The sequence below is a fragment of the Coenobita brevimanus genome, chromosome 6 (genome assembly GCF_032717465.1).
Source record: "Coenobita brevimanus isolate Jiangsu-jjx chromosome 6, ASM3271746v2, whole genome shotgun sequence".
Lineage (NCBI taxonomy): Eukaryota > Metazoa > Arthropoda > Malacostraca > Decapoda > Coenobitidae > Coenobita > Coenobita brevimanus.
Genome location: NC_136959.1, coordinates 62,900,665 through 62,969,036, shown reverse-complemented (window position 1 = coordinate 62,969,036; position 68,372 = coordinate 62,900,665). Strand labels below are relative to the sequence as shown.

Here is a 68,372-nt window from a genome sequence, read left to right as displayed (position 1 = left end):
CAGGTGGACCATGACGTGGACAGAGGCAAGGCACAGCACAGATTGAATTCCACCGCCACTCCACCAAAAATACATGTATGGATAACCGAGTCCTGTTCCACTTTCGACGAGGTAAATGGAGGCGGGATGTGGGGTACGTACTATTTCGGACGCTAATATTGATCCGCTTCAGTACGATAACTTACGAGACAGTAAACAAGAACTTTTGAAACACAGTGAGGTGATATACGGGACGCAGGAGATTTTTCAGAATGATGTGTAAGGATTTCGTAATTTTTCGACTTAAAAGTGGAGCGAGATTCCTAACCACAGCTGTACGTCAAATACTAGATTCCGTTTGTCTTTCCTCTCTCGGCGTCATATTTCAAGTGACGTAAGGGGCTTCGTAACGCCTCTTCCTTAGCGATATATTTTGTATATCACATCTTAACACCCTCCTTTGTGTGCTGTTCATATGGTTTTAACATCGACATAATTAGCAAAAAAATCATATAAGAGGATAAAGAGGTACAGTGTGCTGAATAAATCGCCAAGGAATAGTTGTTATGAAGTGTCCAGATCCACCCAGAATATGACTTCTTTTTCACCTCTGGATCCCTAGGCTCTTGACTGCGAGAAAGTGGACTGAGGTGTATAGCCTATTATCATTCGTATATGGACGATAACATGAACCTTTGCCCACTACGCTTCAGTCGTGTCAGTAAATCCAGCAGTGAGAAAGAGGCAAGGCAGGTGAACGCATTTTAGATATCTGACTTTATTATCCTCAGCAAATGTCGGCAATCCCTTTCCAGCATTGTGTCTTGCCCGCCATAGTGCTCATTCCTGGCCAAGCGTTGTAGTGTGTGCTGCTGTTCTGATACAGCGCTACTTGTGAATTGATACCCATGTTGTTATTCCGAGGTCTTGTGCCCTAATGTTTTCTTAAATGAACTGGCTCTTTCCAGAAACTAAAGATGAACAGCAACGACAAAGGCAACAATAATATTACTACTACTACCACTGCTAAGGACGTGCTAGTAGTACTAGTTGTAGTGTTATGACCTCTTGTTGTTTCTTTCATATTGCTAGGACACCAGAATATTTCATACGAATATAACACCTTCCATAACCACAAGGGGCAGAGAAGTAACAGCGAACTTTTGCTCGTGAATGCACAGTTAGGGACAAAAGTATGACTAAAATTTCACTGCGTCTCCTTCACACAGAATGTCCGTCACTCTCCACCCTGATGCATTGTATGCAAGAGAATCATCCATGGGTGGTGAAATGTGTGTGTGTGTGTGTGTGTGTGTGTGTGTGTGTGTGTGTGTGTGTGTGTGTGTGTGTATTAGTATTCAAGTGGCAGTAGAGTGGGCGACAGGTGGAGTGTGGAGTTAAGTGGTGTTGTGTTGAGGCGGTCGGCGCTAATGCAAACCCTCACACCAACACCATCACCACCACTACACCATTATTGATTCCACATATTCTCACATCAGCACCACCATCACACTGGTATACCATTAAACATACTATTAACACCACCACAATACCACTACACTCCTATCAGATACCGCCTGAGCTCACATCATCACCACCACCATATTGCTACACCACTACACCTTGTACCATCTACACTGTACATAATACCATTTTACATCACCACACCGTTGCACCACTACACACCACTATGCCACTGTTAGGTACCGTGCCTCCTACATCCTCCTACACCACATTATCCTCATCAGCTTGGTAACTTCTTTTTTAGAAATTTAATTCTTGGTATCTCATGGCGATTTTCTTCTGTTTAGGAATGACTTTCACTTATCCCTTCACTTCGATTTTTTTTGAGTTGTTAGTGAATCCTAGGAGCCTGGGAGCTAATACTATCATCATTAACCCTGTTGTGACCATGAAAACTTGAAACTTTTTGCAAGTAACGCCAGACGATTTCACTCAACTGGGAATGAGTTATAGGAGTCTATGAGATTTATTAAAGATGATGACAATGTTCATGATGATGATGGTGAAAAGAGTACTATTACTACTACTGGTAGCAGTAGTGGTGGTAGTAGTAGTAGTAGTAGTAGTAGTAGTAGTAGTAGTATTAGTATTAGTATTAGTAGTAGTAGTAGTAGTAGTAGCAGTACGGTAATAATGATAATAATAATAATAATAATAATAATAATAATAATAATAATAATAATAGCAATAATAGCACGCAAGTAAATAAATAAATTAGTGAATAAACTACTGTACATAAATAACCATCCAGCCAGACTGCCTAATGCCCTGGAGCACTCGTGAAGCCGGTTATAGCTTACCATTAATTGTAATCGCCCTCATAATTGATGAACATTTTAATGAGGGATCCCTCCATGATTTAGCTAATTAGATTTGATGGACAACAATCAGGGCACACCTGTTCGCGATTCCAGACAGAGCCTTACACAGCCCAGCGCTGTGTATATTGTGTGTGCGTGTGTGTGTGTGTGTGTGTGTGTGTGTGTGTGTGTGTGTGTGTGTGTGTGTGTGTGTGTGTGTGTGTGTGTGTGTGTGTGTGTGTGTGTGTGTGTGTGTGTGTGTGTGTGTGTGTGTGTGTGTGTGTGTGTGTGTGTGTGTGTGTGTGTGTGTGTGTGTGTGTGTGTGTGTGTGTGTGTGTGTGTGTGTGTGTGTGTGTGTGTGTGTGTGTGTGTGTGTGTGTGTGTGTGTGTGTGTGTGTGTGTGTGTGTGTGTGTGTGTGTGTGTGTGTGTGTGTGTGTGTGTGTGTGTGTGTGTGTGTGTGTGTGTGTGTGTGTGTGTGTGTGTGTGTGTGTGTGTGTGTGTGTGTGTGTGTGTGTGTGTGTGTGTGTGTGTGTGTGTGTGTGTGTGTGTGTGTGTGTGTGTGTGTGTGTGTGTGTGTGTGTGTGTGTGTGTGTGTGTGTGTGTGTGTGTGTGTGTGTGTGTGTGTGTGTGTGTGTGTGTGTGTGTGTGTGTGTGTGTGTGTGTGTGTGTGTGTGTGTGTGTGTGTGTGTGTGTGTGTGTGTGTGTGTGTGTGTGTGTGTGTGTGTGTGTGTGTGTGTGTGTGTGTGTGTGTGTGTGTGTGTGTGTGTGTGTGTGTGTGTGTGTGTGTGTGTGTGTGTGTGTGTGTGTGTGTGTGTGTGAAAGCCTTACACTGCCTAATGCTGTGTGAAAAATATGTGCATTAGATGATGTACTGTATGTTTTAGCAGAGCCATGCACTGCCCACCGCTGTTTATAATGTGGTTTAAATGGCGTATTTCATTCCTTTTTTAAATCAGAGCCTGACATCAGCGCGCACTGTGTATTGTTTGCACCGTCACTTAACCACCTCAGCCTGACGTATTTTTTCTCTTTATTCCTGCTACTTTAAGACAACTTTATTCAGCATATGACATTTTTAAAAACTGAACGGTGTTTAATAGTAACCTTCAGTAACCCCTTCACTACCAGAGATTCTTCCTAACTTGTATTAGCAACCCAAACCCAAACAAAACCAGCCTCTCTAACTAACTTAACCAATTCTAACCTACCCAGCCAAGCTTAACCCAAACCTACCCAACCCAACCCAATCCATCCTCCGTAACCAGTCCAACCAAACCAAATCTGTAACCCAACCCAACTCATTTCAACCCACCCTAACGTAACTCAACCCAACCCAACCCAACCAAACTAGCCTCCGTAACCAATCCAACCAAACCAAGTCTATCTAACCTAACCCACCATAACCCAACCCAACCCAACTCAGCTCAACCTAACCCACCCTAACTCAGCCCAACCCAATTCAGCCAGCCTGACCTAACCTAGCCTAAAATACAGCCTGCTGGAAAAGAGAAAATAACCTCCTGGACTACAGTTTACTGCCAGTCGAGGGAGTACTGAGTGAGTCCTCCTGCTCACGTGTGTACCCAAATGCAGGAAGAAGTTTTAATATTCTTACCTCTGTCTCAAGAACCTACAGAGGAAAGTTTCGATAGTTTTAACATTATTTCAGAAGGACACAGAAGAAAGTATTAATATTTTTTTAGGAAGCGAAAGAGGGAAGTTTTGTTATTTTTGCTTTTATTTTAGGAAGTCACGGAGGAATATTTTGATATTCTTGCCTTTACCTCAAGAAATCACAGAGGAGAGTTTCGACAGTTTTAACTTTATCTTAAGAAGTCAGAGTGTGGATTTATATTATTTTACCTATTTCCTTTTTTAAGGGGAATAATTTTAATGTTTTCACCTATATATCAAGAAGCCACAGTACAGAGCTTTACTAAAAAGTGAAGGTTTTAGTATTTCCACCTCTACATCACGAAGCCACGGCGAGGGGTGAATATATTTTTACCTTTATCTCAGGCAACCAGGTGAGCAAGAACGAATTTTCCTTATTTTCTAGTTCCTGGAGGTAGCATGGATTTACACCTTCAAGCAGCAATACACGAGGAAGTACAATTCGCAAGACAGAATTGAATTTCCAGACAGTAGTGAATTTTTTATATATATAGTTTTAGTTTAGTGTCATACATGTTTAGTAATATTGTCTTGATATCATACGTGACTGGACAGCATTTTCTTTCATAGTGTCTTACGTGTTTTAGCGATTTTGCATACAAGTCTACCAGATTTCATTTTTTTTCTCTCTCTTTTTTTTTTAGAAGATAAAAATAGTGAACGGGGACAGGAAAGGGCAGGGTTCAGAGTCTGGGTCACTAGGTAAAGATAGAAGGAAAAAAAATGTAGCCACACCAAAACAGCAGAGAGAGAGAGAGAGAGAGAGAGAGAGAGAGAGAGAGAGAGAGAGCGAGAGAGTTAAAAACCTTAGTGAGTGACGATAATTATGAGAGCACAACAGAGACAGACAAAAGAATATCATAACAAAGGCAGTGGAGAAACCGGCAGAAAGACAAAGATCCACTACCGTAACAAAAACATCAAAAAACACATACATAAAAACGCAATCACACACACCAAGGCCACACGGCTCTTCTTCTCCTCCTCCTCCTCATTCTTCTCTTCTCCTCTCCTCCTCCTCCTCCAGTTAGACAAGCTACAAACACCAACGCACATCGCTCCGGGGTCCTGTCTGGGTGGGGTGCGGTGGGGGGACAGACAACTCCGGTGTAATACGGATGTCCCGCCAAGGTTCGCCCGCCCTTTATTAAATTTTTTCCGAAGATATGTGGGCTGGGTGGGTGGGGGAAGTATAGGATGGGGGGGTATAAAATATGTGGCGTAGGGAGGCAGGTGGAGGGCGAGAGGGATTTAGGAGAAGGGGAGAGACGCTGAGGGATTGATGGTTAGATGGATGGGTGGCTGACAGAGAGAGAGAGAGAGAGAGAGAGAGAGAGAGAGAGTGTGTGTGTGTGTGTGTGTGTGTGTGTGTGTGTGTGTGTGTGTGTGTGTGTGTGTGTGGAGGTGATGAGAGAGCAGCGGTCGTTCGTCCATATGAGAGGGGAAACCAGAGCTAATAACAGAAGGTAAAAAAAAGAGGGGAGAAGGGGGGATGGGAGGTGACGAAAAAGGGGATGGCGAGAAAGAAGGAAATTTACAAGGAATATTGGAGGGAAAAATAGGTAGTAAAGGGATAACAATAAAGAAAAATAAGGAGATATGCTTTATTTATTTTTTGAGGGGGAGGAGAAGGTAGGCAGTGGAAAAAATATTAGCTGAGGAAAAAGGTACATAGTAGAAAAGAGATTAGTTGAGGAGGGAGGTAGATGGTAGAAAATAGATTAGCTGGTCAAGGAGGGTAGATGGCCAGTATTAACTGAGGAATGGAGGTAGAAAGTAGAAGAGAGATTTGGGAAGGGTAGAGTAATAGGGCTGGAGGAATGGGTGTGTGTGTGTGTGTGTGTGTGTGTGTGTGTGTGTGTGTGTGTGTAGGTGTGTAGGTGTAAGGGGAGAGGGGAAAGAGTAAAAGGTAGGGCGAGGGGTGATGGAGGAGGGTGTTTGTGTTGGGGGAGGTGGTGATAAAGTGAGGCTGATTGTCCACCTAGGAATAAAAAAAAATAAAAAAAAAGATAAACGAAAAATGTGATCGTCCAGCTGGAAAAAAAAAAAAACGTATAAATGACAAAAATAATATCTAAAGGGGAGGAAGATCTCTTTTTTTTTTTTTTTTTTTTTTTCCTAGGGGAGAGGAAGGTGATTTTTCTTAAGTGTCAGGGTCTGAGCATGGACCTGATAGTCTGTTCCTTGACGTCCAGCAGTCCTGGTATACGTCACAATCCTTCCCATGTCACCACCTCGGCACTAATATCCACTGTTTGTACATGTGTTGTGAAAGTATTGACGATTTTTCTTTTCTTTTTTTTTTTTTTTTTTTTTTTGGTCAGAGGGCCTTGTGGAAGATCAATTAGTCTACTTTAATGAAATTCAAGTAACCTAATTGTTCCTTGACACAGCCGGGAATCGAACTCACTTCTTTCGAACAACGATAATTTCTGTAGCCACATGTGGAAAAAATAGTATACCAGGATTTTTTTTTTTTTTTTTTTTTTCTTAGGAAGGAAGGAAATGAGCGTAAATAACAAGAAAGACGACAAAGAAATGGTGGAGTGAGAATAAGGAGGAGAATGTCTGCAATTTATTTTTGAGGAACGAAGGCAGATGAGAAAGGATGAACGGCATGAAAAAAATGGGTACACGATGAGGGGAGGGGAGGGGAGGACGCGAAGGAGTGATGGTTAGATTAATGGGGGATGGAAGCGTGAGATAGATGGATGGATAGATGAGAGAGAGAGAGAGAGAGAGAGAGAGAGAGAGAGAGAGAGAGAGAGAGAGAGAGAGAGAGAGAGAAGTAAATGCCCGGCAAGGTAATTGTTTTGGGAAGGTGGGTGATATATTGGATAGGTAGGCTAATGACAGGAAAAAGTATAAATGAGAGGAAAAAGGTTAGAGTGCAGGACAAAGAGAGGAAGGGAGAGGGCGATGAGAAGAGTAATGGATCGCGCGCGCGCGCATGTGTGTGTGTGTGTGTGTGCGTGTGTGTGTGTGTGTGTGTGTGCTTGCTGTACGTTGCCCAAGCATTAACCAGATAATGTTTTTTTTTTTTTTTTTTCACTACGGCATATTTATTGTCGAACCAGAGAACTTCATTTATCCTTCAAAATAAGATTATGTATAAAAATCTTATTCTTCAAGCGAATTACGCCTCTGTTTATTGTGATAGTTCTTGTAAGGTACTTTATATTGCCAGTTTATTTTCGACCTTAAAAAGTTTGGTTGCTTATTTATTACTGTTTTCGCACTTCCCTGGAGATACTGGAAGAAAGAATAACACCTGGTATTTCGTACGTGTTATAAAAGAAGCATAAATTTCTCTAACACAAGGAGTCGCAAGAAGGTGGGGGGGGGAGGGGAGGAGGGAGGAGCAGCGACAATTCGTTTTTCATTTAATTGCCATGGGTTTAGTAGGGGGATAAGAGATTAGAAAAGGAATATATATGGACCTACTCCCCTTCAGTGCAGTGATGTCATGCTATTTTCCATTCTTATCTCTCCGTCATACGATTTTATCCATTTTGGAGGAGATCCTTGTAGTGACTGCATTAATGGAAGTTATAATATTATCTAAGCCATCCAGTTCGAGAAATCTCTCCCAAAGAAACTAACTACTTCACTGGAAACCCTTTCATTATAACTTGTCACGAGTAACTATTTATCAGTTCGAGTACAAGATCACTTTTCGACATTCACCATAATAACCCACCTCTGCATTAAGAAAATAATGTTGTTCCCAAAAGAAACAAGACTGAGAATAATACTACAAAGGCGAAGTGAATAAACTGGAGTCCTTATATCGTTCTCGTCAATTCCATCTGCTTGCCAGTTCATCTTAAGGCTTCATGTGAGATCTCCCGTACCCTTCCCCAGTGGAGAGTCCGGTGCTGCAGTAGACCAGTTGTGATGAACCTTCCGTACGTGGCACATTAACTGTCTCCTCATTCTTGGTACAGTCGCCCCCTCTCCCCTCCTCCGCACACGCAGTATCTCCTCCCAGCGTATATGTCCTCCCTGACACTTTTATTTTCTTCCAGGGAACCGACGCGGAAAGATGGTGTTGTTCTCGCTTCTTCGCCACTCTTTATTTCTCACGAGGAAACTGTTGGGTCACAAACATTTCCAGCAACACATAACAGCAATATTACCTGACTATCTACATCGGTACTTGTAAATTTTTCCGCCACAGTACTAACAAAGATATCTTTTAAGTTTTTCAGGATGTTTTTTATACAGAATGTCACAGTTCCATGTTTTTCCCTTTTGTATTTATTTTCTTTCTTTCTTTTTCACTCGTTCAGTAAATATTGTATAAATTATTCTTGTCCATAGTTCCCATTTAATATTTCGTGGTGCCTTTAATATTCCCAGAGGATGTAATAGCATCTGTACTAGTAATACTGCTGCTGTCATCCCCATCTCCTTCCATGGTGTTGAAAGTTAAGTTAGGTACAGTTAGGCATGGATTAGTGTTCTTTCCTCACTATGACATTTCCCTGTATAATTCCTGGAGTATCTTCAAATAAACGCAAAACATTTTCCGCCTCTCATCCGTCATCATCATAGTTGACAGCGCAAGGTTTTTCTCATTTGTCTATTCCTCGTTTTCCCCTGTTCTCACGTCTGATGTAAGAAAACCAGAGAGATTTATAGGGTGGAAAGAGGAGAAGATGATATGAAGTGAGAGGAAGTACTGTAATAATCATTCTCTAGAAGTGGATGACCGCGTTAGCTTCATTTCTTAATTACTTTATCCGTTCCTTATTTTACGCTGATTCTTATGTCAGATAAAAGTCAAGAGATTTACAGGGTGGACAGAGAGAAACAGGAGGTGACGAATTATTTTTTATTTTGTGGAATGGAAGTCAGTGACCTCCCTAGATTCAGGGTTATCTACTCTGATTGTCCCTTATCTCACCCTGATCCTCATGTCTGATGTAGGAAAAGATATTAGAGACTGGAGAGCGTCAGGCTGGAACTCTGCTCAGTGTAACATAAACTGATCATCTCATAATATAGGGTGTGTTGTGAATGTCTGGATGGGTGTAGGTGACAGTGATGATGCTACGTGGAGACGGAGGACAAGTAAGAGGGTCAGTGATGAGATAACTCGGTGTAAGGCTGTGTGGTTCTCATGTATCTAACGGAGGACTTTACCCACACTTGAGAATTGTGCGTTAGGTCAGCATGAGTTTAAGAATTCTTATTTCGTAGAAGGGAAAATGAATGGCTGCTTTAACTTCGATTTTCATTGCTATATCTCTCCCTCATTTTACGATGGACAAAGATTCACAGCCAAATTTACGATCAATTCTCTGTCGTTACCTTGATGTGTATTTTATTTATTTACTATTATATTTTAAGCAAGGACAAGGAAAGGAAAGTTCAGACTCCTCCCGCCTCCTTTGTTCTTTCCATAAAAACAAATGCCAATAACGATATGAAATTGAGCGTATGTTTGTGAATCTCAGCTCTGGTAGTACATTCATAAACTTTTCTTTTAATTGAATTCTGTATAAGATTGTTTGTTTATACTTTCATTTTTCTCATGCAACTATCAAACACTTCCTAACCAATTAGAGAACTTCCCTGGAGAATTATTTATCGTAAAACTCAATTAATTCTTTCGTAGTCAGGAGACCCCGTGTACTCTATTCCAGCTAACGCCGAACTGTTATATATTCATTTATTCCATTGCGACCGAATCATACGAGCCTGAAGCCTAAGGGCGTGTCCACACCAAGTGCTTGCTAGCTCGGGAGTTCTGCATCAATGTAATCCATAGAAGTTTTCGTCCGCTCCCGCCTGCGTCCAGTAGAAAAACTTGTATGGGCTTTAGTGATGTAAAACTCCCGCCCTCACCAGCAGACAGTTGGTGCGGACGCGGACTATGAGTGCTTGCTTCTATGGGAATTTGTTTGCCATAAAAAAAAAAAAAAAAAAAAAGAATTGAGATCCCTTACATATATTTCCCCAGGATCCCAAAGAAATCCGATCCCATATATACCGTCAGAAACTTTGGTGAGTGCTATTAATACGAACATTATCATATTCTGAATGGTGTTTTGCTCTCCATATTGCCTGACTTGGTGCTCTCGCTTTACGGATGGAGATTTGTGTGTGTGTGTGTGTGTGTGTGTGTGTGTGTGTGTGTGTGTGTGTGTGTGTGTGTGTGTGTGTGTGTGTGTGTGTGTTTCTCTAGTACTGATCTCCTTATGATGGAGTATGCTGTCGGTTCAGTAAGGCTACTAGTCAGTTAGGATTGGTCGGGGTCGTCGTCCATTATCGTTTTTGTTCTTGTCCGAGCGAGATGTTGATGGCACGTCTTGGCTTATCGTCGTTTTCTTTTTTCTTTGTTTTTTTGCGTTTTTTTATTAATCCTTTTAGTGCGATGACCTCTTTTATTTTTATTATTATTTTTTTTTTATTCTTTCCACCTTCATAGTATTTGTGTTCTGCTTATCATCATCATTTTACTGTTTGAATAATGACGATGGAAAGCTATAAAATATGTGTTTGGAGAAAATTTGACTCTTTGAATTAGGTGACCTACTTTATACTGTAGATCATTCTTTTTACCCCCGGACGATTTCATTCAGTTTAGGAGGGATTTTTCAACGAGAGGGGTTAGATATAGCCTTCATTACCCCCCCCATAGACATTCTAAGCTGAATAAAATCGTCTGGTGATAAGAAGAATGAACAACGTATCCTCGGATTAAAGGGATTAATAATGACCACCCTAGATTAAGTGAATTAAGCGTCCGGTAAGAGAGGTGATTTAAGGGTAAAGATGATATGTGATAAAGGAGTTTGGAGCAATTTTTGTCACGACCTTTATACATCACCTCGAGCTGTAAGACATCTGTCAATACATTAAATGTCGCTTTTTCCTTCCCTTTACTCCCTTCCCTCTTCCTCTGATCCCTACGCCGTCGTTCCCTTCTACATTCGCTTCCTGGTTCCTCTGTGACTTCCCTTTGACTTCTTAGCTTCCGTCCACCACTCCCTCCTGGCTTATCCCCCAACTTTCCAGTCTCTTACTTCCTAACCATCTCTTTCCCCTCTTTCTTTACTGTAATTTGTTTTCCCGTTTCTTCCCTTCTCTTCCCTTCCTTCCTTCCCTACCTCCTCCTTACCTCCACGCCCCTCTTCTCCCTTCCCTACCTCCTCCTCCTCTATCTCCTCTCTTCCTTCTCTCCAATTTCCATACCTTCCCAGGCCTTTCCTACCTATTCCTTCCCTCCTCATCCGTCTGTTTTCTCACCTCTCAACTCCCTTGTCTTCCCTGCCTCCTACTTTCCTGTCTCATCCTTCTTCCCCCCCCCTATTCTACTTCCTGCATCCTTATCTTCTTCCTTCCCTGCCTCTTCTTCCCATCTTCCTCCCCTTCTCCTTTCTACCTCCTTTCTTCCCTTTCCTTCTTTCTACTCCATTCCTTTCTACCCAGCCTCCTCCATCCCTACCTTGTTTCTTCCCTCCCTACTGCCTTCGTTTTCCTTTCCTTCTCCTTCTTGCTGGTCCATTCGTCTCTGTAGCCTCCTTCCCCACCCCACTCTCTCCTTCCTTTCCTTCCTTCCCTACCCCTTCTTTTCCTTTCCCTCTTTTTCCACGTCCTCCATAACTCCTCCCTCCTCTTCATCTCTATCACGCCTTCCTTCCCTTCTCCTCTGCTTGCTCTCTCCATCTTCCCTGCCTCCTCCCTTCTCTATATACGCCTTCCCTACCTCTTCCTTCTTCCTTTCCTCCCTCCTTCCTGCCCGTCCTTCCATCTGTGCAGCTTCCGTCGGTGTCCCCAAGGAGTGTCCTAATGGCCTCGTCTCCTTGTGTGGCCGTCGACAGAATACCCAGACGTCGAGAGGGGCCGGTTAGGGGGGGGGGACACTTCCGGATAATGCTGCACTGTTGATTACTCTTATCTTCGACTAGTTAGCTGAGTTAGATAGATTATGCTAACTATGAACAGAACTACAGTAATTAGCATGTTTCGTTAGATTTTGTTAGCTGTGAATGCGGCTACTTAGCTGCTTTGAATAGAGCATAGTTACTTTGATTAGAACGTAGCTGCTTCGATTAGAACGCGTTGGAAATGAGGAAGACTGATATACTAAGAGCTTTTTTATTTTTTAGGCTAATCAGTTGCTTTGGTTAGAATATGTAAGAAATAAACAGGAATAGTGTGCTCAGATCTTATTTTATCTTGGGGCGTTTAGCGTTTGAGAGTGAAATAAAAATAGGAACGGTGTACTTGAGCCTACTGTTTAGTTGAGCTAATTAATTTACTTGGGTAGAATTATAATCTGGCTGATAATAATGATGTGGATTAGTGCTAAGGTGGCACTCAACGCTACTGAACTGTTTGCAGAAAGCTATAATATCTTGTATACTTAGGAGAGAGAGAGAGAGAGAGAGAGAGAGAGAGAGATGCTCCATCCTCTGATTATCCATATATTATTAATGTGGACTAATGCTGAGGTGACACTTAACACAACACAGCTGTGTATAAAAGACTGTATTATCCTGTACCTGCAGCAGACAGGCAGCCAGGGAGAAATAAAAATCAGAGTTTGACAGCGAGAGAGTGGGTGTATTTTCTCCAGGTTGCGATATGCCTCATTTTACTGATAAAGGGGTAATGGTTTAAAATTGTTTCTTAAAGAGTAAAAATTCTTGATCCCCTGACAGAGAGGGAGCCAGAAGGGAGTGATGGGTGGTGGGTGTCGCCCCCTAAGCCCTACTTCGCCCACACCCCCGCCAACCTCACCATCATCTCCGGACAGACCGCCTACCTACCCTGCAGAGTCCACATGCTGGGAGACAGATCCGTGAGTACCTTGAGATAGATAGATAGATAGATGGATGGATGGATGGATGGATGGATCGATCAATGGGTTGATGAATGGATAGATGGGTGGATGAATGGATAGATGGGTGGATGAATGGATAGATGGATGGATGGATCAACGGATGGACGGATGGATGAATGGATAGACGGATGGATAGAAGGATGGATGGATGGATAGATAGATAGAAAAATAAACAGACAGATAGATAATAGACTGATGTACGATAAATAGGTACGAACACTCGGTATCTAAAATTCTCTTGCCTCTTTTGCTGGTCTTCCCATGGACTCAGCAATAGTCATATTCTGTCTGTAACAGTCGACACTGATGACTTTATTGAGCTATAGATCAGTGTCATTAGTGGAGGCCACTATGGTTGTACGAGGCTGATTTTTGAAGCCCCTGGAGAAAGAAACAGGAAAGGTGACAGGATTTTTGGCTGCAACTGTACATCGGGGAAGTTCAGTGGGAGCTCGTTCACTACAAGACTTGTATTTATCCTGACCTATTCAAAGTGGATGCTGGCAGGATGTTCTTTCATAATAATGCATGCTCGAACAGTGATAATTTATACACCTACTCAAACGCAGATAAATACAGCCACTGCTTTTATTCGACATTCACTGCTCTCTTTACTGCCTAGGCCTATCCTTTCCCAATTCTTACTTCGTCAGTGTGGGGAAATATCAATTCTGGCTAACAATAAGCTGCCTAAAATAAAGTCAGCCTGTACCTATCAATTTGAAGTCTGTCTGTTCAGCCAAAATCAAATTTTTCTCAACATATATTGTGAATGGATAGGATGGCTTGATATTGTCCACTAGATTATTTTTTGCCTTAATGAAAAAAAAAAAATCTGTGCTTATGTCTTAAATGAAGGTCTCATAGCATTGTTGCAAATGCAAATGCATTTACACTTGCATATGAATATGTTGAGTTTCCATTTGTGATGAAAGGCAAAATTTTAATTTCTTTTGCTTTACATTCACATACTGTCCTTATATAAAAACAATTGCAATTACATTAGACTCTTTCATATTCAGGCATCATATATATGCATTTGTTTCTACTACAAGTGCAGTATATTCGGTATTATTTACTGTTGCTCTTGAGTCATTCCAAAGCAGAATATTTGGGCTATAGCAGCCAAATGACCTCCAGTTTTTAAAACGTAATGTGTCCAGGCACCTCGAAATGAACAAGTCTTGATTTTTGGTTTTCTCTATTTCTGCTTTGTTTGGAAGGGACAAGCTTTGCAAGCTATCAATCTTTCATCTTTCTGTTTTTCATAAAAAATATGTATCAGTATGGCCGCCTACACTGAAGTTATTTGAAATACAGAATGAGGCTAATTAATTTTCATTAAAACTTCATTTCTAAGGAAACACAAAATTTTCTCTCTAAATTACAAAGATTTCCGCAAGGAAAGAAAAAAAAAATCTCCAGAACCTCCAATTAAACCCAAAAGGCTGGTACCTTTTCCTCCTCAGGTGACGTGGATGCGGGGGCGTGATTTACACATCCTGACAATGGGGCTGGTCACCTACTCCGCCGATGAAAGGTTCCAGGTGAGTCAATACCCAGCCATCTAGTTGCTCTCAGGTGGTTCTTGCAGAGTTTGAGGTCATGCAGTGACATCATTTCAAAAACTACAAAAGAAGAATCCAGTCATGACTGACAAAAGTATTTGGTATTCCCCGGATCAACGTAAAATAAAATCCCTCGAGGGACCACATATTTTTTACAAACACTGCATTTTACATACGCTGCATTTCTAACGTTGATTTCTCAGCATTTTGATAAGTATATATTTTGAAGAACAGTCCTCTATGTATCTGTTCTTCCTTTCATTTCAAAACTAACTTTGCGTTCGTAACTAGTAACTGAAATGTTTCGGTCAGTATCAGTCATACCACCAGGGCAATTAGCTGAAGCCTGGACGATGGCGGGAATGAGAATGGGGCCAATATTGTTCAGACTACGGGCGCGAAGATGTAGGTAAGCCCCTGATTTAAGACAATTGCAAAACACCTGCGAAAATGGGTGATAGTTAATTTGCATTCCATTTTACAAGACATTAGCAAAGGATGGAGAGGCCATGCTTCTTATTTGCCTGATCATGTATTTAAGTATTGTAAAAAACTGAGTGCTTGCTGAGGCTTTGGCAGTCCCTGTTTGATAATATTTGATAATACTGTCTTAAATTTCCTGGTTACTTGTTTTCACATATGCTGGAAGGATTACTGGGACTGTAGCAGCAACGCGTGAAGGACAACATGCACTTCAAAATGTAACAAAAATAAAATTAAATGTGCCTCAGCGTATTCACGAAATTGTTTTTAGCTACAGTTTGGTTGTGTAGTGCATGGTAGCTGTAGGAATGAAAGAAATTATCGTGCAATCTTCTTCATCCCCTGATATTCGCCACAGCGTGGTTTTAATAGCTGTATCGGTGAGAAAATAATTATAACTAACTAATCTTACACACAACCATAGTTTATGAAAGCCTACCAATCCGTCTCCAGGTGTTGCACAGTGAGGAGACAGACGACTGGACCCTGCAGGTGCAATTCAGTCAACCCAGGGACTCAGGCAACTATAAGTGTCAGGTGAACTCCGACCCCAAGATCGTGAGAGACGTATACCTCACTGTTACAGGTTAGTCTACTTGTATCTTTTTTTCTTCTTTCATTTATTCTTATAGGTTCCGGACATATGAAGCCCTGCGACATATTCAGCCCAGTATGTCCGCATTATTTTTTTCAAGAGTGTCTATTAAACAATAAAACTGACTGGTGGTGACAAGAACATAATGTGAGACGTAACTGCTCAAAAGGAACTTGCTGCTAATGTCGAGTGTATGTGGCTCATTTACTCGTACTTTGAGGTGTATTTTTGCTACAACTTGGCGATTTTATTGAGCCATGGAGAGAATTTTTAACCCTTTCTGCTACCACTAGGCGATTCTGTTCAGCTATGGAGAGAATTTTCAACCTCTTCGGCGGAATGACTTCTTTCAAATCTACTACTGCTAGACAGTTGCAATGGACTTGGGGGAGACCCTTTGAGCTAGAGGAGTTAGATTCAGCCTTATTGACCCTGTTCACGACTAGACACCCTTTGTAAGTTAAAGAAAATCATCTGAAGGGAGCCTGAATAAAATCGAAAAAAAGACCATCGTAATGAATGGGTTAAAACTGGAGGAGATAGACATTGCCTTCAATTAAGCCCCATCTTCACTGTGAGTCGTCACTCCTAAATTGAATTAAACCCGTGATGCAGTAGGCAGAATAAACTACAGAAAGTCTATCTCATTCTTTACTATAACATGTCACTCTCAAGCTGAATTAAACCCGTCATGCAGCAGGCAGACTAAATTACAATAACCGTCAGTAACCCCTTCTTCACTGCTATGTGGTACGTCTCTCATAAGTTGAAATAAACTCATGAGGCGGTAGGGAGAATAAACTACAAAAGCGGTGACCATGGGGAAGGGGTTAAGGACGAGGCCCCTTGTCAGCAAATTGAATGTGGTCCTTCATTGCGGGGCGTCCCAGAGCAGCCATTTCCTGGGACGGGCAGGAGGGTTCAATTTCCTGAAGGCGGGGCGGGGTAATCAGTAGGTGGCATGGCTCTCTCTCACCTCGCAGGGAGGGTGGCAGGTAATTCTTTTCTAAGTTTCTACCAAGGTCACGGGACAATTTTACTTGGAATTTTAGTTTTCAGACGACTGCAAACGGAAGTATGGGAGAGTTAAGTCGCATGGCTTTTGATGTACGAGTAATATTGTGGAAAAAACTCTATTTCCCCTCACAGGCCAACCCAAGTTCTGGTTCCTGCATACTAGGTCACACAGCTGTTTCCTAGGACTTTTTTTTTTTTTTTACATTGAAGGAGAACGAAATAGAGTAAATATGTAACATTTGTGTGGTATATTGCAAAAAAATAAACTCTTAGGTGGGATTTTAGTTTTTCGGTATACAAAGAGGAAGAGGAAAGCAGAGTAAATGAGACTTCTGATGGGAAATAGTGAAAAAAAAAAAAAAATCCATCTCTTTGGTGAGGTAATTAGCTGTCTGTCTCTCACCTTACAAAGAGAGTGCTTGCCAAACGATTCAAGAAACTGTTGAAAAAAAGTCACGGATCTATTTTGCCATTTTTAATTTTTAGTTCTTCGGTCGACTTTTAAGGGATGTAATGGAGAGTATGGCAGAGTAAATGTGTGACTTTTGATTGAATCGTATAGAAAAAAGCTCCATCTCTCAACCAATCAGTTAAGGATAATAAGAAAAGTACAGAAGAGTTTGTACATGGAGTATTTGCGGTATGTAAACGTGTCACTATTTTTTGAGCGAGGATACTTTTTTTTTTTTTTAATATGAAAATTACGCTATCAGGAAGCTTAGTTCTTCGGTTTTAAATGTTGGAGAGTGTGTGAATAATGACTGAATTAAAAAAAAAAAAATCTTTGGTGGAGTAATGGGCTCAGTGTTACAACTATTGTAAATATTTTTCTCGACAAGGCAAAGGGACTCTGACCCACAAACAAACTTATGATTTGATTTACGTTTCCAGGAAGGACAAAGAAAGGAGGGTTTGTTGGCCTTATTTTTGCAGGAAAGACAAAAATAAATAAAATCATACTTACGGCCGTGAATCGATTTTAAGTTTGTTTGTGAATATCTGTAACTCTTATTAACTTCAAGGAGACAACTTCTTTTCCACAATTAGATTTCCTTCAAGACGCTCGTTCACTTTTGCCTGTTTCTCTCTCTCTCTCTCTCTCTCTCTCTCTCTCTCTCTCTCTCTCTCTCTCAGTCAGGCCACTTCCAGACGGCCTTATTCAGCTCTGGCAGGATCTCTAGTTGTGGAAGAGATATTTAAGGCTGTATGTTACCCCCTAAGATGCAGAAAATCGTCTGGAGGTAGTAAGACTAAGCTAAGAGAGAGAGAGAGAGAGAGAGAGAGAGAGAGAGAGGAGGGGGGGAGGGGTAATCTGACTGAAGAAGTTAAATTTCCCCTCTTCCCTGACTTCCCTGGAGGCCTCCGATCAGATTGTCAAGCAGTTATCGAAGACTGAGGAAGCCCACTTAATCTAAAGCAATATTTGTTGGGATGAATTTGGTTTGAGTAAAGCTGTGTGTGTGTGTGTGTGTGTGTTTGTCTGTGTGTGTGTGTGTGTGTGTTTATGCCAGATGTAACTGGTGAGAAAACGGGGAGAAGGCGGCCAAAGACATCACATTCTCAGCGAAACTGTTCTCGTCTCCACACACAGACAAGCGACTCCTGGATGGTCACCTGTACAAGCTGCCACCCACCTCTGATGAAGAAGGTGAGTCAGGCTTGTCCACTAATGTACAATCGTCGTCAACAGTTCTTTCCTATATATAGGGTGTCCAGGAATTTGACCCATTAAATTTAGGTGATAATAGGGCTGAGTTTGAGAAAGGAAAAAAGCTCTAATTACCTAAATAGCCAAATGAATAAATACAGTAAATAGATAAAGTGCTACGTCAACAAGTGTTCAAGTCTCAACTGTTTGGGAGCAACAGTTAGATAGTAAAGACCTTATGGGTAAATTAAGAGACACATTTTCGCCATATGGTCATCAGTAACTGTGGCTCCGTAACTGCTGAGAAATTGATCCATTTTGATATATATGTATATATTTTTCCTCAGAATCAGCCGTAGAAGCACCTGAAGCTAATGCGTATATTCCCTGGATGCCTCGTATTTAACTCAAGCTTATGCTCCCTGACTTTTTATTCCTGTACTTATATATCTAGATACACCTGGACTTTCTCTTGTATAATTTGCCACCTACCGTCGGGAAACAGGGTGAACGCCAAAGTAATGGTGCTGGACAAGGACGCCTTCACGAGGTGACACCGATATGATCGGCCGGTGAAGATGCCAAGTTATGCAACATGTCCTCAGTTCCATCCCTGTCCCCCCAGGGAAGGATGGTGAGAGAGGCAACTTCAACCTACAGTCCACTCGGTTCACATGTCAGATGAGCCTGGGGCGTAGCTACAGGTCCTGCCCTGTATTTATGTTCATACTTTTGCCCCAATACTTTCTATGTGTCCACAAATTCATATCCCAGTGCGTATAATGTTAAAACGTTGTGATACACAAAAATTAAAAATATCCAATCTCATTGTAGGCTACAGTGCTGCGTAGTAACACTCACTCTCTCTCTCTCTCTCTCATTTTGCACTTCTAATTTATCATGCAATCTGAACACAATTTCTGGCACTGAAAATATGCCAAACCTACTCATATTCTGGTTTTCTTTCATACACCGTTTTCTGTATTCTCAAGTTAAGAGATTAGGATATTATTTCAGCCATAATAGAAAATTTCATTAATCGGGAACAAATTGCACGCAGCTGACGAGGGATTACTCATAAGCTGAAGAAACTGTGTAGGGGAAACATTAATATCATGACGAAATTTTGTATCATCAACACAGGGTTTTTGGAATAAGAATTACTTTTGGAAGGTGCTAATCCCCTCGTCGACAGATTATATTAAGATGAGAGATGTGGAGCTGCAGTTCATATCAATTACTGAGAATCAGCATCTTGGACTTTCTCTTAATTGCATCAATGTAACACAATGATATACAGCTTCAAGTTCAGCAATTTCACTTGTATGATAAATGTTCCTGCTCGTGTTCTACATGTTTGATATCAATAATGGTATGGTATTACACCTACAAATATTTTTAAATCCACGGATAGATTAAAAGAGACCGTCAACATGCAAGTAAGAAATTTTGTAGCCGTAATTCATGTAAACTTCAGTTCATGAACTTCCCTTTAGATTTTACCCTCCCAAACTCCCGACTACGTTATTCAGCTTAGAAGAGGTTCTTGAACTGAAGAGATTAATAGTGCCGCAGTTCTGCATCAGTAACATACACATTTTCAGGATTAGCACATTCATATTTTGAGGAAAACAGAGAAGGTTCGCTTTTAATTATATATGGAATTAACGAAGGTAGTTGGAAAATTGGTCTGTCTTTCTAACTATAACCATTTCCTCCCGTCCCCTCACCCATTCGTCGGTGTCCTTTGAGTCGCCTGCAGGGGAGTACGGGACTCACATCGTCGGTGGCGGATCCAGGTTCCTCCAGGCTGGGTCGTCACTGGTGCTGGAGTGCATAGTGACCCATACCCACGGTCCCCCGACAGCCGTCCTCTGGTACCACGATAACCGCGTTGTGGACTACGATGCTCCCAGGGGCGGCATCTCACTGCAGGTAACAATAAACCCTCAACCCCTTCAAACTTAATTCTGTATTTTTATTTTCATTTTAACTATTTCCTAACAATGTTATTCAACTTACTAATAATATCTATTACCAAAGGGGTAACTGAAGGCTATGTCTCAAATCCCTTCAGACAGAATTTTATTCCAAGGTAAATGAAAATCACCTGGAGATTGCGTGAATGATGTATTTTGTGTAACTGGATTTTGGGTGTTCACTGCTATACCATAAGTTTTTTTAATACTTGTTATTACTTTTGCTGTTTTTTGTGCCATGGCCACTGCATTGTTGCCTACTAGCTCTTAGGGGGTGGCATTTTCAGCAGGTAAATCGAACACACCCTTACCTTGGTGTTTTGTGTTTAATATTCATCGGTAGTTGGGTGTTCAGTGAAGGACCCAGCTTTCTGTCTGTCTGTCTGTCTGTCACACACACACACACACACACACACACACACACACACACACACACACACACACACACACAACACATACAGTCACTTTGCCCTGTTCTGGACTCCACTTCCGATAAACTTTGCCAAGAGGGAAGTTTTCACGTGGTGTATCTTCAGGGAGATCGTCAACAACAACAACAACAACAACGACAACAGCACACACACACACACACACACACACACACACACACACACACACACACACACACACACACACACACACACAATGTACATCTCTGTTTCTTGAACCTCACAAACTTTTCCCTTCACGGCTTCTTCATGTAACTTTTCTTCCAAACATTTCGTTTCATGATTCCACCGTTTCTCCTTCCCACAAAACTGTCTGCATTCTCTGTCTTCTGAGTTGATAGGTGCTCTTTCATGTTCTTGTTTCGTACTTGTTTCATTGTTTTTATAGTGGTTATTGTCGTCATGTTTTCTTCTCTCTAAACACTTCGTCTCAAGATTGTACCGTTTCGTATTCTCACTGAGGTGTCTGCTTCATGTGTCTTCTTAGCTGGTTAGTTTTTGTCGTGTTCATCTCTTATTTCATTGTCTTTTCCTGGTAATATTTAACCCCTTGGATCTGCTGACATTCTTTATTGTGTTTGCTTCCAGATGATTAAATTTAGTTTATATTTAGATTATATTTAGAGGTACCGTAAGGCAATTTATGGAGGCGCAGTTGTTGTTGTTGTTATTCGACCCCAGTTTGTCTGACCGAGAAGACGGAGGAGACCCATCAACCGCAGGCAAGCAATTGCCCTTGCTTAGCCATCTCGTGCAGTGAGCCGATGGAGCGACAATAAAACAGTAAAAACATCAACGTGATTGCAGGCTATGAAAATGTATAACTACACTGCGGTAATATCCTTTGGGTCTCCGCGCCTTTTAGTACACCATAGACATACACTTCATGGCATTTTGTGTACTCCGGCTGATAGTGTGATGCCTCAAGATTACAGGAGGAGATAATAATGTGCATGCACGCAGTTAAAGTAATAACGATTATTACATTATCAGTGCGTGCTTACATGCTGAGGGATAAATTCCTTAAGGTTTAAAGAACGTTAGAAGTGTGTGCGTAGAAAAAAAATGCTAAAGGTCGTTTTCTTATCGCAATCCTTTACACATGTAAAATTATAATGGAGAATAACTTTTTTTTTTTTTTTTTAGAGAATATATATATTTTTAGAGTGTTATACACTTATGATAAATGAAAACGAATCACTGCGAAAATCAACACAAAAGCGAACGAATTATACCTCATTTTAACCTCCTCGATCTTTATATGAAACTGGCTTGTCAAAGACTTGCAGTGACATCAGATCACCCTGCCAAGCGAACTGGAATATATGGCCTTGCCAGTGACACTAACGGCTCCCTTCCCAGAGCCTCTCCCACCTGTCTGTTATTACTGCTTTCCTTCTCTCTTTTGTCGAGATTCCTGTGGGTTCAGTAGGCTCCCTTGCACATTTTCCTTGAAATTTCTTTTGGATTTCGCGTCTTCATTATTTTCTTCTACGTAAATAATCTGGTGCTAACGAGGAGCATACATGTGATGGTGCTCACCCTGGGGGGAACAGCTGCGGCGTCCACTTGGCAGACGAACCTCCTCATCTTTCCCTGCATCTCGCCTGAGGAAAAACACTGTTCCGATCCTGGTAAGGCGCTGTGTATCACAGTGGGGTGCCTGATCTCTACACGGTGTATGTATTGTACTGTACTGCACCTGAAAGACGACCCCGCAGAAGCAGTTTTTTTTTACCTGTGGTGGAAGACGGGTCTGCTGTGCCGCATTAAGCAGCGACACATATTCACTTTTATTTACTTGGCATAGTTTGTAGTATTATCATACAAGCGAATGTCAAATTGATAAAATAGAGGTTCTAGAAAGTCCTCTAAGCCCATTCTAGGTCCAGGTTTAGCGCACAAAAGAATGATAGAGAGTTTACTGCGTTCTTCCATCATCATCATCATCATCATCATAACCCAATATCCCACTGGTACATGGTGCGTAAAGATCCAGAAACAAAAACAGTCCAGTTATTATAATTAATGGGCGTAGACATATCTTACTGCTCAGTTAATTTATTTGAAGGCCAAGAGTTGTCCAAATTGTGTGTGTGTGTGTGTGTGTGTGTGTGTGTGTGTGTGTGTGTGTGTGTGTGTGTGTGTGTGTGTGTGTGTGTGTGTGTGTGTGTGTGTGTGTGTGTGTGTGTGTGTGTGTGTGTGTGTGTGTGTGTGTGTGTGTGTGTGTGTGTGTGTGTGTGTGTGTGTGTGTGTGTGTGTGTGTGTGTGTGTGTGTGTGTGTGTGTGTGTGTGTGTGTGTGTGTGTGTGTGTGTGTGTGTGTGTGTGTGTGTGTGTGTGTGTGTGTGTGTGTGTGTGTGTGTGTGTGTGTGTGTGTGTGTGTGTGTGTGTGTGTGTGTGTGTGTGTGTGTGTGTGTGTGTGTGTGTGTGTGTGTGTGTGTGTGTGTGTGTGTGTGTGTGTGTGTGTGTGTGTGTGTGTGTGTGTGTGTGTGTGTGTGTGTGTGTGTGTGTGTGTGTGTGTGTGTGTGTGTGTGTGTGTGTGTGTGTGTGTGTAACAAACCAGCAAAGGAACACTCCCCTTCAGTTCCGTGTTTTAAGACTAGCTTCAAGGTTTTAGCTGTATCTTTAAATCCAGACACTGTTCATTAATTTCTTAGTTACCTAGATTCCCTGGTATGTACCCTATTAAGTAGCCCATCCAATCAAATACAGGGTTGACCATAAATCGTGGTCCACTAGACACTCGCCTGGGCGTGGGTGTGGCAGGGGGAGTAGGAAATGAATAAATGATGCAGGGTTCACATTGCTTCACACACGAGGAAACGCCCTTTGGAGTTAAAGAGGAACGTTATACATAGACCACCCTGTATAAACAAACACAGCATTGTCACACTGCTCGTAAACATGAAACTGGAGGAGACTATACTGCCAGTTGCCCTTAGAAGTCTGACACTCCAAGCAGGGTGTCGTATCTTCGTTGATGTAGGACACTTGGTAGCATCTCTTTAAGTTATTTATCTGGTACATTACCGTTAAATATTCTCTTATACGATAATTATATCTTTTTATCCCATTCATTGGTGCTGAAAAGGAGCATTTGGGACTGAGAAAGAAAGGCAGTTTAGACTTGCAGCTCACTAAGTTCACATTCAAATGAGCCAAGGGTTGCAGCTACTAATACCACTGCTTACTAATCCCATTTACACGAGGACGTCTTTATGAAGTTTGTTTATATCTCCAGACGATATTATTAACCTCAAGGAAAATTGGAAAGCTTGTATATTTATTTATATATTTATTTGTTTATCAATTTATTTATTTCTGCCCTCAGGTGGAGAAGTCAGGCCAGCAGACTAGTTCCCGATTGTTGGTGTCAGATGTGAGAGAGTCAGATTCCGGCAATTATACATGCGTCCCCGTCAACGCACCCACCGCATCTCTCACTGTCCACGTTAACAGTGGTGAGTCAGTTCACTGTCTGGCCGGCCTCACGGTGGGGGGACCATCTGTCTGTCTCTCCTCAACCACTCTCCCGTTATTGTGTTGTCAGTGCCTCAGAAATTAGTAAATCAACCACCCTACTTACCAGGTCAGGTTATTTACCTTGATGGAGACTATCAGGGAGAATTATTCATTTGCCCTTTACATGACCTGAAGGTATTACCAAGAAAATTTACTATAGATGATACTTTACATTGGTTATATGCAAACGGTTGGAGACCTGTGATGAATAGAGAAGTGCAATTTATCCTGAAGTGAAATTCATTGAAACTATCTAATATTAGTTAGGCGATCTATATTGTTTCACAAGAAAACCAGGGATCAGAATAATTAAAAGAATAAAGGTAAATGATAGGTAACTTGGTTCAGAACAGACAGCGCTGGATAATAGTTAATGGGAGAGTGCTGCTCTACTATCCAGTGGCGTCCCCCATGGCTCTGCGTTGCCATCTTTGCTCTTCGTTATCTGACACTGAAATAGAACTGAACTATTTACTATTGAGCTTTGCAAGTGATATACTGAGTGGAGAAATTGTCCACCCTAACTTAGAAAGATAGGCTTAACTTAACGGAAGTTCTAAACACAGAATAGTCGAGTCTGGCATAAATCTTTAATTTCCAAACTGCCCTCCTACGGTTTCTATCCTTCTATCTGTGCCTTCATCGCTAGCTTCCTTTCTGGTCGTTCTATAGCCACTGTTGTAGACGGCCATCGTTCTTCTCCTAGATCTATCAACAGTGGTGTTCCTCAGGGCTCTGTCCTATCACCAACTCTCTTCCTTTTATTCATCAATGATCTTCTAAGCTGTACATCTAACCCTATCCACTCATACGCTGATGACTCCACCCTTCACCTTTCCATTCGGTTCCCGCAACGCCCATTTCAACAGTTACTTCAACAAACAAGGGATGAGGCTATGGCACACCTAATGTCTGACTTGGCTCGTATCTCTGACTGGGGTAAAAATAATATGGTTGTTTTTAATGCATCTAAGACTCAGTTCTTACACCTATCAATCCGACAGAATCTTCCACAGGTATACCCACTAATGTTTAATAATATTCAGCTTAGTCCTGCATCATCATTGAACATACTTGAGGTTTCATTTACTCGGGACTTATCTTGGAAAGATCATATTACATCTCTTGTAAAATCTGCTTCCAAGAGATTGGGTGTGCTAAGCCGACTCCGTTCCTTCTTTACCCCTGCACAATTGTTGACTCTATACAGGGGTTTTATCCGCCCCTGTGTGGAGTACAACTCTCATGTGTGGGGAGGCTCCCCATATACAGCTCTTCTCAATAGGGTGGAGTCAAAGGCTTTTCGTCTCATTAACTCTCCTCCTCTTACTGACTCCCTTCAACCTCTGTCTCTTCGCCGCACTGTTGCATCTTTTATCTCTTTTCTGTCACTACTTTAATGGTCACTGCTCCTCTGAACTGTCTGCTTGCATTCCTCCACCTCTTCGACGGGCGCGTAGCACCCGTCTGGCAGCAAACTCTCATCCCTTTTCTGTCCAACTCTCTAATGCAAGAGTTAACCGTTACTCCCAGTCTTTCATTTATGCAACAGGTCAACTCTGGGACTGTCTTCCTCTGTCTGTATTTCCTGCTGCCTATAATCTCCAGTCTTTCAAACGCAGTGTGTCCAGGCATCTCAAAATGATCGGATCTTGAATTTGCTCTCTATTGTATTTTGTTTTTCTCTTGGAGGGAACTGTCACTGCGGGCTCATGGCCTTTGGTTCCTTCTTCCTCGCATTAAAAAAAACAAACAAACAGACAAATGCCGCACATTGTTAGCTAATGCCAGGAATTATAGGTAAATAACTACTGAATACGAAGTGATGGACAAAGGAATTAAATCACACCCAACATCATTGAGAATGACTGATCCTGTGTTAATTAGAAAACGGTGGTGGACACATGACAGTCTGACAAGGTGATCTTGTCTAGACTGTGGGAATAATAAGTAGAATTTGTATATAACTGCTATCAGCGTCCAGTGTTCGCTTACTTGAACCCAAATCTGTTTAACAAACTCTGGTGGGATCTCTCAAGTGTGTGTGTGTGTGTGTGTGTGTGTTTGGTCATGTCACAGCAGGGGCCTGTCTGCAACCCCTCCCCCCACACGAGTGGTGCGGCGCCCCCGAGTGGCAGGCTAGCACTAACTCTATTTAACTGCGGAAGTTTAAGTGAAGTTGAGCCGTCCCTGGAGTGAGTGATGCCGCAACGAGAGGCACGCGGTCTGCCCAGCAACACATTCATGCCAACTACATCACAAACCAAATTGTATAGCTGTCTGCCTGTCTATTTTTTTTCTGTTTGTCTATATGTCTGCCTGTCTATCTACCTACCTACACACCTGTCTATCTGTCTGTCTATCTATCTACCTGTCTGTATGTCTATCAGTCTGTTTGTGTCTGTGTCTTTCAATTGTTTGCTCATCAATCTACATTTTTATCTCTATGTGTATATTTATTACCTCTGTCAACGAAGTTAGTGGAGGTTATGTATTCACCTGTGACTGCCGGTCTGTTTGTGGACAAGATGTCTAAAAAAAAAGCTGCTATCGGATTTCAATGAAATCTGGTGGCTAGGAAAGCAATTAGTCAAGGAAGAGTTGATTAGATTTTGAGGAGGATCCGGATCCGGATGCAAGAATAAATATTTTACTGGCTTTCGAGATTGTACAAGGAAGGCAGACTAAGACCGTAAAAACAGTCACTACCGCCAAAGCGGTGGAGATATGCACTCATTGAGTGCTTTCTAGTCTACCCTGCCATTGGTAAATAATCAAGCAGCACATTAAAAAAAATATATAGGGCTTATAATTCCTCTTCCCATGGCGACAAACACCCTTCATACTAACCTAGGTAGTTTAAAATCAGACATTCCACACTGGCTTCCTCTGTCGCGCAATGCAAAGCCAAAATAACACCACAAATTCCTGTTAATGAAACTAAACTAACTACTGCTGTTATTAAAAGTGAAGAGTACGTGCTTGAAGGAGTGCGTGTAAGGGGAACTGAAGGGGTGGGGAGCGTTGAAGGGAAGTGTGGATTAAATTGAGGTTTTTAATGGTGTGGGGGGTGGGGTCTTGAAGGGGTGAGTGTTGAATGAGTGTGTGTGGAAGGATGAAGAAGGGACCTGTAGGGGTGTGTAACCTTGTACTGTACTCGTCTTGCACCAGGTCATTCGTCATGGAGTTTGTAGAGGCCGCAGCGCCATATTGTCTCATTAACCACCAAACTTTGTCGTCTCGAAACAAGGGGATCATTAAAACATACTAGCACACACACACACACACACACACACACACATATACCTCAGTGCCACGTATAGGTGCGGGAAAGAGAATTGCTCCAGTTTTTCAGCCGAACTATTGTGAAACTCAAACACATCATTCTGAAAAGTTGTTACTTGGGGATTCCAAAGTTCGTATCACTGGATTTCGAAAGTTATTGTTCACTGTATCGTTTTTCATCGTGAGGATGTGGGGTGATATACTCTTTTCACCTCAACGTGGGCCAGATTTTAGTCGTTTTGCAGCTAATTTCACTTATGGCAGAATAAGACAATGCTACGGCTCTACAACCCTTCCATAGAACTTCATCGTGACTAGTATCATATTCTAGTATTAATGTATTGCCACCACTCAGTATTTAAGACAAGGAGATGGAAATATGTCAAATTTAGGTGAAGTTAATATAGCAGTGTCTGGAACCATACACAATCTCGGTCAATAATTCTGAACTGAGGAATCAAGCAAATTGTCAGTTATTAGCCTCTGAACCAAAGGGCGTCTTATCTGCATCGTTATAGCAACCTTCAGACGATTATATTCATCTTGAGTAAGAAATCTGGTACTTAATCATTAATGGTGGCTTCCTCCAGACGCTTTTATTCATCTTAAGAAGGATATAGGGTACTTTACATATTTATTCACTTATTCTTAACCAACGTTTAGACGAATGAAGGCCGCATTAATGAAGTAAAAAGCAAAACTTGTACTGAAACAGTTAATTTAGGGACTTGTCACACTGAGGTTGGACTCGGTCAAAGGGATAGTAAAGCAGATTTCGTAACACACTTTCCTAAGCTATTTATATTGCACATTGCATCTTGGCATTCCTTAGTGGCCTATTTACATCTTTTTAATACCGGCACAATTTCCATCAGCAGCATACAAGTGGATTTTGATGTGTCATATGCAGGTTAATTCTCTAAGGAAGAGGTGTTACGATATTTCCGAAGACACTTAGACGACTTCCCTTTGAACGATTCCAACCCCATGACAAGCCCCTAGCTCTCTCTTCCCTACCCCCCCCCTCCTCTCTCTTTCCCTTTCTCTCTGACGTTGTCCTGTCTCTCCTTGTCAGACGAGGTGCGAGCGGCGGTACACCAAGGCAGCATCAGCTCCGCTCCCCACCCCCACGCGGGCCGGGGGGAGGCGCCCCTGACGGCGGCGTGGGCGGTGGTGGTGATGGCTGTGGCAAGGACAGGCACCTCCTAGCACACACACCTGCACTGAGGTACGTTCCTGTGCTTTTAGTTATACTCTTTTCACTTTAACTTGGCCTAAAATTGCCATCTCTCTACTTTAAAAGCTCGGATGTAGCAATAAAATGACACTAGAATGTAATGCTGATCATGAAGAGTGCTGATTTGCCACTTCATTTGCTGATTAACCATTCCGGTTGACTTACCGTATATTCAGCTTAACGAAGACCTCTGTCAGTGACGGGGATCTGAAAGTTCTCATTAACCTCAGGCAGTGCAATAACTTTCTTTATTTCTCTTAGCGATAATTTCTAGGCATGAAAAGGTTAGAAAGTCTTCATTCATCTTATGGTACGAGGACCTTTAAGATTTTTTCGTATACTTTCTTCTGACTTGGTCCAGATCTTTGTCCTTCATGTTGCTCCAGAGAAGGACGATACTACGGCTCTACTACCTTTCCAAGCACTCTTTCGTGACTAGCATCATATTCTAGTGTTCATCTTTTCCCACAACTCAGCATTCATGATAGAGAGATGGCAGTATTAGGCCAAGTTAGAGTAAAAAGAATATAGTTACCATCAGACTATTTATATTCATCTTAGGGGAGATTTGTCATAGTGAGAGGGCGAACCAACAAATGAAAATTAGCTTTGGTTGGCCTCCCCACCCAGATTATTGATGCGCTCAGTAACGTGGCATGCAGGCTGACCACATTTCCTGCCCTTGGTTGTCGAGTGGAGCAAGGATTTCCAAGGCCTTGATAGTATGTGATTCATTTTGTGTGACCTTTGTTTGATAGTCGTTTTTGTACTTTTTCCCTTTTTGTTTCTGGACCTCTTGTCATCTTGGTCTGTGGGCTGGGATGGTGATGATGATGATGATGATGATGATGATGGTTCCACCGACTACTTGATGACACCGCATGTGGGTCGTCGGGTAGGTGAATGAATGCTGTAAATAATGAAATCGCAGTTAAAAGTTTTGGAACATTTAGACTACTATTATCCTCAGTCATATAAATACTTTTGACAGGACTGTTGCCTCCTTAAAGTAAAGTTCGGAAATACTGAAGGAAACTAGAAAAATGTTATGAAAATTAGTTTGACGTGTGAAAATCATCTCTATCCTTTTATGGCAATTGCTTTCCGAATCAGAAAGCTGTGCGATTTCACATATTACTGACTTTGTTGTGTCCGTATTTAATAATTTAAGTATTTACCCTTTCATGATTGAAGTGTTTAGTAGCTGTATCAAAGAGAACAGACGAATAGCCATGGAATCTTGTACTTCATCTTGGGAGAGTTTATGAAAATGATCCCTGGCGGTGTAGTGGTGTAAGAACGCCAGTAGGGATGAAGGTTATGTGCTGTATGCTTCCCTACTTTTTGAACAGGTGACTTGTACAGGTTTTTGATCATGTAATGCCACTCACGGTTTTGCCCGGCCACACTACCATCACCGTATTTCCCTCCAACACAAGGGGATCGGCCACTTACCCTTACGTGTTCCGAGGTAGAGTAGCATTAGCCTTGCACCCTCGCATCTCCAAGTATATTCCATCAATCTATTATCGTTTTCTCTATAAAATATTTTCAGAATCAGTATGTCACTAATCTGCGTGTTTATGTTAATTTCCTATGACCTAAAGTCGTGGTAACCTGACACTGAAACAAACATCTCTTTAGTATAATACTGCATGCCCTTGCCTAACCCATTCTGCTCTATTACGGGTTTTTCATACTATTCTTCCTACGCTGAACAATTTTTCTAATAATAATAATAATGGGGTATGAAACGGTCTAGTCGACAACTTTTCACAATGGGAGATATTTGAATAAAAGTTTCTGGTTGCAGCTTGAAAATAATAGAAATAATAATATTAATAATAATAATAATAATAATAATAATAATAATAATAGTACTAGTAGTAGTAGTACTAGTAGTAGTAGTAGCAACAGCAGCAGCAGCAGCAGCAGCAGCAGCAGCAGCAGTAGTAGTAGTAGTAGTAGCAATAATAATAATAATAATAATAATAATAATAATAATAATAATAATAATAATAATAATAATAATAATAATAACAATAACAACAATAATAATAATGATGATAATAATAATAATAAAGATGATATTGCACTAAAGTTCCAGCGCTTACTTCCCGCTGCCTAAGACGATTCTCCTCTAGGCTCCATTACAGGATTAAGCTTTGATGCGTAAAGAACAGGGAATCGGAGTGTGACCATGAAAGGAAGTTCCGGGCGATTCCATTCTACCGGCATGGCTGCGCTGACCTCCCTTTGATTACTTAGGTGTTGCTGCCGCCAGAGTTATACTGAGCTTAATAATTACCCTCTAGGAATGACCTCTTAGAAATGACCCCTTGGAAACAACCCCTTAGAAATGAAACCTTAGAAACGACCACTTAAAGTGACTCTTATAATGATTCCTTTGAAAAGGCCTCTCAGAAAAGACCGCTTCGAAATGGCCCTTAGAGATAACCCCTTAGAAATGACCCCTTATAAACGTCCCCTTAGAAATGACACCTTTGAAACGACCCCTTAGAAATGACCCCTTAGAAATGACCCCCTAGAAATGACCCCCTAGAAATGCCCCCCTAGAAATGACCCCTTAGAAATGCCCCCCTAGAAATGGCCACTTAGAAATGACCCCCTTGAAATGGCCACTTAGAAATGACCCCCTAGAAATGACCTCTTAAAAAAGATCCCATAGAAATGACCCCATAGAAATGACCCCTTAGAAATGACCCCTTAGAAATGACCCCTTAGAAATGACCCCTTAGAAATGACCCCTTAGAAATGACCACTTAGAAATGACCCCCTAGAAATGACCCCTTAGAAATGATCCCATAGAAATGATCCCATAGAAATGACTCTTTAGAAGTGACCCCTCGAAGTGATCCCTTAGAAATGACCCCTTAGGAACGACTCCTAGCAACCCTCTTCACTAGGATACCTCTCATCTAAGGTAAGTGAAATCGTCTGACGGATCAAAGGTGGGGATAACAGGTCAGTCTCCCTGCCCTGGCGGAGTTTGATTAATTTTGTAAACCCATTCTTTACGGTTGATGTTCTTCCGTATATTAGTCCATTTTATTCTGGCACACATCAGAGCAGTTTACTTATTCATTTATTTAAAGAGAGAATTCCTAGCAGTAAGAACATCATAAACCATCTCGAATAACCCTTTCATTGTCATTTACACATACATGGATTTTTTTTTTTTATCAACACCAGTGGATTTTATCCAGTATAGAGAAACTCCAGCACTGAAGGGGTTCAGTGGGGAAACCTCCTTTCTGTAGATTGTTTGCTCTTCTTTTCTCCAGACAACACTTACCTGAATAATAAACAACTGTTTTTCTCCTCTCTGTCTTCAAATTGTGCACACCTCTTCACACAACAGCACTTTCCTAGATAAAACGCAATATTTTTTTTTTCTCGCAGGTTGTTACGGATTTACGCAACTTCATCGTAGTTGATGCTCCACTGGGTTGCGGATGGCAGTGTGAAGCCCACAACAACACAACACAACTGGAAGTAATATTATTCCCTCAGCGGCTAGTCGTAAGCAGGGAGTTGAGGTGGAGTGTGTTGGAGTGGAAGAGAGTACTTTAGGGTGCAGTGTCGCCAGCAGTGGAGTGGCGTGGAGTCTTGCAGCAATAGGGGAAGGACCTTGAAGTACCTTAGACTGTTGTGACCTTGGAGGAACGCTTACTGTATATATTGAATCCATTGTATTGGGGTGGTGAGCGACTGCAAGGTTATCATCTCAGTAAATATTACCGTGTATAGGCTAATTTTTGAACAGTAAAAAATGTCATTCAGATTACCTAAAAGACACCACAGTCATGGATAAGTCTTTGAGGGCTAGCAGAGATGGGTTTTAAGAGTTACGTTTTTTAGCCAAACATACCAGCCATTCCGAGATGACACAAACCGTTAATGCTCGTTTTGAAACCCGTCGAACTCAGCAAATAGTCTCTTTTCTTTTCTGAGGGTATATACGACAGCAACAACAAAAATGAAATGAACGGATCCTGAATTGGGCTCTGTTAGTTTGTTTTTGTTTTTTCTTGGAGGGAACAATTTGAGGGCTCCTGGCCTTTGGTTTCTTCTTCCTTGCATTAAGAAAAAAAAATCCCAACAACAAGCAAGACCAAGTCGTTGATGTGGCCCTAGGTTCATTTGCACGTGAAGCTGGTGGACTGGAGGCTGAAGTTGTCGTTATCCTGCGATCTCTCTCTCGGGGGACAGTGAGAGAGCTTAGGGATGTCTGTATAACCGGGCAGTGGAGCAGCCCTGTTATATCAGTGTTCCCTCTTAAAGTTCGTCCCTCTCCAGCACCATCAGAACTAGTTATTATTATGTTCACTCTTAGGCGAAGCAAACTCCACAAGAGGATAGGAGTGAGGGTAAGCTGACAGTGTGATGATGGGGAGGGCAGTGAAAAACAACGGGCGTCGAAGGTCCTTGGTTTTGTCTGCTGGGGGACACAAATTTTTGCAGTCACATGAATATATGTGAGCTCGACTCCAGCAGGACGTCTCGAGTACAGTGTGGATACTTTCGGAATATTTCATCAGTTCGCCCTGTACCATTGACATATTTGGACTCCTGGATGGTCTGATGTTTTTCAAAGTTGGATAAAACAGTCCGACAGCAGCAGTTATACAGTGTAGGGGTTAACGCGAAAATTCCCTTACGATTCTTATCTTTCTTCCATGTGCTGTTGCGCCACTAAATTGATGTTCCATTATTTTTCTTGATTCTAATAGAGGCTATCTAGTATTATATAGCAAAATATATATAGATGTGTTCATAATACTCTAGTTAATATGACTTTGTTAAACTAGTTACCAAACAGACCATCGTACAAATTTCTATAAAGTAGCCCATGATACTTAGGGCAATTATGATATATAGGGTATAGCGCTCTACCTAGCCGTACCATAAGTGTTTTAGGGACAGCTCAGTCTGCTGGTGTGGGCGTGGATTTGTCAGCAGGTGTGGGAAACGTATCAGTGAAGCAGGTGAGACTTTGATAAAGCTGGCTGAGCTGTCCACATGACACACGGATAATCGCCCAGCGGCGTGGAAGAGGGACCACCCTATATAGCTTGAAAATGGCTAATATTTTTCTGACATTCGAAATGGCAGATAAAATGGTGGATGAGAGTTAATGGACACTTGCCTATTTTTGTATGAAACATTGTATTTAGGTGTAGAAATTATGAAGACAATAAACTGATCCATATGTCAGGCACAGCATATTGTCCTTTTCCTGACTGCCGTTTTTTCCTTTTAATTGGTGGAAAACGAATGCAGAGTCTGGATTTGTTTTTAGTGATAAGAGCATTTTCGGTCACATTTTCATTTTGTTTCCTCTTTTTTTGAATACTAGCATGAAGTTCACTGTGTTCAGTTTTTTATGAACTAAGCATAAAGTGGATACAAAAGACTTTTTTTTTTTTTTTTTTTTTTTTAGTTGGTATTTTTTCGTGCGGTTGTTTTGTTATTTCAGCACTTTGTGAGGAGTGTGGTCATCTCAGCAACTCATTTAACCCAGCTTAACCACATCAGCTTTGCAAGGTAAGATGAAGAGCAGTTGTCCTCGAAATGAGGCCAAAAGACAAGGCTACACGGCAGGTACAAGGAATTTAAAAATGTCGAAAATGATCGTTTTCTAAGTAGTAGCAAACATCTCGTTTAAAACAGAAAAATATCATTCTTAGTGGGGCAGAATGATGATGAGTGGGCTATTACCTTTCAGATGATGCCAAGAGAATAAGGTTGTGCAACTGTTAACGGCAACTGGCTCTTAGTAGGGGAGCTGTTCCGCTTCAAATGATAGCAAGAGAAAATGCTACTTATCTGTTAATGGCAAGTAACTCCCAGCAAGAGAGCTGTTAAGCCTGACATAAAGCCAAAGAGACTAAGTTCCCTTGCAGTTTATGGCAGTTAACTTTTATGAGGTTGGAGTGGGTCGTATTCTTTTGGAATTAGGTGGCAATCTAGTACCTCTTCTTTAACGATGGAGTCAGTCTGATATCATTTATGTTACGGCCAGATAGTTTTGTTAACCGCAGAGAACAAGGTAAAGACAAAAATGGAATTAATAAATCAGCTTGTGTTTTATGTATGTATGGTAGCAGGCGTTTAGCACACGTAAGTGAGCACCTGTACTATACTATGGTATACATCTTCAAAGTATCTTACTTTTAGGACTTCAAGCACAGGTGTAGGTGAGAAAGGATTCTGGCGCGTGTGGAAATTTGTTGGAGTGGCTCTGTTTTTTAATTAGAAAGTGTGAATTAAAAAATGGGAGAAAGTTAGTCAGACACTGAAAAAATATAGAAAATGGGGAGTCAGATGCTTCAAAGTAGGCATCATTGCTCCATTTCACAATATAGGAATTATGGTGGGAAAACGAGTTAACATCCGCCAGAGAGTACTAGAATATTTGATCATGAACACAGCAGAAAGGGCAAGAGGGGATACTGTAATACTGGATGGAGAATATCTACCACGTTTTAGGAAGGAGGATGCAACAGAATAAAACAGAATCAGTAGCGTTCCGTATATGTAAAACGGTAAAGCCTTTGTGCAGAATATAAAAGAAGAAATGGTTCACTTTCGAGTTTTGAACCACCAGGAACTTGAAAATATCGACAATGATCATTTTCGTAGCATTAGCACAAATCTCGCATAAAACAGAAAAAATATCTTAGGAAAACAGCTTTGACATAATATCGAGTACTTGCTGAACAATGCTATACATCGATTTAGCCATAGACGAGAAAAGTACAGGATCAAGGACCGTCCATTTTTTCTGTGTTTGAGATATTGTTTATTTTCCTTATATACGACAAAAAAAGAAATAATAATGTTGTTCAGGGCGTACTTGTTTTTTATATTCACACGATATTTTTCTATTTTAAATGTGGTTTGTGCTGATACTGGGAAAATTAACACTGTCGATATATTCAGCTTTCTTGTAGCCCCAAAACTCACATGTGGCCAATTAGGAGAAGGATTGTGGCGTCTGGCAATAGATAGATAGATAGATAGTTTCAAAAAAACTTCCCAACCTATAAGAAAAAGATTAGGATAACTGTGATTGCGTTACTGAGGACAAGATAATCGGTTAATGAGTTAGACTGAATAAAATAATCACTGACTCTTTAGATACATACAGGCTCTCAACCCCACCTCTTTCTCTCTTTCTCTCTGTCTCTGGGTTGGACTTATCTGTGTGCAAGGACTCCTAATGACCGCAGCCTGCACACAGAGACCCACCACAGCACATTTTTTTTTCTTTTTTGTTCTTGTGAATTAAATGCACAATAACACACATCACTCTGATGGACTGGCACACACCTTTCTCCCGCCCCCTTCCACAAACTCCCTTTTTTTTTTGTTTTCCTACGTTCTAAAGCAGAAGCTAACTCCTTCAGTACGAGAGCTGCATAAAATCGTCCTGAGATAGCAAAGATTACACACACACACACACACACACACACACACACACACACACACACACACACACACACACACACACACTTTATCGTACCGAGGGGATGAACTGGTACTCTCACTCCACAACTCTTAATCCTCCTTAGGCTGTTTTTCCTTCTGCCTAAGACCTGTATCCTAAGCACAACATCTTTATTTAAAAAAGTATTAATTTTGGCCTTATTTTAATTAAAGGACAGCCATTCCAGACGTCCGAAGCTTTGTTCCTCCTTCCTCAAAAAAAAAAAATAAAAAAAATCTTACTTTATGACAAGCCGGCCAATAGACATGAATTTCGAAATGCAATAAAACTGAAAGAGCCGGATGTGTAGCGTTCATCTGAGCCGTAAATCACCAGGGATATGAGAGCAGAATTCTCTTGTATTCTTTTTGTGTATTATCAGATGGCTTATACGGTTTTTATGAAATATTAAATCAGTGTAAAGCCCAAATCTACTTTATCAACAATCCTAAAAATGGAAATATGAACGGTCAATCTTATACTGCAGAAAAGTGGTTGTTTTTCTTGTTTTCCTGTTCCTTTTCCTGTTACTGAAGCTGGGAAATCGGCTTGAATAATGTAATATACTTTCTTTTTCTATGGATAAAATAACTGAAAATATTGCTGTTCAGTGCCAAAATATACACTTTTCATATACCAGCCATATAAGAAACATTGTATCTATTAATGCTGTCCATTTTAAAATCTGCCGTTTCTAATATACAACCAGTTCGAGAGGCCCAGTATCTTCTCTTGTTATCCGCTTCCACTATATATCTTTTATGCCATATCATCTATTTAAAAAAGCCATATATCTTCTTGTCCAGTACCACGATATATCCTTCTATAATACCAGCAGTATGAGAGGCCCTGCATCTTGCCGCGACCGCTGGGACGTGCAAATTCGCCTTTAAAAATGGGGAACTTCAGAGCGCGACAATATATTTCATCTTTTAACCGGGCCAGCGTTTTCTTGGTGCCACACAGGACTGCAAGAGGTGCATTTTGTGTGATATGAAGCTGGTCAAGGGGGCAATACGTCAATGTTAGTATCGGTTTGTGGATGTTCGGATTATATACTAGAAATTTCCCCAGCAACACTTCCTTATCGGTGTATGGTTACGTCTGGCACATCACGTGATTGTCCGCAAAAACTGTCTTCGAAGGACTGAGAAATTACACTTACCGATCTAATTAACTAACCTTGCTATTCAAAACTACTGTCAACTTACACATGTATTATCAAGCCAACGTAACTTTAAGCCCAGGTCGTTTGTAACTCGAGTAAATTCAGAAAAAGTCCGCCAGGTCAAGGAAGGAAAATTAGCCACGTTTAGTGATGATCACCTTTAAGGTTGGCTGTCATAACTGCCTGCCTCTTTCATTTCCGCTCGTCTGGAGTTTCTCGCAAAATACTGAATGACATCCTACCTCCGGGCTGAAACCAGCATCTCCATCATTAACCTACTTACGGTAAACATAACCAGTATGTACTGAACTGTCTATCTTTATCATTAATACCCTTCTCCTGCCATCAAATTTTATGTAAATAGTGTTCATTTTTTAATGAGATTTATTGTTCACTTATTCCTGACGGCCATTTTCAATCCCTTCAAGCTAGTATTTGCAACGCCAGGACTGCTCCCGAGGTGCTGGAAGTGGACGCCTTCCCGTGGTGGCGTTGCTATACCCGGGTGGAGTATACAAACGCCCCTAATCTTCCCCGTTCCCTTAAAAGAAGATGGTATGTATGTATGTATGTATGTATGTGTGCACCAACTAACCTAATGAAGTCTGCCCTAAACTATATGCCATACTCGACATGGACGGAGCCGCGTCTCACGAATTCAGAATCCCAGACGTATAAGAGAATCACTGACCAGGACTGAATATCACGCCTGCTAGCCCCTCTCTCGCCCACGCCCTCGTCCATCACATCAGCAGCGGGGTTTTGTTATGGAGATGAAGTGTAGGGAAGCCGTGTCCAGCCTCGACAGGCAAGCGGCGCATTCAGGCGTTCCTACAGATGGGTAAACATTTCAGCATCAAACTACCATCAGTGTGACGATTGCAGGAAGATGCAGGATGATGCTTCAGCTCTATTAGGGAAGATAAACTCATATCCATGCTGCTTACACAGAAAAATAAGTATTAATACTGTTATAGTAGCAAAAGTCATAAAAAACAGTATCACATCCATGGTGCATCCACAGAAAATCAGATGTTGATCATTTCAGTCCCGTTTGTTATCTTATATTTTAGGTACAGGAAGGCTGTATTTACCCTGCGATAAGGTTCTGATCTTGAGGAGTTAGTTATTCCCTCCATTAACCCTTCCAACATTAGAAGTCCGTTCTAGTTGTGACAATAACCGAAGGGAATAAAATTGCAAAAAGAAGTAAAAATAAAGCTGTACATTATATCAGTGAAAATCAGAAAGTATTATTAATTTCATATTGCTTTCATTAACTTTTAAATGCATTCTGATTGCACGAATATTAGAAGAGGAAATGTATATGAGATGGAAAATATCCGAAACGCTGTGGAAGGGAAGATGAGACACAGGAAGAATTAGATGGTGTTGAAATGAACTTCAGGAAAAGGAATATATGACAGGGCTTAACCTGCAGTGTCTTGCTAGCAGGGAAACAATGATTACACATATATAAGTGTAAATGATTAGTAAAGCATCCAGACATTGCCCCAAATTAAAACTCATTTTTTTGTTTCTTTTGTCTACTCGTAGTGACTTAGGAATATAAAGGTATACTGATGGAGGTGGTAGCGGTGATAGAACACTGGTATACTGGTCGTAATGGTGGAACACTGGCATACTAATGGTGATAATGGTGGTAGTGGAACACTAGCATCCTGGCGGTGGTGGTGGAACACTGGCACTCTGCTGGTGGTGATGGAACACTAGTATACCGGCGGGGGCGGTGGCGGCGGTGGTGGTGGGACACTGGTGTACTGGCGGTGGTGGTGGAACACTGGCATACTAATGGTGGTGGCGGAACACAGTGAGCACGGCCACACGTCCCCCGGGCCTATTGGACGACTCTGGAGGTGGATATATGTCCTTCCGCCTGCATGGTTAACAAGGGTGTGCTGCACCTGACTTTTCTTTCTCTCGCAGTTTTCTCCTCCTTATGCTTTTGTAATGTTGTTGTAAACAGTATATACTAACTTTCACAGTCTTCTCTTGAACAGTAACATTAATCACTCATACTGTTTTTTTAATTACTTTCTGGTGTAGTTAATGTATGAATAGTGAATGCCGATTTCCTCAGATTTTAAGAGTAACTAGAATAAATTAATTAGACTTTTTTTTTTTTGGTTTAGTTGAAAATGATGTATGGCCATTTTCAAGCATCCTTTCGATCAGTATCTTTAATTCATCTTCAGTCAGTCAAGCCACCTTATGTTTCTGTGGCGTCGTTATTGTAGTGTATTTCCATATATACTGCCTCCCTCCCCCCCTCCTTTTTTCCTCCTTCTTCTGTTCATGTGGTGTATTATTAATCAGTGCTGCCCATTTCCCCACCTCTCTCTCTTTCTCTCTCTCTCTCTCTCTCTCTCTCTCTCTCTCTCTCTCTCTCTCTCTCTCTCCTTGTGTTCTTGTGATGCCTGGATTCAGGAAGGTTGTTGTTCCTGTCTGTGACTCCCTTTTTCTCGAGATGCTAATGACCAGGGGCGGTAATTATGAAAGTTCTTCGCCATCTTCAAAGTCAGAATTCTCACAGCAATTGAATATTACCACATAGTTTTGTCGTTTCGTATTTTCCACATCTATATTCACTCTTAATATGATTCTGAAGTGTTTGGTAGGTGTATGAATGAAGGTAAGTGCATATACAAACAATTCGATACGCAACTTAAGCTTAGAGTTGATGAATACAGCCCCTGGAGTTTAGAATCCTTATGAATGTAACTTTTTTTTTTTTTCCTGAAGATGCACATTATACTGAGCCACATATAGCTACTGAACTGCATCATCATCATCATCATCATCATCATCATCATATTCTCTGGGATTGGCTAGAAGTAAACACGGGAAGGACAAGATCATGAAACGAGTTAAAGATTTCCAACATTCCTAAATCTTAGTGCACAGAGGAGCAGTCACAAGCGTGCCATTTATCACCACACGCTCGGGCTCCTTCCATTCACACTTGGCTGAATAATATCGTCTGGCGTTAGCTGGTATAAAGCCGGAGGGGATGCGCGATCACGAGAGATTTACATTATTTCTAAGAGTTTTCCAAATCTAGGAGCTCAGAGGAGGAATTCTGAGCACGCCAGTAACAATATTCTCAAGTCTCTCTAATTCACGGTCAGCTAATTAATATCGTATGGCGTTAGCTGGAAGAAAATACGAGAAAATCTGCAACTGTAAGCATGTTAAAAGTTTCTCAATGTTTCCAAAATCAATAGTCCTTGCAGATTCCGCAACACATCTTTCGTAACGATTTGTTCTCCCCATTACACCCCAGTATCCTCCCTTATGATATTGGCACAAAATAAGTCCAATAACAGCATACGAAAAAAAGTCCAAAGGTATAAGATACAATTTAAATCGTCACCTTCAGTACGATCCAGAAACTGCAGAGGATTACTTCTGGTGCCTCCACCCCCAGGCACTCGTGGTAATCCAACCTGTGGCAGCCGACAGACCATTAATTTCCCCCCACCACCACCACCTCAACACCCACACCCACACGCTTGTTTTCCTCACAGGATTTATGTGCTACGATACATTTTTCGCCGTGGGGATTGTTAGTGGTGGGGGTGAACTCTTTGATTTTGAATTTCGTCAGTGCGGGGGAGTAGAGTAGGAAGCAATTTACCATGATGGAATATGGTACAGGGCAGCTTTTATCACGACGGTGCTGGTGACCATGATAGAGCAGCAAACCATATTTTACTGCATGATTTACAGTGAACACTACATAATAACCATATTTTACTGCAAAATGTACAGTGAACACTACATGGTTCAGCTTACTTTGAAAAAGTAGTACCGTGAATATCGTGTACAACAGCTTACCTTGAGTACTGCATAGCACACCTTACCATGAATACAGTACCATAGAGCAGTTTCCCACGATAGGGCAGCTTGTCATGAATTCTTTATACTATACAACAGCTTCATGTGATAGAGCAGCTTACCATGCATATTATCTAGAGCAGCTTACAAGGAATGCAGCACAGAGAAGCTTACCACGAGCATTATATGGAGCATTTTCCCTTGATAAAGTACAGGGGACCTAGCCATGAATATCGCGTAGAGCAGCTTACCGCGAAAAAATATATCAGCTTATCGTGAGAGCTCTATAATCAGCTTACCATAAGTACTTCATAAAGCAGCTTACTATGAATACATCAATAGGTTGTCAGGCGTCACTTGGTGCAATATAATGCAGAGTAACTCACTATGAATACTGCAATAGGTGTTCAGTCATCACTGTGTGGAATACGACACACATTTTGTACTGCGGAACATCCAGTACCGATTGAGCTTATTAATATTTCATGATTAGCTCTGGCCAGGTGTGTGTGTGATCCAGGTAAAAGCCACATGAATCGGAAAAAGGTCAAAGGTAGATTGGATTCGACGTTAATGAGGTGTGGCTGTGTTAGACGTTGCAGTGTGAGGTGTGGCAGGGTGAAGTGTGGCAGTGTGAGATGTGGCAGTGTGTAGTGTAGCAGAGTGAGATGTGGCAGAGTGAAGTGTAGCAGTGTGAGGTACGGCAGTGAGGTGTGGCGGTGTGAAGTGTGGCAGAGTGAGGTGTGGCAGTGTGAGGTGCGGCAGTGTGAGGTGCGGCAGTGTGAGGTGTGGCAGTGTGAGGTGTGGCAGTGTGAGGTGTGGCAGTGTGAGGTGTGGCAGTGTGAGGTGTGGCAGTGTGAGGTGTGGCAGTGTGAGGTGTGGCAGTGTGAGGTGTGGCAGTGTGAGGTGTGGCAGTGTGAGATATGCAAGTGTGAGGTGCGGCAGTGTGAGGTGCGGCAGTGTGAGGTGCGGCAGTGTGAGGTGTGGCAGACTGAAGTGTAGCGTTACTCCAATCTTCTTTACCCTTCTTCATCCATACAATCATCATGTTCATTGTTCCCCATCCCAGGTGTTTTAGAGGGATACAGGGTAAGGGTCTGTTCACTATAAGGCCGAAATTGACTGACTGCTTAAAAAGGGATGAAACTGGGAGAAGAAAAGCACTTAATTCACTGGCACATTCTGGGCGAGTCGTTTCTCATTGGCAGACATAATGCAAGTGACTGTGAAAAATGGCAGGCCCAGAACGTGGAGCAATAAAATGGTGTTCATCCAGTCTTCGTTCTGACTTATGGGATTGGACAAATAAGCTTCAGAATATATATATTGTACTTTGTGTGGCTAGGGAGATTTCGTAATTTCTCTTCTTTAGCGATTTATTCTGCACATCACATCTCAGTATCCTCTTGTATATTATTGATGTAAACGCTGGTGATCTTAAAGTGACAAACAGCATACAGGAAAATGTTAAGGTGTAATATGACAAATAAATCGCCAAGATGGAGGTGCTACAAAGTCTCCAACGCTACGTTGACTATAGGCCTATTTCCAATTCTGACCCCATTATGAAGAAACCCTTAAGATGACGATAAAAGGATGATGTTTCCCGGGATGTAAACAGCTCACAGCTTAGTCCACAAATGAACCCAATTCCAAGTAACAGTGAAACTTAATGCCCTCCTACGCCTTCCCACACCCATCCCACCCTCACCTGTTCCCCTTACACCTTCCCACCACCCCACCCCCTTACCTGTTACACCTCCAGCCTCAGGTACAACGAGGAAGGCCAGGTAAGGCATTCATAACGGAATGGAACCAGATTTTACGATAGGAGGTCTAAATATCTGTAATATTATTTTCTGCGCTAGTTTTCTTATTGTTGTAATTCTCTAGTTTAATATTCACTCTGGTTTGGTAGTAATGTGTCTGATTGATATATAAAAGATTGTGGTATGTTGTAATCAAGTCCACGTTAGAGTTATTAACATTCTTTTGACGTATTTTTCATTTCCAAGTTCACTCTGCTTTCGTCGTGAAATGTGTGTTAGTTGTAACAATGAAGATAAAAGTACAGACTATAAATCACTCATTTAAGGCTCAAGTGTGTTTATGAATGCGTGCCTAGGTGAGCTCCTCATTAAACACGCGATGCTGCTGCCGGCGAAGTGTTGTATTACGTTCCAACGGCGTAACGAACACAGGTGAGCCGAAGACGTGAGATGGAGGGGGGAGAGGGAAGACGGGGGCAATTAAAAGACAGAAAGGGAAAGTGGGTAGGGTATGTCTAGGCTTCAGAAACCCCTTCTCAACAAACAGGTTAACATCTTCACTACGATAGGTTCTTCTTAAACTGGTGATATGTGATGATGTACTCTCTGATTCACATTAGAGCACTGCTGAACTTTAGACAACGGTTACACATAAAAACAGAATTTGAATGAAATGGTCTCGCTGGGGCGGAAATAAAAACGGAAAGGGCGATAATTTTCAAGTGTAGTACTGAAATTTAGGGTACGGATGAGTAAATACTAGCTGAACAAAATCGTCCGGTGGTACCCAAAATAAATGAGAAATAGCTATATCGTACAGGTAAGATTAAATGTCCCTCCTATCTGCGTTATATCTTGTTCACCTTGCGTTGTGTCGTACCTACCCTCCCGGCCTCCCCAACCTGCTTGCTTCATATTCACACTGCCTGTAATATTCATATTGCTACCGCTGCCTACACAAGCAACGTAGTACATATACATGCATACATACATACATACATATATACATACATACATACAGACAGACAGACAGACATACTCGTACATACACATACAAACATGCATGTAAATATACTTACACACAAAACCAAACACACGCACACATAACCTTAATTACACGCGCGCACACACACACACACACACACACACACACACACACACACACACACACTGGGAAGCCAGATCCTCTCTCTGTAAAGCTGAAGACAAACTAGTGTGTGTGCGTTAGTTTAGTAAATGTTTCTGCATGTGACATCGAGTCTGCAAATTGTTATGAACTGGCAATGGTACCCTGCATGTCTCTTTCATGAAAACATACTGAAGGAAGAGGAGGAGGAGGAGGAGGAGAGGAAGAGGAGGAGGAGGAGGAGGAGAAGAAGATGATTAAATAACATAGTACCGTTAAGCACCTTTTTCAGTGCAGGTCTCGAACCCACCTCGCCACCGCAGGCCCAGTTCCAGTCTTCCCCCACACCACAACACGCAGCCATCAAATCTGCTTTCCAGGTCCTTATTTCAGTTTGAAGTACATTCAGGCTAGGATAAAGATGGCTTGTCCAAAGATCTCATGACCGGCGCAGGAATCGAACCCAGAACCTTTCAGTGGAGGGTCGAGTATACATCTAATTACATCTTATGAAGTGATGATGATAAAGTGATAGATAGATAGATAGATACAGATTGATAGACACAAATATATATATATATATATATATATATATATATATATATATATATATATATATATATATTGTTACATAGCCTATGATTTCATCATCCTTTGTGTAATTTTAACGCACAGTATGCTGCATGTTTGATCACGAGCGTGTTCTGCCTCAGTTCCCCCCTTCTACCGTTATAGTAGAGTGAGTCGTCCTTTCTGTTGTTCAGAGCAGGATTTTCAGCTCTTTGTCCCCATGGCTTCATTTGCGCGTCCTTCTTACAAGTTGTATCAAGCTCTGCTGGCCCCTATATAATGAGCTCAATCTCTGCATCATTGCCACTTAGATCTGCTCCTCATTTTGTTCACATCTCTGTCCTCCCCTGTACAGTTATTGTTGTGAGTGCTCAGGAAGTCTCCAACTATCTAGCAGCTGTGTAATTTGAGTATAAGTGTTGTTGCATTTTGTTCTTGTACTGTATAGCATAAGTTTAATTTGTAGGCCTAGTGAAGTTTTGTAATTTTTGTAAAGATTCTTTGTCAGCCATCATTAATAACATTTTGTATCTGTAATAATTTATCTTGCATTAACTGAGCATTACCCAGTGTATTTTCATTTTATCAGGGCTGACTTAGATAAATTTACTCTTGCTATTTTCGTGTTAATAGAGGCTATTGCAGTTAACCATATATTTAACCTGTTTTTTGCCATTACATTATCCTTATGAGTCCTGAATGTTTTGTTGTTAGTTTGAGCATTAAACTTAACTTGTAATTTTACCTAACTCTTTTTGTTTGAACCTGGAACTTTACGGGACAGTAGTGATTTTTAGTATTCTCACTTAAAGTGTACATTATCTTTCTCTGTTCCGTAACATAAATTTGGCGACCTCTCATCAGGATATTCAGGATATTATCATAAGGATATTGCTTGATATTTTGTGACTGTTACTTATTCATAATGTCTACTATTACTACACTTGATGAAGCCAAAGATTTTTGTCAAATGTGCAAACAGTGTTGGATGTAGAAAACAGAACAAAGAATGAACTTAAGCTTGTTGCTCAAGAATTGGGAATTGCAGTTCACTCTCATCATTCTAAAGATCAAATTGTTGACATAATTAATGAAAGCTTGTTTAATGTAACTCCTCCAAATGAGCGAACGCAGATTGAATTAGCTAAGTTACAGCTAGCCCTGCAAGAGTGTCAGGCTCGTATTCAGGAGGCTGAATTTCAAGCAAATGCTAAGGAGGCTGAGTTTCAGGCTCGTGCTAAGGAGGCTGAGGCACAAGTTGAAATTGCTAGGATTCAGGCAGACCATGAGTATCGCATGAAACAAGGTGGAACTGGATCATCTAGCTCTGATGATTTTGATGTGGCTAAAAATGTTAAACTTGTCTCTCCTTTTAATGAATCTGATTTAACAAAGTATTTTCAGTTGTTTGAGAGGGTAGCTACAGGTTTTAATTGGCCAAAAAAGTATTGGCCAGTACTCCTTCAAACTGTTCTCACCGGTAAAGCTCAAGTAACTTATGCATCTTTGCCTCAGGATCAATCTGATAATTATGGTGTAGTTAAGAGCTTGATTCTTAAGGCTTATGAGCTTGTTCCTGAAGCCTATAGAGTAAAATTTAGGACAACTTACAAGCAAGATAAGCAATCCCATGTTGAGTATGCAAAAATCAAAGAAGATCTGTTAGAGCAGTGGTTAAATTCTAAGAATGTGGATTCTGATTTTGGTAAATTTAAGCAGATGATTTTGCTGGAGGACTTCAAGAGGTGTATTAGTAAAGATGTAAGCCTATATCTTGATGAGAAAAGAATAGATAATTTGTCTGATGCTGCAGTTTTAGCTGATGAATATATTCTCACTCACAAGAGATATTCTAGAGAAAAAGGGAAAGCTGAAAGTACGTTGCCTCTACTCAGAGTACAGGTAACAGGAAAGAGAATAAAGATGATGTTTCTCAGGAAGTAAATACCAGCTTCACCTCTAGATTTCAGAAAAGTAAATGTACTTATTGTAGTAAGCTTGGTCATACTACGGAGAAATGTTTCAGGAGACAGCGTGATGTGAACAAAAAGGAGTCTTTAAATATTCAGTCAATTGGTCTAGTGTCCACCCTTGAGAGTTCCCAGAATTCTTTAACTGAGTTAACTGAACCTGCTTTGAGGGGTAACTTAAATTCTCATGATGGAGCTCCTCTTTTGAGCAGTAACGTGGGTGACACTTTCAAGAGTTCATGTGCTAATTTCCTGTCTGATGGTTTTGTTAGTCCTCTGGACAGTAATGACAGGAAATCAGTTCAAATATATCGTGATACAGGTGCTTGCCAATCCCTTATGCTGACCAGTGTTCTAGGCTCTAATGTTAATTCCTCTGATGAAACTGTAATCTTACAAGGTGTGGGGAATAATTACTTCTCTGTCCCTTTGTGCAGAGTGAATTTAGAGTCTGGTTTTGTTAATGGTTCCGTTATGGTTGGGTTGGTTGAGACACTCCCAATGTCAGGTGTAACTTTCTTACTTGGAAATGATATTGGTGGAAGTCAAGTGTGTCCAGCTCCTCAGTTGTCTAGTGAGCCAGTGGCTGCGTCCCAGGATTGTGATGTCCCTGATGTGTTCCCTGCATGTGCTGTCACTAGGGCTAAGTCTAAAGTTACTGGTGATTTAGAGGATAATGATGATGATGTTATCCTAGCTGACACTTTTCTTGCTAATTTCGACCACTCACCAGATGAGGCAGTACCCCGCAGTGTTGATAATTTGTCTCGTCAAGAGTTGGTTGAGTTGCAGGTTGCTGACCCTGAGTTGAAAGGTCTAGCTAACTCTGCTTACAGTGAAGAAGAGTCAGCCGGTGCTTCTACTTGTTATTATGTAAAGTCAGGAGTACTTATGAGGAAGTGGAGACCCCCAACAGCATCAGCCGACTGTGAATGGGAGGTTGTACATCAAGTTGTCATCCCTCGTGTTTGTAGGCAGGATATCATTAGAGTGGCTCATGATTCCAGTTTGGCAGGACACCTTGGAGTGAGGAAGACTGTGGCACGCATTTTGAAACACTTCTACTGGCCAGGTATCTTCAGGGATGTTTCCTGGTATTGTAAGTCTTGTCACACCTGTCAAGTTGTGGGGAAGTGTAATCAGACCGAAAAGGTTGCACCTCTAGTTCCCATTCCTCCTTTTGAGGCGCCTTTCACCCGTGTGTTGGTGGATATTGTGAGCCCTCTTCCTAAGACTTCTTCAGGATTTTCTTATGTGTTGACCCTGATTGATATGGCTACTCGTTATCCTGAAGCCATTCCACTTAGAAATATCTCAGCAAAGAACGTGGTTAAGGAAATGCTAGGGTTCTTCACAAAGTTTGGTCTGCCCAAGGAGGTACAGTCAGACCGGGGAAGTAATTTCATGTCAAATGTTTTCAAGCAGTCTCTGAAAGAGTTGGGCATCACCCAGATCACGTCTTCAGCTTACCATCCCCAGACCCAAGGAGCGTTGGAGAGATATCATCAAACACTCAAATCGATGCTCAAGAAATACTGTTTGGAACATCAGAAAGACTGGGATAAAGGTCTTCCATTCGTTGTGTTTGCCGCAAGAGAATCTCCAAATGAATCACTGGGCTTCTCACCTTTTGAACTACTGTTTGGCCATGAAGTAAGAGGACCCTTAAGCTACTCAAGGAATGCTGGCTGTCGGAGGAAGATGACGTCAACCTGCTGGAGTATGTGATGAAGTTCAAAGAACGGCTGTCCACTGCTTTACAGCTGGCGAGAGAGAATTTAGGAGCTGCTCAGGAGAAAATGAAGACTTGGTATGATAAGAAGTCCAGGTTACGCCACTTTCAGCCAGGAGATCAGGTTTTGATTCTGCTACCGGTTCATGGGCAACCTCTTCAAGCCAAGCTTAGTGGTCCTTATTTCGTGGAGAAGAAACTCAGTGATGTCAACTATGTCATCGCCACACCAGATCGTAGAAAGAACAAGCAACTATGTCACATCAACATGCTAAAGTTATATCACAGGCGGGACGAAAATAATCCAGTCTGCACTGTAGCTGTTCCACCCGAGTCTGCAAGTGAACCTCTCCCATGCAGTATGAGCCTGAGTGATAGTTTGGGGAAGAATCCTGATATCATGAATGATCTCCAGACTAAGCTTTCTCATCTAGCTCCCGAGGAAAGGCAGGAGTTTTCGGCATTACTGCAGGAGTACCCGCAAGTGTTCCGTGCCACTCCAGGAAGAACCACTGTGTTGATGCATGATGTCGATGTTGGAGACGCAAAGCCAATTAAATTGCCTCCTTACCGTGTGAACCCAGTGAAAGTTCCTCTCATCCAGAAGGAGCTTGGCTACCTGTTGGACCACAAGATGATTGAGCCCTGTCAGAGCGAGTGGAGTTCTCCTATCACTCTAGTCCCTAAGCCAGGTGGGTCACAGTGGCTTTGCATTGACTACAGACGTGTTAATCAGATAACCAAAACAGACACTTACCCTCTCCCTCGTGTGGAAGATTGCATAGACAAGATCGGAAAGGCTAGGTACATAAGTAAGTTTGATTTGTTAAAGGGATACTGGCAAGTACCTATGACTGAACGTGCTAGGGAGATCTCATGTTTTGTAACATTAGGAAAGACTTTTGCATGTTCTGTAATGCCATATACAGATTGTTTTAGAGTAATAAGAAATTTCCTTTGTAAATTTCTTTTTTCTTTGTGGGGAGGTGTTACATAGCCTATGATTTCATCATCCTTTGTGTAATTTTAACGCACAGTATGCTGCATGTTTGATCACGAGCGTGTTCTGCCTCAGTTCCCCCCTTCTACCGTTATAGTAGAGTGAGTCGTCCTTTCTGTTGTTCAGAGCAGGATTTTCAGCTCTTTGTCTCCATGGCTTCATTTGCCCGTCCTTCTTACAAGTTGTATCAAGCTCTGCTGGCCCCTATATAATGAGCTCAATCTCTGCATCATTGCCACTTAGATCTGCTCCTCATTTTGTTCACATCTCTGTCCTCCCCTGTACAGTTATTGTTGTGAGTGCTCAGGAAGTCTCCAGCCATCTAGCAGCTGTGTAATTTGAGTATAAGTGTTGTTGCATTTTGTTCTTGTACTGTATAGCATAAGTTTAATTTGTAGGCCTAGTGAAGTTTTGTAATTTGTGTAAAGATTCTTTGTCAGCCATCATTAATAACATTTTGTATCTGTAATAATTTATCTTGCATTAACTGAGCATTACCCAGTGTATTTTCATTTTATCAGGGCTGACTTAGATAAATTTACTCTTGCTAATTTCGTGTTAATAGAGGCTATTGCAGTTAACCATATATTTAACCTGTTTTTTGCCATTACATTATCCTTATGAGTCCTGAATGTTTTGTTGTTAGTTTGAGCATTAAACTTAACTTGTAATTTTACCTAACTCTTTTTGTTTGAACCTGGAACTTTACGGGACAGTAGTGATTTTTAGTATTCTCACTTAAAGTGTACATTATCTTTCTCTGTTCCGTAACAATATATATATATATATATATATATATATATATATATATATATATATATATATATATATAGATAGATAGATAGATAGATAGATAGACTTCTGAATGTGTAACCTTCAGAATTGTTCGACTGAAAATTTGATATACAATATTGAGAGTAGCTTCAGAATATGCAAAACTGATAGTAACTTCAGCATGTGCAAGACTGACTAACTTCAGCTTATGTAAGACTGACACCAACCTCAAAATATTCAAGACTGACAGTAACCTCAGCGTATGCAAGACTAACAGTAACCTCAGCGTATGCAAGACTGACAGTAACTTCAGCGTATGCAAGACTGACAGTAACTTCAGCGTATGCAAGACTGACAGTAACTTCAGCGTATGCAAGACTGACAGTAACTTCAGCGTATGTAAGTCTGACTAATTTCAGCATATGTAAGACTGACAGTAACTTCAGCATATGTATGACTGACAGTAACCTCAGCATATGTAAGATTGACAGTAACTTCGAAATATTCAAGACTGACAGTAACCTCAGCGAATGTAAGACCGACAGTAGCTTCAGCATATGTAAGACTGAAGGTAACTTCAGCATATGTAAGACTGAAAGTAACTTCAGCATATGTAAGACTGGCAGTAACTTCAGATTATATAAGTTTCATAATTCGACTAAAGAAATGTAGCGATGTCATTGTCGACACTGTACCTGATCCCAACTTGTGGTAGGTAGGAGAGGGGGCACTGAGCTATAGCCGTAATACACCGAGTCGGGACCAGCAATAAGTGTCAGCAAGTGTCAGCCGTGTGGTGGTGATGGCGGTGGTAGCAGTGGCGGTGGTAGTTATTGTTGTTGTTGCTTAACCCCCGTCCATCTGACCGGGCATACCCGTCAGTCATTGGTAAAGAAATGCACTCTGAGTTCGTCCTACAGGTACAGAACAGTACATACACCATGTGGGGTTCTGCCGCCTCCCTTGTGGTAGATTGAGCCTTACCGGGGTCGGACCAGAGTCCTTCCCACGGCGAGGTGCAAGGAAATATAACGTGGTATGGCTCCCTGATGGACGTTGCATTCATTCCACTCAGGGTGCACAGCGCCATCACGTGTAGGCCTCTCATCAGTTCTGGCGGTGGTAGTCCTTGGTAGTGGTGGTGGTGGTGGTGGTGGTGGTGGTGGTGCATGGAGACTTGTTTATCGTAAAACCATGACTAAAAAATCCTGTGAGCGTGACCCCTGCTGTACTCTGTGGCCTCCTCCCTCCCGCTCCTCATAGCCCACTGATACCTTTGCCAAAATTATATTCATGTGTGTTCGGTATCGACGACTGGTGTAAAAATGTGGTGACGTGTTTGTGGTTTATTTGAATGCCAGACTCACCGTACCCAGGCAGACCTTTTACTGTATACACTTGTTCTTTTATTTTATTTTTGCTGTTTCGCAACCTGCTAAGATTATTGCCCGCAGTTTATTTCATCCATGTCCCCTTCCACTCAAAAGTACAACTGGGGACATGGTTGTTAAATCGATTGTTGTGTGTCGTATACTAGGGGAAGATTGTGACTTTAAAAAATTGAATGTCTGCCTTCGCCTATACCCCTCGTGCAATCGCCTGGCTCTATTTTTCTTCTATTTGCGATACTCCATCCTGAGCGCTGAGTCGTACGAATAGATTAGCACTAGAATATGATGCTAGTAACGAGGGAGTGCTATGAAGAATATGTAGAAGTACAACATTACCCCTCTGTGCCACTGAACTACGTGAAATAAAACTACAAAACGACGAAAATCTGAGCCAGGTTAAGGTAAAAGGACTATAGCTAACCTAATTACTTTGATAACCTAATTACTTTGATCATTATGCAACGTACGTTAAGTAATACTGCGCAAGTTCCCACGATAACACGGTGATAAGCCATCGGTAAAGTTGGACGACAGACCCAGGCAGTGAGTCCCCTTGCTGTACAGCTGTGTGCGTGTGTGTGTGTGTGTGTGTGTGTGTGTGTGCCAACAGCCTCGGAGCCTCTTGCCGCGTCCCAGCCCCTTCCCTTTAACTTCCGCCGCGCCTCACTCACAATATTTAAATTATTGGATCCAAAATAATCCAGTCGCTGCCAATAAGTCGGCTCTGGGTTCAAGTAGGCCAAATCTTTTTATCTGTAACTTTAATTAAATCTGACTTTTAAGAGCTGGCCCGGACCGCTCTCTTAATGAAAGAAAAAAGTACTTGTAGATCTGTGACGACATTGCTCTGTGCCGGGGATGACACTGTAGGGTCCTGGCATAGCAGCTGTTAGTAAAGGGCGATGAGAGAATAGCTACAGTTCGTTCACTTTGACGACCCAGATTTTCGTTCTTTTTCAGCTTGTGTAGTTCAGTGGTGCGGACACACAACGCTATGGCTCTGCTCCCTTTCCATAACACTTTGTGCCTAGCATCCTATTTTAGTGTAAGTCTATTGCTACAGCTCGGCATTCATGATATAATCTATCTATCTATCTATCCATCTATCTCTCTATCTATTTATCTATCTATATTTTTTCACTAGAGAGAGAGAGAGAGAGAGAGACAGTAATTTTAATCCTAGTTAAAATGAGTGTAACCCCGTTTCTATTATACTGTAGTATCAACTTCTTACCACGTCTACAACTCGACAGTACATTTAGAATTCTTGAAAATGGTATGTGGGTGTTCCATATTCTCATTCAGTATTCAGCATAAAAGAAAATAGTTAAGAGGCTGCTTGTGTTTGCATTTCCACCACAGTAAATATTGTCATTATGTAGTTGTTTACAGCGCTACCCACCCCTACCTTATGTTTCGTCCATTCGGCATTCATCATCATAACTGTCATCATCTTATCACATCATCATCATCATCATCATCATCATAACACTTGTCATTATAAATGTTATCATTATCATCATAACACTCATTATCATAACTCATCATCATCATGACCATCATAACACTCATAATCATAACTGTCATCATCATCATCAACATAACCCTCGTCACCATGACTGTCATTATAACTATCATAACCCTGTTTCCCCCCATACAGAGTAGCATGACCTAGAAACAGAGGCAGCAAAAGACAGAAACAGGAAAAAATATTATTACGGTATACACAGTGAAAAAAAAACATGGTCACTCATCCCTAATGCATTAAAACATACACACACACACACACACACACACACACACACACACACACACACACACACACACACACACACACACACACGCACACGCACACGCACACGCACACGCACACGCACACGCACACGCACACGCACACGCACACACTTCTGACTCTAGTAAATATTCTGACGTATTGTTTTTGACTGTGCTAAATGTTCATCAATAAAGGACAGATTTAACAGATTGCCTCGGGAGTATGAAAATTAAACGCGACAGGATGTGTCTGATTTAGAAGCATTTGTTGCATTGTGTGTCATTACGAGAGAGAGAGAGAGAGAGAGAGAGAGAGAGAATTTTCACCATTAACCCTTTCATTGCCACAACAGTTTCGATATTCTATTTCATCAAACACCAGACGTTTTTACTTAGAGTGTGTCACAGGAACCTAGGAGTGTTAATCAGTTTAGGTAAAGTTGCCTAAATTACCCAACCAATAAAAAGAGAGAAGAGGTGGAAACGTAACGCAGTGAAGAGACCTCTAATTATCAGCACGAGAATAACAAACCCTTCGATAACGGGTGAGGTCAAGCACTGATAGGAAAATGATTCAGTGTGATGTCAGTGACAAAAGGAAAATTAAGTCACACCTGAAGTATACTGAAGTCAAACTGTTATCACGGAACCCTTATCATTTAGTAGGATAATCATACACTGTGACGATACAACTGACCAGAGGGAGATAAAGTCACACTAGATGTATATTGAGCCCAAACTGTTGTCATGGAAGTCTTATCATTTACTGTTTCGTCATAAACAGACTGGAAGGAAAATAATGCCTTCTGATGTAACTGATAAGAGGGAAATGAAATCAAAGTAGTTTATTGAGGTTGTCGTAGTCGTAGTCTTAGTGTGGGAAATCCATAGAAAACATACATTGAAACTTATCACACACTTTAAATCTTTCCAGCCTTAAAACTTCTCCACTCCACCCACAGAGGACGCGAGTCCCACTAAGATCCGTATTCTCGTCGGGTAAAGAAGCTCCCTAACACCTTTTCCTTGGCTAATTATTTTTGGATCCGGTTGGTTGATAATATTTTGTGCCTTACACATGGAGAGTATGGCGATATTATAATGACTTAGGCAACGAACAAGAGAAGAATAATGTACAATAGATATCAGAGAAATTACCAATATGCCGGGAATCGAACCCGGGACTCTCAGGTGAGAGCCAGGCAGCATACCACTACACCACGACCAAGTAAAAGTTAATTCACGTTATCACAATCTTGTAACCAACGTCCCTCCGCCCCCCCACTGTGGGCCTGAAGAGGGTGAGTTAACCCCCTGGCACTCGGGCAAGTAGATGCTTTTTATTCTATCCCAAGCACTTGCGGCAAGTCAGAATGAAGAGAGAACCTGTATTTTTACACAGGAAAAATCATCAGAGAATAGACAAGATAAATTCCTTACGAAGAGGTGTTAGGGAGCTCCTTAAGCTGACGAGAATACGGGCCTTATCGTCTCTTTGGCATCAATCTTGGGCAGAACCATTCCGTCGTCTGCCAAGTCAAAAAAATAGGGTTCAACATTGTTACATGGATCTCAATACGTGGTTCATCCAGGCAGCCAAATCCGACCTGCGTCATTTCTTAACTCTCTTCTTTCCCCTGTACCACAAACTGATGACGTAAGTGACTATTCATTGTGCTCTACATCTAACCCATCAACTATACCCCATGGAAATACACCATACTCAATCCAGCCTCTGATTCTTTTTGTTTTTCCATTTTGTATCCCCCGTTTCTGTCTCCAGGCTGACACTTCCATTATTCTAATTGTGTATATTGCGACACTAGACCTGCAGGGGGAAAATGATTCAGTCTATTTTAAAAAATGGAACAATGAAATTCTCTGCACCTTTATTCATATTAAAGCAATTGCGTCCAACTAACGAATTTGGTAAAAGATTCCTAGTATATTGAATAAACCCAATCAATTTCTAGCTCGCCTGCCACTTTACTTTTCTCTTTTTATCTTAATTTGGCCCGGATTTCTGTATTTATTTACTTATATATTTATTTATGTTTTATTTTTTGGATACTTCGCTTATATCCATGGCAGAATAGGACATTGGGTCATCTCTCCATCAAGTCCATAGCAATTTTTCGTCATTAGCACCATACTCATTTCTAATGTTAATCCACTGTTACAACTCAACATTCAGGATGGAGAGATGGCAATTTTAGGCTAGGTTAAAGTAAAAAGAGCATACACTGTTCTGTCACCCTGCCCCGGTTCTCTCCCTTCCTCCGCTGCCCAAATCATCCTTGTTAAATGCTCTTTCCTGATACTTAAATTCCCTTGTATAATCCATCATTGTACCCTTTAGCCTTTATAATAAAATAAAATCGATAGTCAAAATCAACTAATTACTCCTCTATAGAATTGGTGATAGTTAATAAGACTTGTAACTATGTTCGAGACTAACGGTATAAAAGAATAACTGTGTAAGAGTCTAATTATGTAAGTCTAATTGTGTCAGAGTCTAACTGTGTGAGAATCTAAAGTGTGTATGAGTCTAAACTTCCATTTTGACTCTCGCATTTGTGGTCGAGTTCCCTGCCTGAGAGTTATGATTACGTGGGTTGTTACTTGACCCTCTCATGATCGAGCCTGTTCTAATATTCACTCCCATCTAAAGCCAGGGGATTGAGTTCAGCTGCGAGTGAGCCGAAAATAGCCTGGTAATGACAAACAAACTATATTGATACTGAAAAGAAGGAAGTCACGTAGCAGAGAATATGCAGGGATAACAAGCACAAAAAATTCTATAGGGAAGAGAGGAAGAAAGTGCGAAGGAGCCTTCAAGGTCCATGGGAATGCGATCCCAGGCCTTCCACCCCCCCTCTTTCTTTCTCTCTCTCTCTCTCTCTCTCTCTCTCTCTCTCTCAACTGCACTGATGGCAAGAGAATAAACACCCGGCGTGGCTGAGAAAGGAAACTGAAGGTTCGAACATTTTCTTGTGCCTTATTTACAATCACTGTAATGCCGACACAGAGAGAGAGAGAGAGAGAGAGAGAGAGAGAGAGAGAGGGTGTTAAGGTACCAGATGAAATAATAGCTATTGTTCATTCACCTTAACTTTGCTGAGATTTTCGTCCCATGGCAGTCTATTTCACGTGTCTCTCTGGCAGAATGAGATCAAGGCCATACATCCTTTCTATAACGCTCTTCGTGATTAGCACCGCTTTTTAGTGTTAATTCATTGCTTCAACTCAACATTTATGATGATGAGATTGTAATTTCACGCCTAGTTAAAGCGAACAGGGCATAGGAGGGAAGTGATGATGACGATGATGGAATAAAGACTGCACGTGACTGGCACAAAAGACACTCACAGCTGTATTTTAATGGGCTTCGAGATTTATTTTAGGTATTACATCTTATTAATATCTTGTGTGACGTGCTTATGGTTTAAATTTTTGACACTGTTTGTATAAATAACATAGATAATATTAACTGGACATACGCAAAGATAAATTAGTCACGAAGAAGTGCTACACTCTTCGGAATGCAAGTACATGCGGCACACAAATTTGTCTACTATTTCACACGTGTTTATACTGAGGGAATAAACACAGAACGTTCCGTGCATGGGAAGCAGCTGGCTCGTGCTCCCTGGAATTCCACCTCAGTATCACAGGCAGAGAGTGAGAGAGAGAGAGAGAGAGAGAGAGAGAGATGAGTTGTGTTGGGGGTGGATGGGTAGAGGGTGCATGGAGGGTCGGTCAGGATCACTTTGATGGTCGTGTTCGTCAGCTTTTACCCTCCCGGAAGGGAGCTGAGAGCTCATCTAGTCCGATCTAAGGGCAAGGCTGTGACCTTCACACACGCACACACCCGTCCCCTTGCTCAAGGGGGACAGTAACCACCCACTTCGTCAGTGAAACTTTTCGCAACCTGAGCGAGGCGCGAACTCCCGTCTACCAGTTGGCAAGCGAGAGCGTTACCACTGTACCAGCGAGCGGTGTGTGTGTGTGTGTGTGTGTGTGTGTGTGTGTGTAGAGGGGAGGCAGACCTGTCGTACATTATCTCTACATTTTGAGGGGATAATTTGGTTAATCACCGGTAATTTAGTTGCTGTGGTGTCGATGAGAAGAGCAAATATGGCGTTCTCATTAACAAATTGGTCTACATTTATCCCTGCCACAGAATATAACTACATAATTACAGGAAAATAAAGCTGATTATTAAGTCTGATTTTCACGTCTGATTTTTAAGCCTTATTATTATGTCTGATGCTGAAGGAAGAGAAAGTAAACCAAGTAATACATTTTATATCTTTGCCTATTTTAACGGGACACGGTGGTGGTGGAGAGGGATTCCTTCGTGTGGAGGCACCGATATAGGCCAGCTGCTCTGTTGCCCGGTTATACAAAGATCCCTCAACTCTCTCCCTATTCCCCAAAAGGAGGAGGATGGACTGCAGAGAGAGAGATCTTAAGTCAGCAGTCCACAAGGTTCACATTTCAGTTGAGCCTGGGGTTGCAGTTACGACTACTACTACTACTACTACTACTACTACTACTACCAGGGCATTACGGTTGATAAATTAAGTACTAATGTTAATGGATGTAGGAAATAAATCACACTTATTCTTTTACTCATATAATTATTCTCCAGTAATTAATTGGCGTGACGAGCATATTCACCATTTTAAAACAGTTCAGTAATTCAGGGTCAGTGTTTTGATGTTAATGGGAAGAGTAAATATACCACATAACTTTTAAACATGTTATGGAAATGTGGGCCAGTGTGTGTGTGTGTGTGTGTGTGTGTGTGTGTGTGTGTGTGTGTGTGTGTGTGTGTGTGTGTGTGAGACTTCTCGAGCTAGAGAATTTACATATACCCTTCTCTCGCCACTGCAGTAGGAGAGGCCTTTCTTTAAATTGAAAAATCTTCTAGAATTAGCAAAAAATAAAACAGAAAACCAATCACTAAAGTCAGAAGGCTAAGGAAGAAAAATATCATTGAGTATTCTGTTTACAGTGACATTTATAGTGCTGTAAATATTTTAAAACAAAAGCACAATTAATGGTTCAGTTTGCTGTGACACACTGTTGTAATTATCTTCAAAACAAGAGTATCATCAAGCGCTTATTTAGCAGTGACATTAGAGTTTTGTAATTACCTTAAAATATTTTTTTTTCGTTATTTTCTGAATTCATATTTACTGAAGTGATTTTGTTTCATTTGGAACTGTCCTGCCAAATCATTTTTTCTAAATCACATTTTCCCTGGACATGGTGAAAACATTTTTTTTTCTAATGTATTTGATATAAACTAATTCATAAAAATTCAGCAGAGAGTCATATGGAAGTGGCTATTTGTTTAAGTCCTTCAGCTCGGGAACGTAATTTTAGTAATTATTGCTACATCCAGACGAATTCACTTGGCACGGAAGATTTATTTTTCGGACTGGATCGGGCAAGATATAGCACCCATTAACTCCTAGACTACAGGACATTTCCCCTAAAATGATCAGAATCGTCTGTAAGTACCGAGAATAATATTCAAGTTACGTCATCGTACTGAAGGGGATGAAACTGCATGAAATCTCACAGGAATATGTAGGTACCACTGGAACTAGCCCTTAGCATGACTACTAAGCTTCACCAGACCCACTGTGCAGTAAGTAAAAAAAAATAAAAAAATAAAATATTCTGGATGAATTTCAGAATATGGTCTATGATTTCTTTCGGATCAGAATGGTAGGTATGCCTGGTTGTGGGTGTAATTTTTACCAAAAGTATATATAAATAAAACAACAACTTTCGTATGCTTCCTTTAGCAGAGTGTGGGGAGGAGGGAGCGTAGACTACCTTTGCACAGAACATAAAAGGGCAGTTAACAGACCCATTTCTTTAGTAGAATTTAACATACTGTATGTGAAAACCAGTCACTTGTTGATTCCAGTCTTTGTGTACAGGTCACCGCCTTCATCGCGACGCTTGAGCTCAGCCACTAGACCATGAGATCTAGAAAATAGTCAGTTAATTTCACTATCATGATATTTTCAGCTGAAAACATCAGCTTTTCTTTGTTTCTTACAGGAAGAGCAGAGATTTTTTTTTCCATTGTGAAAAGTCCTTAGTGTTGTGAAAAGTACTTAGTGTACTTGGTGTTGCGCCAATTTTGGCGACTTTATATAGATTCGGGCGAGTCATGTAATCACTGTGTAGTGGTGGGGGTATACCGAGGCTCCAAAGGCATCCCATGCACAACCGTCCTGCGGGATACTGACAGCGCCACACCGGAATACATTACACGCTGACGTCACCATGAGGGCCGCTCACACACTCCGGTGAGAGATGGCCTGCATAAGATAATCACTGAGCTAACTCCTGCATGAATGATGTGCGTGGGTCTGGCAGCCATCTTGTTAACCTCCTCCTCTTCCCCAGTTAGACGATTCTACTAAACTGAATAAAATCGTCTAGCAGTAGCAAGTGTAGAATCAAAAAGTTGTCATCGTGTTAAGAAATTACTAATAATGGAGATGATTTCTACACGTCCTCAAAGTTCCCGTACCTCCCGCCTAGGTGGCGGTGTTATCACCTTTTTTTTTTTTTTTTTACACGTCTGTTTTATTTCTCTGGCAGACATATAAATAACTTCGCAGAAAAAAAAAAAAAAAATTGCTTTTGGTGTGTCCGACTCTGGGCATATGCTTCACAGCCCGTTCCCAGGGCCCAGTATTCCTCCTGTATACCATACACCTCCACATATCACCACTTCGGCGGTAACACCCACCGTCTATACTGAGTACATGTTAGGGCCATCTCATACAGTACTAGTGTATTGGTATTAGCTTGGAAATTTTTGCAACATGTCGGCGGGTTGTCTGGCAGATCAGTAAAGTCAGCATTAATGACATTCAGATTCTTAAACTGTTCTCTGGTCCAGCCGGGATTCGAACCTGAATCCATAAGGACCGCAGGTCACATCTCTACTGATTGTTAATTCCCGATTCAGTAATTGTACTAGATTCGCTAAAGCCTCCCTACAAAAAGAGAGCTCGTATTCGACAGCGGTAACTATACCTTATTTTGTCCGTCTGGGTTTCCTTACGTGTTATAGAGATTATTTTCCTCCTCCAGTGTTTTCAAGACATTTTTGTTGCATTACAAGAGCGAATGTGTGGTTTTTAGAGCAAATGGACCCATCTTTGGCACATGTGGGAGTTACTTAAGTCTCTGAAAGTCATGAGCACTACATTATTCAACCAAAGGGAGTAAAATTCAATCTGCCCGTCCCGAGTACGTGGGGAAACGGACACCCAACACACATCTCTCGCACGGTTAGCGTCTCCATAGCGATGCCTTGGAATATGAGGTACGTAATTAATTTGTTGACTTACTTTTTCCGTTTTTCCATTATGGATTTTTTATGAGGTTCCAAGTACAGTAGTGGGTTACGGGGAAGGGGGTAAGGAGGAGAGATGGTATGAGAGAGGTGGCAGGGACGGACGAGGTTAGGGGAGGAGAGATGAAGTGAAGAGAGGTGGAAGGTAGAATTTTGTGATGGAGTAGTAGAATGAAACGACGAAATATACTCGAATTGCAGTATAGTTCTTTTTTCCTGTTACTTAACGAATGATAATAATTCACCCATCTCCATGTTCAGATTTTCAATACAGTTCTGATTTTCAAAATAATGACAGCCTCTAATAACACCAAATTTCCATTGCCCTTCATCACATTTCCTGTTATCAGTCCATTATCTTTGTCCCGGTGTCAAAGAGGCAATAATAGAACTGATGCCAGTATTTTCTTTTTTCTGTTTTGTCAGTAGCAGCTTAGGACAAACTTTAAAATATACACTTTGATTTAAGTTTTTTCAACCCCATCCCAGTGCCTTTGCCCTGGTGTGAAGAAATGTAACCCCAGCCGAAACCCTGAGGCAGTCAAGAGGATTTATGCCCTGTCCTCCAGTCCCCCGTCCCTCCTACCCTCCCAAGCTTCCCCTTCCCCTCTTCCTCCCCCCAACCCCTTTCTCCTGCTCCCCGTCCCTTCCCCTCTCCCCTCTATCTTAGTCTTTCCTCCTTTCTCTCTCCTACCCCTTCCAGGCCGTCCTACCTCCACCCCTCCCCACAACCTGTTACTGCTTGAGTTACTGGCTCGCCCTCCCTGCCCGTACCTTACTCCTCCTACCTCACTGCCTGCCTCAGTGACCCTGCCTCACTGCCTGTCTCGTGATCTGCCACACTACCTCACCGTTCCTGCCTCACTGTCTCCCTCACAACCTATGTCACTGACCCTGTCCCACTGTTCCTTCCTCACTGCCCATGCCTCACTGCCTCTGCCTTACTAATCCCTGCCTCACTACCCCTGCCTCACTGACTTTCTTACCATTCCTGTCTCACTGTTCCAATCCAACTTCCTGCCTGACGTTCATCCCCCACCTGTCTCACCGTCCTGCCTCATTCTTCCTGCCTAATTCTTCCTGCCTCGCTGTTCTTGCCCAGGCTGCTTCTTGCCTCACCACCACACCACACCACCTCACCGCCACACCGCGTCAGGCATTAATGTAAGTTTGTGATTTTTCTCGGTATGTGGTCAAGAAAAGTTATCGCTACACTCACTTTGGTCTCATTTTTCACGCATTTTCCATGGGCAATAGCAGACACTCATACATTATCATATTAAAGCGTTGGCTACAGACAGACAGACAGATTGACAGATAGGTAGATAGATAGATAGGTAGATAGACAGACAGATAGACAGATACAGAGATAGACAGATCCATAAAAGTATGAGTTATTGGAGATGCTAATTAATCAAGATTTTTATTAACTATTTGACAGCTAGTATTTCACACACACCACATACACACACAGACACAGACACAGACACAGACACAGACACAGACACAGACACAGACACAGACACACACATACACACCGCTCGCTGATGCAGTGGTAACGTTCTCGCTTGCCAACTGGTGGACGGGAGTTCGCGCCTCGCTCAGGTTGCGAAAAGTTTCACTGATGAAGTGGGTGGTTACTGTCCCCCTTGAGCAAGGGGACGAGTGTGTGTGTGTGTGTGTGTGTGTGTGTGTGTGTGTGTGTGTGTGTGTGTGTGAAGGTCACAGCCTTGCCCTTGGATCGGACTATATGAGCTCTCAGCTCCCTTCCGGGAGGGTAAAAAGCTGACGATCACGACCATCAAGTGATTCTGACCGACCCGGTGAATTATACACACACACACACACACACACACACACACACACACACACACACACACACAGTCGATTAGTAGTCTTGGTTAATTACTTCATCCCTTCAATGTATGACGTATTTCTTAAGTTATTCTTGAAAGCAGTCCACGATTTCGATCAATTTAAGGTGAAACTTTTGAAGCTGAAGGGAGGTAGACAGCCTTCATCAGCTCTTTCAGTACTAAAGCTAAATCAAATTGCTAAATAATGGAGAAATAATACACATTAACACGTCATCAGTTAGAAGTTATGTGCATCAATTTCTTCACTAAGGTTCATCCCGTTTGACTGTTGTTGTTGTTGTTGGATATTTGCCCACCTGTTTTGGGACACGGGCAACCTAAGAGCCCGTCAGTGATAAGCAGAGAATAAACAAGACAGAGAGGAAAAAAAAAAAAAAGGTGAGTTGGACTTAGAATAATGACGGGAGGTGGAAGTAGCAGTCAACGAGGAGGAGGATAATCCCGTGCAGTTTGTAGGAGCCTTTGAAAGGTTGCACTGCCAATGGCCCTAGCAGCATCGTACACATCATCGTCTGAGCGACCAAAGCCCTCTCCAGGGGGCTCTCGAACAAAAGCTGTTGCCGACAGTCGAGAATGTAATGGCAGAGGGGTTCAACAGCCCGCTTGTAGCAGTTGGGGCACGGTTCAGAGTCCAAGCTGGCAATCTGAAAGAAGCATAGGAATCCCATGCGTAAACGCCTGAGCCTGACTAAGAGATAATTGGGTAGGCCTGGAGGGATCGAGATAGGAGAATATGATGTGGCCACAGCATACCAAGTGGCCGAGCGTGAGCCGTCGGCGACACATAAGCTATGGTCGTCCCTTGTAAGTTCTGTAATAATGCCAGCCACAGCAGAGAGAACTCTGGAAGCACTGGGAAGAAGCGGAAACGTAACATCAGGGAGTGATGTAGATGCACGTGCAGCAGCATCGGCTAGGTCATTACCCCATATCCCAACATGCCCAGGTACCCAGTGAAAAATCACAGAGCCACCCCACTGCTGGACACTGTAAATATGGCAGTAAGAACCGGTGGGCAAATAGAGAGAGAGATGCCAGGCATTGAAGGGAGGATAGGGAGTCAGTATGGAAAATGACACGCCTATGTCGATGGCTATAGGCATGGCGCAGGGCACCGAGAAGAGCCACTAGCTCCACCTGAAAGGCAGAGACACCCGTGGTGATGCGCCAGGATTCAGTATGGTCCCCATAAGCAAAAGCAGCTCCCACTGAACCATCGGATGAAACAGAGCCATCCGTATAGTAGAATGCCGCATCAGAGGAGGTGAGTGCAGCAAGTCAACTGAAACTCTCCTGCCGAAGGATGGCCGGGATCGAGTGGCAAGGCTTCATGTCGGTGGGACTGATAACGGTGAAAGGGGAAGGCTCCCAGGGTGCATGAGGTTCGTAGCCTGGACATACCAGCTCTGGATCTTGGCACACCTCTGGTGCCACACCTAACTTGTGAAAGAGAGCCGCCATGCTTAGAGCCCAATCCCGAGGGGGGGATGGGTCTGGGGCCCTGCTAGCCAGGCATTTGAGCAGAATGGAGACATGTAGCGTCAGGTGAAGATTCACTAAACAAAGAGTTTCTGCTAGCGCATGCGGTGCATTCCGGTGGGCGAGTGATGGAAACCCACTCTTCATCCGTAAATTGACCAGTCAGGTCCAGTGTGGAGCATCCAGCATAACCCGAAGGGCATCATTTTGGAGTACCTCCGAGGACTGGGTGATGGGGGAGGCCAGCCCTGGAAGGCAGATCTCACTGTAATTGACTAGGGAGTGGACTGCGTGGACATAGAAAGTACGCAGAACTGCATACAATGCCCCTAAGCTGCAACGAGAGAGGTAACGGAGAGCAGAAATGCGGGAGGTGGCCCGCTCTCAGAAGTATCTCACGTGTCGGGGGAAAGTTAGCCCCGAGTCAAAGTAGACCCCCAGATAGCGGTGCAGCATGACAGGCTCGATGCAGTGGCCACCCTATGAGAGGGGATGTTCGGGAGGGCGGAGACCGAAAGGCAGGCACTTGGTCTTCTCGAGGTTGACTCTCAGCCCCAGTTCATTACACTTGTTGTGCAATCTAGAAAAAGAGGTGAGTGCCTGGGTGAAGCAGTCCTTCCTCGAGAAGACCAGTGCCAAGACGTTAGTGTAAACGAGCAGTGTCACGCTGGGTCCATAATCAACAGTTAGAAGTCTCTTAACCAACACGTTGAATAACAGGGGGCTAAGAACGCTCCCCTGGGGAGTGCCATTAGGATGATGATAGAAGGGAGAGAGTTGCCCCTGGAATCTAACCCCTGGTGTCCGGTAAAGAAAGAAGTCCCCCACCCATGACAAGAGTCTACCTCCGACTCCCCTGTCAGCAAGGGCTGCCTGTATGACAAGAGGGCTTGCCAGCTCGAAGGCCTTTTCGAGATCAAGGAAGACAGCCATCCCCCATCCACCTCGAAGCTCCCAGAGGAAGGAAGCGAGGTAGTGAGATGCACTCCTGCCAGGATGGTAAGCAAAACTCCTCGGGTGCAATGGTCCCAGACACCAGGCAAGGCGAGCACGCACAACCCACTCCACTGTCTTAGCCACACAGCTAAGCAGTGAGATAGGGTGCATGGCGCCGGGATCACGAGGTTTGGGAATCGGGTGGATGACAGCTGTCCTCCATGACCTTGGCAAACAGCCCTCAGACCACGAGTGACTGAGCAGATCAAGGAGACTGGTCCTCCCACAATCTCCAGCATGGGACACCATGGAATAGGTGAGCCCGTCAAGCCCTGGTGCAGAATCTCCTCTGCGTTGCAGTGCTTTGAGCAGTTCCCTGCCGGTGATAGGTCCATCAGCGGGGTCAGCCCTTTCGCAGGCAGCCCGAATAGCTGCAAGAGGAGAGGTAGACAGTTGCACCTGTTTGTCTCAAATGGACTGCGGGAGGTTGTGGGATTCCGAATAATCCGCACAGTGCTGTGCGAGGTGGCTGGCTTCAGCAGCTGAATCAGGGTGAGAAGGCAATTGGGGAGGGCATGGATCAGAGACGGATCGGATTCTCCTCCACATCTCATGGAGTGTGGTATGAGAATCCAAGGACCTGTACCATCTGATCCACACCTCCTCTTTGAGGCAGCGTTTCTCTGAGACAACGTGTTGCGTAACAGCAGCAAGGTACCGGCGGTGCGGGGATGTACAGTGCCGCCGGTACTGCTTTCGCACCACATTGACCCGATGATTTAGTTCCCTGACCCTGTCACAGTAAATCCAGCCGTCTCGATAGTGCTTCGAGGATCGGTGCTGTAGCGGAATGGTAAAGGAAGCGGCCTGTGTGAAAGGACTGGCGACTTGATCTGCTCTATCCTTGAGATCTGGGGTGGGAGGAGAGGCCTGAAAAATGGCTGTTAAAGTCCTGGCAAAGGCAGCCCAGTCGGCCTTGTTGAGGTCCCACCTAGGTGGGAGAGGGGCACGAGCGGCAGCCTAATGTCAATGGCATAGTGGTCGCTGGTTAGGTGTGGATGGAGCGACTATCGTGCCAGGCCGGCAAGGGAGGAAGATGTAAAAGATAGATCCAGGCGTCCTTTCCGAACATGAGTGGGTTCCATGATGTCATTTAACCCTTTGAAATTCCAAAGACGTGATTTCGAGTCATTGTACATCCAACCATTGAGATTCTGATGACTCGAATTCGAGTCATATGAAACAACATTTGTTTTTTTGCATGTTTTCCATATCCTATCTGGGCTTGTTCTACATACAGTATCCTGTTTATCCTTTTCCAACTATTTGGTTTTACACTGACAAGTACATCAGACAGATATGCATAATAAATTCGTTTTTACCATGAATAATATCAGTATTACCAGCATGGATATTTGCCTGTGTGACAACGAGAGCTTTCGTTTTTCTCTGTGAAAACTAACGTAAATTGCCATAACCTATATATCAATGGAAAGGTAATTTACTGTAGATTGACATGGTGCAATCAAATTTCATGTAACTCTAATACTTTTTTTTTACAAATATTTTTCTACAGAAGGGTATGCAATTTTTTCCTTTCTGGCTAACTTCTACCCATCGTATTCGCCTTTTAGCTACCGTATTTACCTTGTTCAACCATACTATGATAAAGAGCAACTATTCAGCTTAAAAATGGTACCAAATTCATTAGTCTACCATAAAAAGTTAGTGTACAGTGGCCAATTAAGTACAAATATCGCTGCACGACGGTGCACTATGTGCGCCAGGCTGAATCTGGCACAGAAACAATCTCAAAGGGTTTAGAGAGAGACACCACTCATCTCCTCCAGAACGACTGAGAGGTGCCGTCCAGCCTCATTAGGTGGAAGGGGCGAAGCGAGAAAGGCATGATGGGCGTCAAAATCACCCCCGATAAAGGCAGGACTGGGGACAGCGTGCGAGAACAACTCCCCCACATTAAGAGTGCCCTCCTGGCCTTGATAGATGTTGTACACAGTAAGTGAGGAGGATGCCAGGTGCAACATGACACCCTGCACCTCCACACCCAGTCCACAGAAGGGCAGAGGGTCACAGTCGGTGCAGGGAATATGCTCTCGCACGAGTGTGGCACATCCTTGTGTGGCACCACATTCACGAGGGAGGAGATGGGAGGTGCATCCCAAGAGCCGAAAAGAGGAATTGCTAGGCAGCAAAGTCTCCTGCAGGAGAAACACGTTAGGATGGTCCCTGGCTGCTGCCTCCTGCAGAAGGGAGAGATTATGCCTGATCCCCACACAAATCCACTGTATTAAGTGGAGGTCTGTGGAACCCGCTCTTTGGTCTGGGGAGGCAAGGGGCTGTCACCTGGCGGGGAGGGCAGGACCTTGACCACCATGTTGGCTGCCACTGGTGCCGGTTCTTGCTCTGGTGGAGGGGGAGGAAGGAGAGTTTCGTGAACCCCCTGGAGTGGGGAAACGGTGGATCGAGCCCGCACCCTCCGCGTTGGGTGAGCCAACCTGCGTGAGAGAGGTCTGGCAGTTGTCTGATTGGGGTCCTGGTATGTGGGCTGGCAGAGGGGCATTGCTCTTTTTCTTGCTTACTGCCCGATCTATGATCTTGTTGATCGCGGCAGAGACTGGGGTTGTGGAGCAGCTTATCCCCAGGCACTGAAAGAGACCCTCGACGATGGCCTGTGCTATTTCTTTCCCCAGCATGCAGATCTCCTCCAGGGTAAACACTGGTTCTTGCTGAGTTGGGGCTTGAGGGGGGCTGAGAGTGCTGCAGGCTGGAGGAGTCTGTGGCTGCGAGCTTGGGCAGTGTACCTCGACAGAAGTGGTGCCCTTGACGAGAGGAGTTGGTGGAGGGGCTGCTTTCTCGCCTGGTGGAGGTAAAAGAGGCACAGTTGGCAGAGGCGGGAAGTCTGCCTCGTCCACTGCAGGTGGGTGTGGCTCGTTGGGGTGGTGCTGCTGCCCCATATGAATGTGCCTGGAGGGGCTGGAGTCAGGCTGACCTCCTGCTGCTCCCGCACCCATGCAACCTGCTGCTTGTGCCCTCGCATGACTCGCTGTGTTCTGGCAGGGCAGCCGGGGTGCCAGGCATGGTGTGAGCCTGAGCAGTTGGGGCATCGGGAGATCACCAGCTCCTTTGCCTTGAGTTTGGCCAGACACCGCTCCATGTCGTGGCTGCCGCTGCAGATGCCACACACTTTGGGGCGATGACAGTTGGCCCTGTGGTGGCTGTATTGCTGGCAATGATAACATCGGAGCGGTTCTGGGGTGTAGGGGCGAAGGTGGAATGTTCCCCAATTGTCCAGGTCCAGGCGTGGCATTAGAGGTCCCCTCAGGGTCACGATGACCTGCGCTGTCTCCTCCTGTGTGCACTGGTTCAGGCAGCGCTTGGCTTCCTCTACCAGGCTGTGTTG

General features: G+C 42.5%; 1 protein-coding gene across 1 annotated transcript; it reads left to right on the top strand.

Annotated features, from left to right (window-relative positions):
* Positions 1 to 12,679: 12,679 nt before the first annotated feature.
* Positions 12,680 to 28,591, top strand: LOC145401543 (protein sax-3-like). Its single transcript, XM_080273772.1, has 7 exons — positions 12,680 to 12,793; positions 14,305 to 14,382; positions 15,340 to 15,472; positions 18,090 to 18,146; positions 19,909 to 20,081; positions 23,907 to 24,044; positions 28,463 to 28,591. The coding sequence occupies exons 1-7, from the start codon at positions 12,776 to 12,778 to the stop codon at positions 28,589 to 28,591; spliced, it is 726 nt and encodes a 241-aa protein (XP_080129898.1). The 5' UTR covers positions 12,680 to 12,775.
* The last annotated feature ends 39,781 nt before the right edge of the window (positions 28,592 to 68,372 follow it).

Coding starts and splice junctions, on each gene's coding strand:
- LOC145401543 (XM_080273772.1), top strand. Junction 14,383..15,339: donor CCGCCGATGAAAGGTTCCAG/GTGAGTCAATAC, acceptor ATCCGTCTCCAG/GTGTTGCACAGTGAGGAGAC. Junction 24,045..28,462: donor ACGTTAACAGTGGTGAGTCA/GTTCACTGTCTG, acceptor TTGTCAGACGAG/GTGCGAGCGGCGGTACACCA.